Source organism: Phocoena sinus, chromosome 6 (genome assembly GCF_008692025.1).
Source record: "Phocoena sinus isolate mPhoSin1 chromosome 6, mPhoSin1.pri, whole genome shotgun sequence".
NCBI lineage: Eukaryota > Metazoa > Chordata > Mammalia > Artiodactyla > Phocoenidae > Phocoena > Phocoena sinus.
In genome coordinates, this window is record NC_045768.1 from 92,002,656 (window position 1) to 92,074,744 (window position 72,089).

The 72,089-nt window shown below is 39.9% G+C and overlaps 1 protein-coding gene across 1 annotated transcript; it reads right to left on the bottom strand.

The window, feature by feature from the left end:
- Nucleotides 1-16,453: 16,453 nt before the first annotated feature.
- LOC116755040 (spermatogenesis-associated protein 31A6-like) lies at nt 16,454-24,213 on the bottom strand. The gene is given in 11 exon segments (XM_032633898.1): nt 16,454-16,785; nt 18,504-18,977; nt 19,130-19,254; nt 19,256-19,493; nt 20,089-20,324; nt 20,326-21,502; nt 21,505-21,722; nt 21,827-22,363; nt 23,193-23,287; nt 24,030-24,122; nt 24,124-24,213. Coding segments are annotated over 11 exon segments (3,615 nt in total).
- Nucleotides 24,214-72,089: the final 47,876 nt, after the last annotated feature.

Genomic DNA, 72,089 nt, shown 5'->3' on the forward strand with positions numbered 1-72,089 from the left:
GAGTTTTGACAGGGCGAGAGAGAGTCATGGACATATACACACTAACAAACGTAGTAAGGTAGATAGCTGAGGGGAAGCAGCCGCAAGGCACAGGGATATTAGCTCGGTGCTTTGTGACAGCCTGGAAGGGTGGGATGGGGAGAGTGGGAGGGAGGGAGACGCAAGAGGGAAGACATATGGGAACATATGTATATGTATAGCTGATTCACTTTGTTATAAAGCAGAAACTAACACACCATTGTAAAGCAATTATACCCCAATAAAGATGTTTAAAAAAAAAAAAACCTATATGGCAAAGGAATCTGAAAAAGAATGGATATATGTATATATGTATAACTGAATCATTTTGCTGTACACCTGAAACTAATTCAACATTGTAAATCAACTATACTTCAATATAAAATAAAAATTAAATTTAAAAAAAGATTAAAAAAAGAAGTATCTTCCAGTGCAAGGATCAGATCAAAGAACATGAATAGAATATTCCTACTGGGACAATTAGTAGAATAACCCATCCTTGGTAGGTGCAGAGCCTGTTCACTTATCCTCTGACTTTCCTTGTTCCTTTTCTCCACTACATCCAATTAAGCAGATAAAAACTTTGAGAAAGCTGCCTCTTCCTTCACCAATGCCAAGAAGGACAAACTCAAAGAGCCATTTGTCTGTCTGTCTTCCTCTGATGTTGCTTCTTTATGTTTGAGCTATTGGGAGGAGAGAGAGGCAATAAATTCTCTTAATAAAAGCAAAAACTAGAAATAAAAAATAAGCCTATATGGTCAGTCACAATCATTGCTATACTTATATAAATAACAAGACCAAGTTTATTGAATCTAGACTTATTTTGCAAACAAATTTGTCTTAATTTGGCTATCTTTGATAGAAATGAGGGTGATTTTAGAGAGAAAAATTATCTTTCAATAGAAACCAAAATACGTATTGTGGATATTAGATTCTAGTGCTATTAATTTTCCTTGATGTTTTGTTAATTACCTGAAAACTGGACTGTATCCTGAATTTTTTTAGTTTCCTCCATTACCTGACTACATCTCTCCAAACTAGTGTTTCCAAATTTTCTCCCACCCCTTTGACTTGGAATCATTGAAACTAAAACTGCCTTTTTTTCTGAAGTCCTGCATACTGAAGGTAGATATCTTAATATAAACTTCAGAGAAATCACAGCAGCTCATGTTTAGACAATCTTCTTCATTCCTGTTGCTATATGGACCACTCAGAAAGTTTACCTGAACATCTGATGACATCATCATGGACATTCAAACTACAAAAGATGCTTTAACCCTGACATTTAGAGATCTTCTCAACTGTCTACCCTCAGAACTCAAAAACTGATATGAAATTTGCCTCAATTATTAACATTGTTTTTTTTGTCTCCATAGCAATGCCTCTTATTAAATACCTGATTGCTTGTACAGTAAGCTTAACTTCTACTTGGAAATACTGCTTTGGAAGAGAAAATTAAGGTAAAATTATCATATGGATGGACTCTAATCCAATATGACTTGTATCTTTATAAGGGGGGAATATTAGAACACAGACATGCACAGACTAAGGGGCAACCATGTGAGGACACAGCGAGAAGGTAGCCATCAAAGGAGAGAGACCTCAAAGAAACTAAACTTGATAACTTGATCTTGGACTTCTAGCCTCTAGAACTTTGAGAAAATATATTTTTGTTGTTTAAGCCACCTAGTAGCCAGTGTGGTATTTTGTTATGGCAGCCCTAGTAAACAAATACAATCACTATTAGGGAAAAAAAAATCATGTTCTTTGTTATTCCAGTAGAATGATTTTAGCACTGATTACTTCTTACTTTGAGATTATAAAAGATGGTGATAAACATTACTGTAGAGTATATATGAGCTGTGTCCTATGAAACAAAGCTAGTTAACAAACACCTCTCAGCTGTAGGTGATGCCATGTGTTCATGTGGTCAGCAAGAGGACATGAGTGGAAAGAGAACCTTTTCTGCTTCAGACAAGCAACTTCCTGGGTTACCCTGAGTATGACAAAGAGGGCCATTGCTTGGGGACCAGGTCTCCAAGCAGTCACAAGAGGCCTCAGGAACCCACAAGAAAATTGTGAAGGAAGAATATTACTAGCCAGGCCCATATGAATCTTTTCCTCCCATCACTGCCCTTTTGTGAAAAATTCTTCCAAATACACATTTTTTTTTTTTTTTTTTTGCGGTACGCGGGCCTCTCACTGTTGTGGCCTCTCCCGTTGCGGAGCAACAGGCTCCGGACGCGCAGGCTCAGTGGCCATGGCTCACGGGCCCAGCCGCTCCGCGGCATGTGGGATCCTCCCACACCGGGGCACGAACCCGTGTCCCCTGCATCGGCAGGCGGACTCTCAACCACTGCGCCACCAGGGAAGCCCTCCAAATACACATTTTTGTCCCAAAATATCATGTTGGATGCTCGCTACTAGGAGCAAATTTTTCTAGCATCTCTGTTGGATGAATTTTCACACTTGCAAAATCACTCAGAGAAGAGTTCATCCTCTCAACACCTCCCCTGCACCAGTGTCCCCCTAAACAGCATCTGACCACAATATGAAGGAATTTACCTCCCAGGTGAACAGGTGCTTGAATGTCATTTAATTATCTCTGCATCCTCTCCCTGGTCTCCCTGTGAAATCTAGTCACCTCTTTGCATTAAAGCATTTCTGTGAGAAGCCCTGTAAGGTGCTGGCTATTCTCAATTCTGCCCTGCTGGTTTCTCTGAAGTGCCTAGAAGCTGTCCTCTCCACGCACAAACTGTTCTGACAAACTTCATTTGAATGATTTGGATTTTAATTCTCAATTTGCTTCTGTCCCTAAGCTCTTAAGGCTTTTTTTTTTTTAAAACAATTCAGAAAAAACATCACGAATAAAAAGACAAGGTTGGGCTTCCCTGGTGGTGCAGTGGTTGAGGGTCCGCCTGCTGATGCAGGGGACACAGGTTCGTGCCCCAGTCCAGGAAGATCCTACATGCCGTGGAGTGGCTGGGCCCGTGAGCCATGTCTGCTGAGCCTGCCCGTCCAGAGCCTGTGCTCCGCAACGGGAGAGGCCACAACAGAGAGAGGCCCATGTACAGCAAAAAGATAAAAAAAATTTAAAGAAAGGCAAGGTTACTCACAGATCTAACATGCTAAGCTTTAACTTAGTACGTTCTTAAGACTGATGTTTTCCAAGGAACAAACTTTCTTGTTTCCTGTGCAATAATAAAGGTTTGTTATAAAAGTTAAGTACAAAAAGTGAAAAAAATTAAAATAGTGATATCTTCACAGTTGAGTTCTTAACATATTTTCTGATATATGTAAAAAGAGAAAAATTGGCAAAATGAGTACCATTTTAAAAAATAATAAACCTAAATCCCGAGATTTACCAATTTTATCAAATAAGAAAATAACATTTTATAAAATACAATTTTATGAAATATGATTTTATAAAATTTGTATAGCTAAGTAACAAATGATTTGCCCAAAAAACAGATTTAGCAGGTGGAGTCCAAGGGGCACATTCTACAAAATAAATTTATTGACACTGTAAGGGGTTACTAGCATAACATTGTGGTGGGAATAAAAAGGGTAGTTAGTGACCTTCTTCCTGAAGTTTAGGAGTGATTCCTGAATTGAGAGATATCTGAGTTGAAGTGGTCATTGGAAACAAATGGTAGAGACTGAAATCACAGAGAGCACACTGTATCAATTCCAGCTTCTGGACTCTGAGAAGGAAGGAAGAGCTTCAGATTTCATTGCAGAGAATGAGGCTGAGAAACTTTAAAATCAGATGCTTTTTCCCAGATCCAGGGGGCCAGCTAATGCACAAAAATGCTTAAAGCCAGATAGGTATGTCACCTTTATTTCCTAGAAAAGATGTTAGCATTTTCTAAATCCTCATCTACCGTGCCTGGCATGCATCATTTTATAGCTTTCTGGAAGTTTCATCAGCACCACTTGTATATCTGTAGTACAGTGTGTCTGTGGAGAGTACAGAATGCAGGTCCAGGGTGGGGGCAACGGACTCTTCTAGCTACCACAGTGAGTTGGCGCCCCTGCAAACCTGAGTAAGGAAGACAACTTGCCTTTGGGTGGGTAATGTTACAATCTGCATGTCTAGGGCCACATATATAAAGACCGACACTGTTCTGGGAATGATCATGATTCTGACTGACTTCAAAGGGGTAATTATGAAACCCCTGGATCATCAGGTTCTGGATGTTCCCTACTTTTTCCATGGTGTGGTCATGACAGAAAGTGTGGCTGTACATATCTGGGAACATTTCCAGAAATGTCCTCCTGTAGGAGTTAATTATAAAGTAAATGTGTATGAAACAGAAAATAATATTGAAACCTATCAAGGGGAGCAGATCTTAAGGGTTAATATTGTAGATGGACTACTTTGGAAAAAATCTTTTTCCCTTGGAGTATTAAGAAGTCATCACATAATTGTCATCTCTCCACATTTTGTTCTAGAGTGCCTGGTTTATTGATGTCAGTGTGAGACCTGTTTTAAATAAAAATCTATTTGTAAAAATTCAGATCTGTAATATGTTCTAAATATCATTATAGAGTGTCTTTTAACTATAGATTAAAAATCACTTCGTTTTCAGCAAAATATTTTGATGTAAACATCAAATGTTTTGAAAACAAAGGGGATCTGTTTTTGTTGTTTTATCTAATTTTTGTATCCATTTTGTCTGGGCATATTAAATGGTAAAAATATTTATAAGATTTGCACTAGGTGAATCTTCTTGAAAAGAAAATACTGAAAGCCACAGAGTCTGGGAATATTAATATCTTTTTAATAGATTGATCCCCCTTGATTTCTTATCCTGGAGTAAAGGTACAAGTTTTTCCATGAAAATTAGACACACAAATCATCTGACACAGTGTACGACAGATGGAAAATGATTGATGGGAATTTTGCTTTAATGCACATTGTTCATTGTAATTTTGCCCAACTTAATGAACTGTGAATTAATAATGAGGAGCAACACATTAAACATATTATAGTAATAAAGTGCTTTTATGGACATTTTTCATGTTTCCAGACTTTCTTGGCCACCCTGAACAACTTTAACTCAAAGGATTAAAAAATAATCATTTATTTAACTGTGTTAAAATAGTCAACTTTGAAAAGGATATTTTCCTGTATGAACTTTTTCCTAATTGATTCCATTTTGTTCTGATCAGTAAACTTACCTGCGTAAGCTGCACTATTAAAAAAAAAAAGTGATCTGATAGAGTATTAGATGACATACTTGACCATATTCCATTGTTTTCTGATTCAATGACATAAGGGAGTAAAGTGAAAAATTAATAATTATACATTTTTAAATTAGGAGAATAGAAAAACTAAATTTCTTATAGAAATAAGCCCAAAGAGTCCTCATGTCAGCCCTGCTCCTCTTAAAAGACTGTGATGCTGTAATACCAATGGATAATCTGGGAGACTTAACCAGCTGTCATTAAAATAGATTTTACCAAGGCAAGGACAATAGGTTGCTAATTAGCAGTGAGAAATCAGTAGTCTTTTAGAAGTGTATCCTTTGGAAAGTGTGGGATATATAATAAATGAAAGCCTTCCATTATTCATTGTTATAAGCCAAATGTAGATTAAGTGTACACTACCTTCAATTCAGATATTAAGATATGCTTCCCTCAGTAATTTTATGAGGTAACATGTATAATGTCAAACATAGGCTAAGTCATATATTTTATAATCTTTCAAAAATTTTTAAAGCAATGTGTTAACACTGTAATGAATATAAAATGGATCCTAACTGCATGTCTTAGAAAATGTGAATTTCATAGAATTATTTAAGAATGAATCCTTAATAGCCCATCTTTTTAAGTATGTTAGCTGAACATTATGATTGTGTAATATCATTTTAGGGCATTACCATATTTTAAGAAATAAAATAATATTCAGAAGCATAATTTTGACAGAATGTAAAATCGAAAACCAGAAATTTGACTTGTGAAAAATCCTCACATGATTATTGGCCAGTTAAAAAATAAAGCAAACCCCACAAACCTGATGCAAGCTATTATGTGCAAAATAATGTGCTAGTTACACAGCCCTCTGGGAAGTGAATGTGAGTCCCGATGCTTCTTTCTTGGTTTATTTCATTCCTAGAGTACATTTGTTGCAGGATTTCTTTTATTTATTTATTTATTTATTTTAACATCTTTATTGGGGTATAATTGCTTTACAATGGTGTGTTAGTTTCTGCTTTATAACAAAGTGAATCAGCTATACATATACATATGTTCCCATATGTCTTCCCTCTTGCATCTCCCTCCCTCCCACTCTCCCCATCCCACCCCTCCAGGCTGTCCCAAAGCCTCGAGCTAAAATCCCTGTGCCTTGCGGCTGCTTCCCCCTAGCTATCTACCTTACTACGTTTGTTAGTGTGTATATGTCCATGACTCTCTCTCGCCCTGTCAAAACTCACCCTTCCCCCTCCCCATATCCTCAAGTCCGTTCTCCAGTAGGTCTGCGCCTCTATTCCTGTCTTATCCCTAGGTTCTTCATGACATTTTTTCCCCTTAAATTCCATATATATGTGTTAGCATACGGTATTTGTCTTTTTCGTTCTGACTTACTTCACTCTGTATGACAGACTCTAGGTCTATCCATCTCATTACAAATAGCTCAATTTCATTTCTTTTTAAGGCTGAGTAATATTCCATTGTGTATATGTGCCACATCTTCTTTATCCATTCGTCCGATGATGGGCGCTTAGGTTGTTTCCATCTCCGGGCTATTGTAAATAGAGCTGCAATGAACATTTTGGTACATGACTCTTTTTGAATTTTGGTTTTCTCAGGGTATATGCCCAGTAGTGGGATTGCTGGGTCATATGGTAATTCTATTTGTAGTTTTTTAAGGAACCTCCATAGTGTTCTCCATAGTGGCTGAACCAACTCACATTCCCACCAGCAGTGCAAGAGTGTCCCCTTTTCTCCACACCCTCTCCAGCATTTATTGTTTCTAGATTTTTTGATGATGGCCATTCTGACTGGTGTGAGATGATATCTCATTGTAGTTTTGATTTGCATTTCTCTAATGATTAATGATGTTGAGCATTCTTTCATGTGTTTGTTGGCATTCTGTATATCTTCTTTGGAGAAATGTCTGTTTAGGTCTTCTGCCCATTTTTGGATGGGGTTGTTTGTTTTTTTGTTATTGAGCTACATGAGCTGCTTGTAAATTTTGGAGATTAATCCTTTGTCAGTTGCTTCATTGCAAATGTTTTCTCCCATTCTGAGGGTTGTCTTTTGGTCTTGATTATGGTGTCTTTGCTGTGCAAAAGCTTTGAAGTTTCATTAGGTCCCATTTGTTTATTTTTGTTTTTATTTCCATTACTCTAGGAGGTGGGTCAGAAAGGATCTTGCTGTGATTTATGTCATAGAGTGTTCTTCCTATGTTTTCCTCTAAGAGTTTGATAGTTTCTGGCCTTACATTTAGGTCTTTAATCCATTTTGAGCTTATTTTTGTGTATGGTGTTAGGGAGTGATCTAATTTCATACTTTTACATGTACCTGTCCAGTTTTCCCAGCACCATTTATTGAAGAGGCTGTCCTTTCTCCACTGTACATTCCTGCCTCCTTTATCAAAGATAAGGTGTCCATATGTGTGTGGGCTTATCTCTGGGCTTTCTATCCTGTTCCACTGATCTACCTTTCTGTTTTTGTGCCAGTACCATACTGTCTTGATTACTGTTGCTTTGTAGTATAGTCTGAAGTCAGGGAGCCTGATTCCTCCAGCTCCTTTTTTCGTTCTCAAGATTGCTTTGGCTATTCGGGGTCTTTTGTGTTTCCATACAAATTGCGAAATTTTTTGTTCTAGTTCTGTGAAAAATGCCAGTGGTAGTTTGATAGGGATTGCATTGAATCTGTAGATTGCTTTGGGTAGTAGAGTCATTTTCACAATGTTGATTCTTCCCATCCAAGAACATGGTATATCTCTCCATCTATTTGTATCATCTTTAATTTCTTTCATCAGTGTCTTATAATTTTCTGCATACAGGTCTTCCGTATCCTTAGGTAGGTTTATTCCTAGATATTTTATTTTTTTTGTTGCAGTGGTAAATGGGAGTGTTTTCTTGATTTCACTTTCAGATTTTTCATCATTAGTATATAGGAATGCCAGAGATTTCTGTGCATTAATTTTGTATCCTGTTACTTTACCAAATTCATTGATTAGCTCTAGTAGTTTTCTGGTAGCATCTTTAGGATTCTCTATGTATAGTATCATGTCACCTGCAAACAGTGACAGCTTTACTTCTTCTTTTCCGATTTGGATTCCTTTTATTTCCTTTTCTTCTCTGATTGCTGTGGCTAAAACTTCCAAAACTATGTTGAATAAGAGTGGTGAGAGTGGGCAACCTTGTCTTGTTCCTGATCTTAGAGGAAATGCTTTCAGTTTTTCACCATTGAGGATGATGTTTGCTGTGGGCTTGTCATATATGGCCTTTATTATGTTGAGGAAAGTTCCCTCTATGCCTACTTTCTGGAGGGTTTTTATCATAAATGGGTGTTGAATTTTGTCGAAAGCTTTCTCTGCATCTATTGAGATGATCATATGGTTTTTCTCCTTCAATTTGTTAATATGGTTTATCACATTGATAGATTTGCGTATATTGAAGAATCCTTGCATTCCTGGAATAAACCCCACTTGATCATGGTGTATGATCCTTTTAATGTGCTGTTGGATTCTGTTTGCTAGTATTTTGTTGAGGATTTTTGCATCTATGTTCATCAGTGATATTGGCCTGTAGTTTTCTTTCTTTGTGACATCCTTGTCTGGTTTTGGTATCAAGGTGATAGTGGCTTCGTAGAAGGAATTTGGGAGTGTTCCTCCCTCTGCTATATTTTGGAAGAGTTTGAGAAGGATAGGTGTTAGCTCTTCTCTAAACGTTTGATAGAATTCACCTGTGAAGCCATCTGGTCCTGGGCTTTTGTTTGTTGGAAGATTTTTAATCACAGTTTCAATTTCAGTGCTTGTGATTGGTCTGTTCATATTTTCTATTTCTTCCTGATTAATTCTTGGCAGGTTGTGCATTTCTAAGAATTTGTCCATTTCTTCCAGAATGTCCATTTTATTGGCATAGAGCTGCTTGTAGTAATCTCTCATGATTTTTTTTATTTCTGCAGTGTCAGTTGTTACTTCTCCTTTCTCATTTCTAATTCTATTGATTTGAGTCTTCTCCCTTTTTTTCTTGATGAGTCTGGCTAGTGGTTTATCTATTTTGTTTATCTTCTCAAAGAACCAGCTTTTAGTTTTATTGATCTTTGCTATTGTTTCCTTCATTTCTTTTTCATTTATTTCTGATCTGATTTTTATGATTTCTTTCCTTCTGCTAGCTTTGGGGCTTTTTTGTTCTTCTTTCTCTAATTGCTTGAGGTGCAAGGTTAGGTTGTTTATTCGAGATGTTTCCTGCTTCTTAAGGTGGGCTTGTATTGCTATAAACTTCCCCCTTAGAACTGCTTTTGCTGCATCCCATAGGTTTTGGGTCGTTGTGTCTCCATTGTCATTTGTTTCTAGGTATTTTTTTATTTCCTCTTTGATTTCTTCAGTGATCACTTCGTTATTAAGTAGTGTATTGTTTAGCCTCCATGTGTTTGTATATTTTACAGATCTTTTCCTGTAATTGATATCTAGTCTCATGGCGTTGTGGTCAGAAAAGATACTTGATACAATTTCAATTTTCTTAAATTTACCAAGGCTTGATTTGTGACCCAAGATATGATCTATCCTGGAGAATGTTCCATGAGCACTTGAGAAAAATGTGTATTCTGTTGTTTTTGGATGGAGTGTCCTATAAATATCAATTAAGTCCATCTTGTTTAATGTATCATTTAAAGCTTGTGTTTTCTTATTTATTTTCATTTTGGATGATCTGTCCATGAGTGAAAGTGGGGTGTTAAAGTCCCCTACTATGAATGTGTTACTGTCAATCTCCCCTTTTATGGCTGTTAGTATTTGTCTTATGTATTGAGGTGATCCTATGTTGGGTGCATAAATATTTACAATTGTTATATCTTCTTCTTGGATCGATCCCTTGATCATTATGTAGTGTCCTTCTTTATCCCTTTTAATAGTCCTTATTTTAAAGTCTATTTTGTCTGATATGAGAATTGCTACTCCAGCTTTCTTTTGGTTTCCATTTGCATGGAATATCTTTTTCCATCCCCTTACTTTCAGTCTGTATGTGTCTCTAGGTCTGAGGTGGGTCTCTTGTAGACAGCATATATAAGGGTCTTGTTTATGTATCCATTCAGCCAATCTGTGTCTTTTTGTGGGAGCATTTAGTCCATTTACATTTAAGGTAATTATCGATATGTATGTTCCTATTCCCATTTTCTATATTGTTTTGGGTTCGTTATTATAGATCGTTTCCTTCTTTTGCATTTCTTATCTAGAGACGTTCCTTTAGCATTTGTTGTAAAGCTGGTTTGGTGGTGCTGAACTCTCTCAGCTTTTGCTTGTCTGTAAAGGTTTTAATTTCTCCATCAAATGTGAATGAGATCCTTGCTGGGTAGAGTAGTCTTGGTTGAAGGTTTTTCTCCTTCATCACTTTCAGTATGTCCTGCCACTCCCTTCTGGCTTGTAGGGTTTCTGCTGAGAGATCACCTGTTAACCTTATGGGGATTCCCTTGTGTGTTATTTGTTGTTTTTCCCTTGCTGCTTTTAATATGCTTTCTTTGTATTTAATTTTTGATAGTTTGATTAATATGTGTCTTGGCGTATTTCTCCTTTTATTTATCCTGTATGGGACTCTCTGTGCTTCCTGGACTTGATTAACTATTTCCTTTCCCATATTAGGGAAGTTTTCAACTATAATCTCTTCAAATATTTTCTCAGTCCCTTTCTTTTTTTCTTCTTCTTCTGGAACCCCTATAATTTGAATGTTGGTGCGTTTAATGTTGTCCCAGAGGTCTCTGAGACTGTCCTCAGTTCTTTTCATTCTTTTTTCTTTATTCTGCTCTGCAGTAGTTATTTCCACTACTTTATCTTCCAGGTCACTTATCCGTTCTTCTGCCTCAGTTATTCTGCTATTGATCCTATCTAGAGTACTTTTAATTTCATTTATTGCGTTGTTCATCATTGCTTGTTTCATCTTTAGTTCTTGTAGGTCCTTGTTGACTGTTTCTTGCATTTTGTCCATTCTACTTCCAAGATTTCGGATCATCCTTACTATCATTATTCTGAATTCTTTTTCAGGTAGATTGCCTATTTCCTCTTCATTTGTTAGGTCTGGTGAGTTTTTATCTTGCTCCTTCGTCTGCTGTGTGTTTTTCTGTCTTCTCATTTTGCTTATCTTACTGTGTTTGTGGTCTCCTTTTTGCAGGCTGCACGTTCGTAGTTCCCGTTGTTTTTGATGTCTGTCTCCAGTGGCTAAGGTTGTTTCAGTGGGTTGTGTAGGCTTCCTGGTGGAGGGGACTAGTGCCTGTGTTGTGCTGGTTGAGGCTGGATCTTGTCTCTCTAGTGGGCAGGTTCACGTCTGGTGGTGTGTTTTGGGGTGTCTGTGGCCTTGTTATGATTTTAGGCAGCCTCTCTGCTAATGGGTGGGGTTGTGTTCCTGTTTTGCTGGTTGTTTGGCATAGGTTGTCCAGCACTGTGGCTTGCTGGTCGTTGAGTGAAGCTGGGTGCTGGTGTTAAGATGGAGGTCTCTGGGAGATTTCCACCGTTTAGTATTATGTGGAGCTGGGAGGTCTCTTGTTGACCAGTGTCCTGAAGTTGGCTGTCCTATCTCAGAGGCAGAGCCCTGCCTCCTGGGCTGGAGCACCAAGAGCCTTTCATCCACACGGCTCAGAATAAAAGGGAGAAAAAGTAGAGAGAATTATTAGATGTATGAGGAAAGAAAGAAGGAAAGGAGGGAAGGAAGGAAGGAAGAAAGAAGCAAAGAAGGAAAGAAAGGAGGGAGGGAGGGAGGGAGGAAGGAAGGAAGGAGGGAAAGAAGGAGAAAAAGTAGAGAGAATTATTAGAAGTATGAGGAAAGAAAGAAGGAAAGGAGGGAAGGAAGGAAGGAAGAAAGAAGCAAAGAAGGAAAGAAAGGAGGGAGGGAAGGAGGGAGGAAGGAAGGAAGGAAGGAGGGATAGAAGGAGAAAATGTAGAGAGAATTAGTAGAAGTATCGGGAAAGAAAGAGGGAAAGGAGCGAAGGAAGGAAGGAAGAAAGAAGCAAAGAAGGAAAGAAAGGAGGGAGGGAGGGAGGAAGGAAGGAAAGAAGGAGGGAAAGAAGGTGAAAATGTAGAGAGAATTAGTAGAAGTATGAGGAAAGAAAGAAGGCAAGGAGGAAAGGAAGGAAGGAAGAAAGAAGCAAAGAAGGAAAGGAAGGAGGGAGGGAGAGAGGAAGGAAGGAAGGAGGGAAAGAAGGAGAAAATGTAGAGAGAATTAGTAGAAGTATGAGGAAGGAAAGAAGGAAAGTAGGAAAGGAGGGAAGGAAGAAAGAAGCAAAGAAGGAAAGAAAGGAGGGAGGGAGGAAGGAAGGAACGGAGGGAAAGAAGGAGAAAATGTATAGAGAATTAGTAGAAGTATGAGGAAAGAAAGAAGGAAAGGAGGAAAGGAAGGAAGGAAGAAAGAAGCAAAGAAGGAAAGAAAGGAGGGAGGGAAGGAGGGAGGAAGAGAGGAAGGAAGGAGGGAAAGAAGGAAAAAAGACAGAAAGAAAGAAGATACAGTAAAACTAAAATAAAGTATAATATAGTTATTATACTAAAAAATATTTAGAAAGAAAAAAAAAGGAACGGATAGAACCCTAGGACAAATGTTGGAAGCAAAGCTATACAGAGAAAATCTTACACAGAAGCATACACATACGCGTTCACAAAGAGAGGCAAAGGGGGAAAAATCATAAATCCTGCTCCCAGAGACCACCTCCTCAACCTGGGGTGATTCGCTGTCTAAAGGAGGGAAGGAAGGAAGGAAAGAAAGAAAGAAAGAACGAAGGTAAAGTACAATAAAGTTATTACAATTTAAATTAATTATTAGGAAAAAAAAATTTTTTTTTTAAAAAAAACCATGGACGGATAGAGCCCTAGGACAAATGTTGGAAGCAAAGCTATACAGAGAAAATCTTACACAGAAGCTTACACATACACGTTCACAAAGAGAGGCAAAGGGGGAAAAATCATAAATCCTGCTCCCAGAGACCACCTCCTCAACCTGGGGTGATTCGCTGTCTAAAGGAGGGAAGGAAGGAAGGAAAGAAAGAAAGAAAGAGCGAAGGTAAAGTACAATAAAGTTATTACAATTAAACTTAATTATTAAGAAAAAAAAAATTTTTTTTTAAAAACCATGGACGGATAGAGCCCTAGGACAAATGTTGGAAGCAAAGCTATACAGAGAAAATCTTACACAGAAGCATACACATACACGTTCACAAAGAGAGGCAAAGGGGGAAAAATCATAAATCCTGCTCCCAGAGACCACCCCCTCAACCTGGGGTGATTCGCTGTCTAAAGGAGGGAAGGAAGGAAGGAAAGAAAGAAAGAACGAAGGTAAAGTACAACAAAGTTATTACAATTAAAATTAATTATTAAGAAAAAAAAATTTTTTTTTTTAAAAAAAAACCATGGACGGATAGAGCCCTAGGACAAATGGTGGAAGCAAGAGTATACAGACAAGATCTCACGCAGAAGCATACACGCACACATTCACAAAAAGAGGAAAAGGGAAAAAAATCACAGATCTCGCTCCTAAATTCCACCTCTTCAATTTGGGATCACTCCCTGTCTATTCAGGTATTCCACAATGCAGGGCACATCAAGTTGATTGTGGAGCTTCAATCCGCCGCCTCCACGGCTGCCGGGAGAGACCTCCCCCTCTCCTCCCTGCTCTCAGAGCTCACAGGAGCTCAACTTTGTACCCGGCCCTGCCCCTGCACGCAGGTCGCTGGAGGCCGTCTGTTTTTTGCTCAGACAGGACGGGGTTAAAGGAGCCGCTGATTCGGGAGCTCCGGCTCACTCAGGCCGGGGGTTGGGGGATGGGGGAAAGAGGGGCACTGCGTGCGGGGCGGGCCTGCAGCGGCAGAGGCGGCGTGACACTGCGGCAGAGGCCGGCGTGACGCTGCACCAGCCTGAGACCCGCCGTGCGTACTCCCGGGGAAGTTGTCCCTGGATACTGGGAACCTGGCAGTGGCGGCCTGCACAGGCTCCGCGGAAGAGGGGCGTGGAGAGTGACCTGTCCTCGCACACAGCCCCTCTGGTGGCGGCAGCAGCAGTCCCTGCGTCTCCCGCCCGTCTCTGGGGTCCGTGGTTTCAGCCGCGGCTCGCGCCCGTCTCTGGGGTTCGCGCTTCCCTCCGCGGCTCGCGCCCGTCTCGGGGGCTCGCGCCCTCAGCCGCGGCTCGCGCCCGTCTCTGGGGTTCGCGCTTCCCTCCGCGGCTCGCGCCCGTCTCGGGGGCTCGCGCCCTCAGCCGCGGCTCGCGCCCGTCTCTGGGGTTCGCGCTTTTAGCCGCGGCTCGCGCCCGTCTCTGGAGTTCCTTTAAGCAGCGCTCTTAAACCCCTCTCCTCGCGCACCAGGAAACAAAGAGGGAAGAAAAAGTCTCTTGCCTCTTCGGCCGGTGCAGGCTTTTACCCGAACTCCCTCCTGGCTAGTCGTGGCGCACCAACACCTTCAGGCTATGCTCAAGCCGCCAACCCCAGTCCTCTCCCTGCGCTCCGTCCAAAACCGAAACCCGAGCCTCAGCTCGCAGCCCCGCCGGCCCCGGCGGGTGAGCAGACAAGCCTCTCGGGTTGGTGAGTGCCGGTCGGCACCGATCGTCTGTGCAGGAATCTCCCCGCTTTGCCCTCCACACCCGTCGCTGTGCACCACTCCGCGGTCCCGAAGCTCCCCCCTCCGCCTCCTGCAGTCTCCGCCCGCGGAGGGGCTTCCTAGTGTGTGGAAACTTTTCCTCCTTCACAGCTCCCTCCCACTGGTGCAGGTGCCGTCCTTATTCTTTTGTCTCTGTTTTTTCTTTTGCCCTACCCAGGTACGTGGGGAGTTTCTTGCCTTTTGGGAGCTCTGAGGTCTTCTGCCAGCCTTCAGTAGGTGTTCTGTCGGAGTTGTTCCACGTGTAGATGTATTTCTGGTGTATCCGTGAGGAGGAAGGCGATCTCCACGTCTTACTCTTCCGCCATCTTCCAACCTGATCTCTGCAGGTTTTTCTTATGTTTCCAAAGGAAACAAGTAAAGCTGTCTCAAGTTTAAGCTTTGTCCCCAATAAAGTAAAAAATGTGCCAGATACCATTTGACTGGATGATAACTAAAACTGGACGAATATTTTCTCTCACTGGAGACTGACAGTGTTTTAGTTGTGTTTAAAATTTGTGATTCTCCTAAAAAAAGGGTACAAATGAAAACTTATGGTTACCAGGGGATAAGGGGGGGGGAGGGATAAATTGGGAGATTGGGATTGACATATACACACTACTATATATAAAATAGATAATTAATAATAACCTACAGTATAGCATGGGGAACTCTACTCAATACTCTGTAATGCCCTATATGGGAAAAGAATCTTTTAAAAAAGTGGATATATGTATATGTATAACTGGCTCACTTTGCTGTACACCTGAAACTAACACAAATTTGTAAATCAATTATACTCCAATAAAAATTTTTAAAAATAAAAAAATAGAGTACTACATGCATTTCTAAGAAATAAACATTATTTTCTTCATTCTTCTAAAAAATATAATTTGTGATTTTCAAGCTAATGAACACCTAAGAATGAAATTTGCAAATCTACATGTAGAATGTATAATTCTTTTGTTCAGAGACAATGACCTTACAAAAGAACAAAACTTCTCAAACATTTCCCCATTTAGAATAATGCTGACAATGAGTGTCTGGTGGATATCAGAGGGGCACAACTGATAATATATTTATCATGCTGCCAGTTTGCTAAGTGGTTTCATATTCACTAAGAAAGACTTGTCAATGGATACTGAAGAATAGATGTGAGGTCTCTGTGAGGTCTTTGTGCCAAGTCTCTATGTTGTCTCTGGGTGAGATCTCTGTGTGAAGTCTCTGTATGAGGTCCCTTTGGAAGGTATCTCTGGGAAATCTGTTAAATCTGTGCTAGGTTTCTGTCTGAGGGTCTGTGAGGCAACATGAGGTCCCTCCCTGTGTGAGGTCTCAGTATGTGATCTCTGAGAAAGGTGTTTGTGTGAGAAGTCTCTCTTTAGAGGTGTGTCTGTGAAGTCTTTGTGTATTGTCTCTGGGTCTCTCCATTTCTTTTTTCTTTTGGTCTCTCTATTTCTTGTCTTACTGTACCTTATGGAAGACGGAGCAGCAAGAGAAGTGCAAAGGGACTTGCTCTTTCTGTTTTCTTGCTGTTCCATCAGCATCACCTGTCTGTGGCACTTCTCCCAGCAGGAGCCAGGGGAGTCCAAGTCCAACTTCCCCATATTCCCAGAACTCACTTCTGGGTGTCCCTGAGAGGACCCAGCAGCAGCCAGGCTCAGGTCACAGCCCTGTCAACTCTTTCCTCTGGGTACCGACGTCTCCCACAAGTCTTGGCTCCACTCTCACTGCTCTGCCCATTCTGGAGGCTGCCTTGGGAATTGGGGCCCAGAGGTAGGGCCTGGCTCCAGGGAGAAACCAGGGGTGTGAGCAGTCCTGTGCTCACTCTGCCCCCTCCACCCCCGGTCCCAGCATTTCCACATGTTGAGGGGCCTGACTGGTATGGGGGATGGAGTCCATTTCTGTTGTCATCTGGATCAGGGTCATCAGCTGGAACAGAAATCTCCACAATGGGAAAGACACCACCTGGAGCTGTGTCCACCATGCGCCCTGCACATGGCAGAAAGTGCCAAATCACTCTAGAGAAATTCTTCCTCATCTCCCTGCTTTTCCATGTGGATGGGAGTCAGGAGACAAGAAAAGCTGTGCTAGAAGCAGATCAGTGGAACACTCCTGGATTGCACCCTGCCCCATCCATTTTGCACAGGTCACCTCCACACCACCACAAATCCTGTCTGATTGCTTCTTCACCTGCCAGGCTCTGGGGTGATCAAAGACTGGGAGACAGGCAAGGCTTACTACACAATCACAAGCCAGTCCCCACCTCTCCCCTGGAGCAGTCCTTGGGCCATGTGTTTATGTGAAGGTCACCAGACTAGGAGTCACATCCCACGTTCCCTAGTCCTGGCTTTTACACCTATTGCTAAGTTATCCTTTCTAAAAGTCAAGAGGTGATGATGTGTAAGCTTATTAAATATAGTATTAAGAGATTAACCTTCCTTGATTTGCTTTACTTCTATAAGTTTGACCTTCTGTTTTGACCTAAAGGTGGTTTCTCTAGGTCTGTGATCTTAGAGTTGGAATAGGATAGAGACCCTGGGGTGGGGCCATGATGAACTACTGGACCCTTAACTTTTCCTCCCCTTTAGGCCTTTAGATGGTGGTTGTATGTCAGGGGGCTGCTCTTTCACTGCACGTTTATGGGAATATGGTACCATTTTGCCTCCTTCCTTGGATCCAATGTTTTTTCTACACCTACATCCCACCCTAAATTCACAGTGTTTGGCCATCAGATAGTTACTACACACAGTCACACCCCTATTCCATTCATCCAAAACTCCTTCTCTGGGGTTAACATAGAGTGGAAGGTAGGTGACCCATGAACATAGCCATTCATTTATATGGGACTGGGCTCAACACAGCCCTCAGCAGCCTCCCTGATACGGCCCCCACCTACACACACAGAACTGGAAATGCCATCCCTGCTGCTGCTCTAAAGTGTAGGAAAAACAGAGGTGAGGGAGGGTGATGCTGTACATTTTTTTATGGCTAAGGTAAAAGGGGTTCATAGGGCATATCTCAATCCCAGCCTTCATCAGAGAGAGAAGCAGCTCTTAAGAGCAGATGTTGTATATTGCCTACCAAGAGATCCAGGGGCAAGATTTCTCCTGCTTCTGAACTCAGAGCCCATACTCTATTCCCCCGAAACTTCCATCCACTTGGCTCTGACGTTTCCTGGAGCCTGAATTGGAATGTCCGGCCCTATCGTGTAAACCTATCCACTACAGTTGCATAAAGTTCAAAGTAGCAGAGCAGAAGGAGAAAGACTGGTTGAACCAGATCCTTGGGTGTGGGCTTCATAGGTTTTTCCCATCTCATTGTTAGAGTAGCTTTGGTTTGTGTAATGACAGTATTATAAGGTGCAATGAAGGGACACGAGACAAGGAGCAAGCTTGTGATGCTGCTGTCAACCTCCCTCCATGCCCCTCCCTTCTAGAAGACAAAGTGCACAGCACAGACAGCAGCCATTGCACTACGCTCTTATGAGAAAGAAAGAAAAAAAATATACATATATATGTATCGGGGAACATTAAATATGTTTGATGTGCTAATGAGAAAACCATTTTCTCTACATGGACTGAATTTTTACTTGGAGACATGTTTTCCTACTAAAGGGAAGACTAAAGAAGGATTTTACTGTTGACCAGGCAAGACACCTCCCCAAAGATGACAATGCCTTGGACAGTGTTGATGGCGGGCTGGGGTACCTGGAATCATTGGCCCATACTGACAGGTACTAACTGGAAACAAACTCTTCTTGGAGGGCGAGGATGGGAGGCACCTTAGGCCCAGCTGCTCATTGTCGAATCTTACACTTTTCAAACTATGTTGGTGTCTGACTTCCCTTTCCCTAATAGAACAACTCTGGCCCTTGGAGGTGGCTTAATGACTGCAGGCTATATAACTCATCATTCTCCCTTGCTCTGGGTAGGAGGTAAGCCTATGGTAGCAGAAACACCCACATACTGGGGCTTGGAATTCCTGTTTGTATTCATTTAACTTTGTGGCATGAAGTCCATGGTGAATTGCTATTTTTTCTTCTAGGATCTGTCCAACAGCTGTCATGAGTGCCTGACCCTCAGCAGTCTCACTCTTCAAGATTGATCTGCTTTTGACTGATCTGTGACTCTGGGCAGTGGCTGATATGGGCTTGAATTTTTGCAGAGCATCTCGACCATTGACTTTTTATTGGGGAAAATCCACTATAAAAATAGCCTCATCCTTTTTCTGAAGAGGCTTTCTGGAGGGCTATGTTTCTTCTCTGGCATGAACTGGAGACATTTGCTCCCAACAGAGTCTGTTATTCCCCTGACCTGGGCAGGGCAGCTCATACTTCCAGCTTGAGAGGTCCCTAATTCTTTAAACCCTTCTTCATGCTCTCCTGGTTTATGCTTCCTACAGTCCTCTCTTTTGTAAGTAGGGGCAATCATCTTGCTCTGGCTCTTCCATGAGTCCTGAAGTTTTGGGCTCCTGCTGCCCTAGGTTGCTCCTTTGGGCTTCCATAAGGCCACTTGGCTCCTGGGAAGCTAACCTGTCTCTGGTGGGGACTCTCTGGGGATGGCACTGAGGCACCTGAGAAGCCAAGTTGTCTGCAGCAAGGAACATGTGTTTGAGAAAGTCCTGAAGCTGGTTGTCTGACTGTACATTTACTTTGGACTTAAACTCACTAGCAACCTCCATGTTAAGGTATGGCTCACCTGGATGTTGGAAAACAGACATTCTAGGTAGTAGGAAATTTTAACTGGTCCCTGGCACCTCTAAACTCCTCATATGTACATATGTGGTTTGGGATTTTGTCAACACTTTGGTTTCCAAGATAACACTAGACTGTGGTTGAAGAGCAGGGGACTCCTTGGCCTCCACAGCCTCCCTGGCCTCTTCACCTCTCAAAGATTGGGATCCTAAGTTCACCTCCATCACTGTTACCCTATGGCAGGGGTCTCGTGAGGCCTGGCCACCATTTTCCTCTCTTGGCTCATTCCTGACCATTTCTGAACTTGGACCTGGCTCTAGGCTGTCCCTCTTGACCCATTCCACAGTCTCACTCTTCCAGGTTCTGCCCACAAGGCTGAGTGTGAGGAATGGAGAAGGTGGCCTGCCCTCTGTCCAGTCAGAGAAGCCTTTGAGGGCCCATGGTAGTCACCAGATGGAATCCCTCCCAGGGCACTCTGGATTTCCTTACACACAGGTGAGGGGACAAGGAGAGGCCTCATCAAGGTAGGAACTGACTCTCCTGTTATCACCTTCTCTCCTGAATTAGCCTGAGGAGGTTTTCCCAGGAACTCAGCAAACTTGACTGTTGAGTGGGACACAGATACACAGGTGGCTGAAGGGGAAAAGGCAAACTGCAGAATGGTGGAGGGTTGAAACTTTTTCTACTTAGATTTAGGGGCTTGAGGACCTTGAGGGGTAGGGTCCACCTGTGCTTTACCAAAAACCTTATAATATGTGCTTCCAGCACCTCTCGAGTGTCTGGATCAAGGAAGGAAACCCTACAGGAGGTGTTCATACAGGGTTCCCAACCCTTCAAGATTTCTGGTTTCCATGTGAATATCGGACTTGGGAGAAGCATGCTCGAGAGCAAGGCAGGATTGACACACATTCACAGGAATCAAACCCTCATTGATCTGCCCCAACTTTTTGCCCAAATGGCCTTTCAAAATGTTTTCTAGATTCTTGTCTAAGCTCCTTAGTAAATCAATTCCTGAGTCACTCCTCAAGAGCCTCAAGTCACTTTTTGACTCCTCAGAGTTCACCCCCTTAAACTTCACTAGGGAGCTTTCTGGGCTTCTGGAGAGATCTTTTGGGAACTTCCCCAGAATATGGCCCAGGCCCTTGCCCAGTTCCTGACTTAGCTGGAACCCCACCTTCTGTGCATCCTTGTTGCTTTCACCTGTAAACAAAGAAGGCTGTGAGGGTCCATGCTTGTCCTTTGCCTGGCATGTCCCTGGTAATTCTCCCTGAAGCTGCCTTATCTCTAAAGGCTCTTGGATCCTTTGTGGCAGCTCCCACCGGTGTTGGATGAGCCACTTTTGGAAATGTTCTTCCAGTTGCTTTTGGAGCTCAGGACTGATTGGAAAATTCTCAGGAAGGATGGAGGCAGCCCAGCTGTCCTCAGGAATGTTGGAAGTGAAGACACTAAAGAGTTCCTGAGATCTTTTGACTACAGAAGATAAAGCCCACCCATTTTCTAGTTGCTTCTGCAACAAGGACCATTCTGAATGTTGAATCCCAGTTGGGGTAAGAAATTGTACCTTATTCTGGGCTGTAGGGCAAGGTACTCCACAGGCCCTAATCTGGGGTAGAGAAGAAGGTGGTAGGATTGGGAAAGAGGATTTGAGATGTGCCTGGGCTTGGACCTGAGCCAGAAGTGGAGGCTGGAATTGAGGTATTGTTGGAATAAAGGGTCGAGATTGGAACTCTAGATGGGACAGGGGCTGGAACTGGAAAAGCAGTGGAGATATTTTAGCTGACATTTGAACTGGGCAGGCATTTGAAATTCCATTGAATAAGAAAGAAGGAGACTGTGGTGCCGAAGAGCTCTCAGAGATCCAGGCAGTAGCTACCAAGGATTCACTGTGCAGAGAAAGGAGACCCCAGAAAAACTGGTTATATTTCTGCTGTAGATGGTCCCCCAAGACCTTGGGATATGAGAACTGCTGAAGACAAGGCAGCTGCTCTGGTTTGTCTTTTATGCTCCAGAAAAGTTGGGGGTTGTAGTGTTCTGCTCAGTACCTAGTGATTTCAGCATATTCCCCAAAGAATTCAGGTGGCAGTTTGGGCTCATTTGTTTTAGATGTGATCCATTGTTTTCTTTTTCCTTCCGAATCTTGATCTCAACTCTCTTTGTGACTTGTATCTCCAGGAGGTTCTGGTCATCAGAGTTGAGCAAAGGAGGGGTACTCATCTCTACCTGTCTGTGGGGCCTACACAGAATGAGGCCTCTGGTGGGTTGTGGGAAAGGTGCTTTTTTGGGGGCTTACACTGTGATGAGGTTGATAGGCACAAAGATTTGGTAGCTGCCTGCCACCAGGACAGGGCTGAAATGGGACAGCTTGAGTGACCAAAGCCTGAGATGGCTAGGATGATGGAAGATGACCAAGGAGTATGTGGAGACATCCTCTGTGGGACAGTGCTCAGTGGTAGTACCATTGAAGAGTCACACTAAGTAAGAATCAGAATTGAGTCTGGTGGTGGTAAGGCAGAGGAAGCTGTCAGAGGGCAAGCCTATGAATCAGGCGGACATGATGTGGGAGAGGAAAGAGCAAGTGGCAGGGGTGAAAGGCTATCCAGTGGAAGAAAAGGCTCTGGTGACTGAGAGGCACTCAGGGATGTATGTGAATGAACAGAAACTGAGGAGGTCGTTGGGCCTGGAGAAATGGAAGAGGCCAGATGTAGACGGCACTTGGTAAGAGGAACCAGTAGGGATGTGGCAGGAGCAGTATCTTCCACAGGCTCCCTGCATGGCTGGTGGGCTCCAGCAGGCACTGCTCTGCACATCTCACCAGGAGGGTCTTGACATGAGAGCTGATGAGAGTTGCCCTTGCCAGGAAGCCTTCCCAGGCAGCTGTAGGAGAGCAGATGGGGCCAGGAGGGCTGGACAGGACAGGCAGGGGTGGGCACCTGCAGCCCAAGAACCCTCCTCTGCCCCCACACTGACTTCATAATGCTCCTGCTCTCCCTCACCCTAGGGCTTTAGCCACGCCCTCCCATGGCTCCCCCTCCCATGACTGGGGTCACATTATAGGCTCTGGGAGGAAGGATGACCCAGGAGAGAAGGGGAAAGATTCTTTACCTTTGCAGAAGTGAAACCAGGTTGTGAGTCCCCTCCAGTTCTTCCAGGCAATCTCTGCAAGCTGGAAATCAGGATACTGGGTCATGGTGGTGAAGGCAGAGGCTTAAGAGTCTTTCAGGAGGCTGAGTGCAATGGCCCTTTAAGGGAAATCTTTGGAGGATTAGACTCTGGAGCCCAAGTGTCAGTGTCCAAGGCCACATGTCCCTGACAGTGATGGTAAGGATCACTTGAAAAGGGTTTGTCCTTTGCAAAGTGCTTCCATGTTAATTAACCCCTGTAGCCCTTACAACTGTCCTGTAGGGGAGAAAGGTCAGTGGTCATCACACAGAGGAATCTGAGCAAAGTTAAACAACTTGTCCACAGTTGGACTTGGAGGTCCCACTTCCCAACCCAGACACCAATGGCCCACCACAGTCCACACACCGCATTTCTAGGTCCTTATGGCTTCATTCTAAGCACAAATTTCTGGGAAGTATCTAGGTTCTGATCTCCTTCCAAGGAGCCTCCCCAAGGCTCTGTTTCCTGAAGAATAAGCTCTGCCACTGGCATCCTCAGAGACCGTGAAGCTGGGCCCTCAGGATTAGGAGAGATGGAAGCTAACTATCGGGGGCATGCAGGACTGAATGGCAAAGGCTTAGCTTTCAAAGATCTACTTTTCTTCCTACTCCTGCTCCTCCACTTCAGCTCTACTTGATGCTGAGAGATAAGAAAAAATGAGGGGCTAACACCCAACTCTCACTGTCCTCTATCTAGGCAAGCTGTGTTCATGAACAACATGACTTTCTACATTTAACTAAAACTCTGTGGGTTTTTTTTGCCTTTTACTTATTTTTAAAGTGGATAACAATATTTTCAGTTTTTCTTCTTTGAAGAGTGCAAAGGATTTTTTAAGTTTTAATCACCATAGATTTCTTCTGTCACTGTTCCTCTGATCAAGAAACACACACATTCTCAGACTTAAATGCTCACATGAGCTTTGTCAGATAGGATTCTGCTTCCCAAGGCCAGACCTCCACTCCAGCCTCTTCTCTCAGGCTCTCAGGGGCTCAGCATTGCCTTTAGACCAGCCCCAAAACAGAGGAAGGTCTCACTTGAGACACCCGCTGTGGGAAGGTGGCTGGTGAACCAGGGCTCAGGGATCAGCCTTCCTGCAGAGACTGAACTCTTAGTAATCCAGTCCTTGACCATTAGTCACTACATTTGGGACTTGCCCTGGAACCCTCTACCATACCTGAACTCCTGGTCTAAGATCTTGGGCTAGAACTCCTCATGCCCACTCTAACCCCTCTCTGACCTGCCTTTTCCCTAGAAGGATGATGTTCTACACTTTTCTGAGAGTTCCCATCTCAGGAGTCTCTCTAGATGGTTTAGAAAAGTGGAAATAAGAATAAGTAAAAAAGAGATAATCTCTGCTGGGATTAAGCCAAAGGTTTCTTACCTTCCTGATGTTTCTATGTTTCCTAGGTGGTGCTAAAAATGGATTACTCTGGAAGCAGGGGAGTAACATTAGGTAAAGCCCCAGTCCACACAGGAACAGCAAGGATGATATCAATCACCCAGGCAGTCCGGCTGGATCTCAGCCAGATAGCAACAATGTTTTTCAAAGAAAAGAGATTCTCCATCTTCTGAATTGCATTGCTACCCTCAGGCAACAGAGCACTGGGAGTTCACTTGATGGCAGAAACCCAGGCCTGCATCACAGAGCTGTGGCCTTGTCACAAAGAGCTCCTGAGTGTGGGGGAGGGAGCAATAAGAGAAATAGGCTGAATCATTGCCCCTCCTTCCCATCCAACCCCACAGACACCTGCACCCTCCTGGGGCTTCCAGATCCCTCCTTCCAACTACTCTCATTCTGTCAGAGAGAACTTAGCCAATTTTCTATTCATTCCATCTGGAACCTGGTTGCTTCATCCATTAGAGATCTTTACTTGAGGCCCACCAATTTTATAACTCTTGAAAATCTTAAGTTGACCCTGGAAGATTGGCTATTTCACAGAAATTTTTACACTCAGGATTTCCTTTGTCCTCAGCTCCAACTTTCCCACATCATTTTTGTGTCTTGTATAAACCCAGGGATAGAACTTGAATTTCTTTTACACTTATTTAGTTTTGTGAATTTTGAATAGTGTATGTTTTGCCTCATTTTCTATCAGAGGGAACTACATACAAAAATTAAAATAATTTATTTTTCAAAATTCATAAGTATGAAAGAATTATAAATAGTTATGTAATAGGGAAGAACAAATCTGACTCCACATTAGATCTTTTTTACTTTAATCTTTATGCTTTGTTGCCCACGCTAACTCTGTCCATCCTTGTGACCCAGGCTGGCTCTGCACTTTTTGTAAAACAATGTTGCCTATAGCCTGAAATATACAGGTTAGCCTATTTCTAAGGCTCTGACTTTTAAGAGCCCATTCATGGAGATTAAAATTTGTGGAACAGAGAATAATAATTGTTTTGTTGGAGGTTTACAGGAACATGTGACCTGACCAGGATCTGACCCATCTAGCCAGCTGCTAGAACAAAGGATCCAACACCAAGATATTTGCAACAATTAGCCATGCCCCTCCCTCACCTTGCTTTTAAAAAGGCTTTGCTGAAAGCCTTCAGGAAGTTTGGGTTTTTTCCTGGGCATGAGCCACATGTCTTCTAGCATGGCACTGTGTAAACCTTTCTCTGCTCCAAACTCTGATGTTTCAGTATTTAGCCTCACTGTGCATCAGGCACACAGACTTGCATCTGGTAACAGTTAAACCTTCAAATGATATTTTTGTAAGTTTGTAGCGTTTATAATTCTGGAGTTAGTAAATCTTTAAACTGCACAAAAACTTTGGGGACACACTGCAAACACGCACATACACACATACTCATTTTCCTTAACCAATCTAGTACTTTCAAATCCAATAATCCATAATTTTCTACTTAAAAAAATCTTTCATATGTTGTCTCAACCCAATTTCTTAGTTTGCAACGATAAGACAGTCCCCAGTCTCCAGATAAATTTTGAAATATGTGGTCTTAATCCATTAGGGCTGCTATAACAATATACGATAGACTGGGTAGATTAAAAACAACAGACATTTATTATCACAGTTCTGGAGGCTGGGAAGCCCAAGATCAAGTCACCAGCATGGTCACCTCGTAGTGAGAGCTCTCTTCCTGGTTCACAGCTGGAGCCTTCTCTCTGTATCCTCATATGATGGGAGGAGGCTAGAGATATCTCTGGAGTCTCTTTTATAAGGCACTAAGCCCATTCATGAAAGCTCATAAGCACTTTTGCATGACCCTGCCTCCTATCTTTAAGAGTTAGGATTTCAACATGTAAATTTTGAGAGAACATGAACATTCAGACATGTGCACTCATACTATACCCAGAAGCTAGGAATGGGTTAGGGTGAGCCAAGGTCCTGATCCTAAAGGGCTGTAGGGTGAAGAGTAGGACTATGGGGTCAAACCCTTGGGGCTAAGCCAGGTCTTGAGCAGCCTCTTCATATAACCCTAGTGTGTTATGTATGTATTCTCTTTTCTGAGTGTGCCTTGCCTTCCCTGCCCCATTCTCCCAGGCCCCTGAAGCTTCAAGTCCAGCCTGAACCATATAGAAAGGGAACTTTGAGTCTTACACAAAATTCCCTTATGACACCACCTTCTATCCTTTAGCAGTAACAAAAGATTCACTGAAGGATTCGCATGGTAAATTTGTCTTAATGCCCCATGAGGGCTTTAAAATAATGTGTATTCTCTGCTTGTTGGTCATAATTTTATACAGTTTTAGTAGGAACGTGGGCATGTGAGTTTATTTGGCTATATTGCCATGAATGTGCACTTTCACAAACATATCTTCTACATCTACTATTTTTCTTACAATCTTTCCTCCCATATGATATTCTTACCTTAATTCAACCTTTTACCAAAATTTAGATTTAGGTCTGTCACCGGGTGGACATGCTTTGTAACAAAATAGCTTCAACTGAGGAGGTCAGTGGAAGGCCTGGACCAGCTATCTTGGTTCCATGATAGTAAGTAAAGGATCGCAAACTACCATGTTAAACTTAAGCACAAAGCAAAGTTTATTTAAGCATAGGTACACTCTCAGAGAGGGAGAGAGAGAAGGAGAGAGAAAGAGCAGGCTGTTTCTGAGAACAGGCTATTTCAGTGAAGTGAAGCAAGTCCAAAGCAAAGTATATCGAAGCAAAAGTACACTCTCGGGGGTGGGGGTGGGGGTGCTGTTTCTGCGAATTGAAAGCAGCATTCCTATAAAGGCTTAAGAGCGCTTTTAAGGAGCATTTTGCAGGGAGGTGGGGGTGAGTGACAAGGGATCATTATTTGATTGACAGTTCTGAGCTATGTAACAAGTTTTCTGCTGTGCATGCTCTCATCCTTGAATCCCCAAGAAATTCCTACTGGGTGGGGGGAGGGGCAAAACCACATGTAATTTACTGTAATTATGGTATAATGAGTTTGGATTTACTATAGGTTATACGCCTCTCTGGTCTGGGCATGCACAGCCTGGAGAAGTCCCCTCGTGTTACTGTGCCTCTCTTTATCAGGATAAGCTGCCCACCACACGACCATAGTTTCACTCATTCTGGGTGGAGTCAAGGGAGAGTCCCCAGATGGCTGGGTGTGACTTAATTTCTTCTTCTTGTCTTTCTCACCACTGTCACCTCCTTGCTGCTAATGTCTGACTAACTACCTAACAGGTCTTCTTTGTATTCATATTTGCTCTCTAAATTTTCCCTATTACTTTATTTTCAATATGTTTTGTTTGATGGGTTTTTTTTTTGAAATTTAAAAATCTTATGATAACATTTACCTTGATTTATTTAATTGTTGTTTTACTGTTATTGATTTCTGCCATCTTATTTTATGCTTTATTTTCTACATTTTCTTTATTGTTTCTTTTTTTCCCTTCTATGGCATCTTCCATTTTACAGGTCAAAGGTACTTATGTTTGTTTGACATTTGGGAATTTTTAATATTATAATGGTTTTATATCATGAATTATGTTAATTTTCTCCTCAATTTCTTACCTGTGGATGAAAAATGTTCCCTGCCATATCAGTAGACAAAGGATGTTGCAGCCATCAAGTCAGACATCAAAGCAGGAACCCTCAACTGTGCACCTTGAGGGGATTCGGGATGGAGAAAAACAGGGTACTGATTCTAGAGTTAAGGGGCACATCAAAGGAATGATTTCAAGAAGCCCAGATTCTTTCATCTTCTCATACATAGAAACGTGCTAAAGTCCTTAACTTGAGATGTCTAGTTTCCTTTAATTAATAGTAATCTTTTGATGTTCTGACTACCTGGTTTTTGTTGACTCCTCCCTTAGGTCTTCTGAGCTAGTTCCTCAGAGTGATCTGACAGGCTGTGTTCTGGGCTTAAGTCCTCAGAAAATCTGCCAAATAAAACATAATTCTCCTTTTGGGTTGTGCATATTTTTCAGTCAGCAGTCTTGGCAACCAATGAAGGGGCACAGAGCAGACTTTTCTTTGCCTGAACTCTATGAGGATCCAGAGTCTTGGCACCAGTAGAGGCTTCTTGGGCCTGTCCACTTTCTCAGAGAGTCCAGACGAATTTGGGCGAGTCTCTCTTGGTTCTTGGATCTCCTGTTTTGGTTGATGATCCTAAGTTTTATTCAGTGGCGTTAAACCCTTCTCGAGTAGTAGGTTATCCTTGAAAGTTGGTTTCAAGAAGAAGTACCTGGGTCATCCTCAGTGAAAGACACTGGGAAGATTTTTACTCAGTTTAAACACTGAGAGCTTATCCTCTGTAGAAAAACACTGGGAAGACTTTTGCTCAAGTGGATTAGCCTCACTTGACACTGGGAAGATCTTGCTCAGTTTAGACACTGGTTTATCTTCAGTTGAAAGACTGGGAAGACTGCTCAGGTGAAAGACACTGAGTAAAATTTGGACTGGGTAATTAGGTGGAAGACTAACTTGTCTTACTTGAATTCGCTACTTTAATAGAGTTTGTCAAAATAAAAGTGATCTTCACAAATTGAACTCAGAATGGGGAACTTAGCTTTCAATACAAAAGAAAAAGGAACAACAGATTTCCAGCCTCCAACTGATACCCTGGCCAGGTTTATGTACATACAAAATTTACATTTACAAGTGCTTACTTACTTGGGACTTAAAGAAAATCTTGCCCTAAAAATGACTAAGATAAGCCTCTTTTATTGCATATGCAGTTAAGTTAGAAAAAGCTGGCTTGATAAAAACATCTTTTCAGAATTCTGACTTCAAAAAAATAAAAGGCTTTCTAGGGGAAACTTGCATTTCTCTTCCTGTGTCTTTGAAATGTAAGTGTTCTATCTGATATTCTTCAGTGTGTGTGTGTGTGTTGTGTGTGTGTGTGTATGTTTTGAGAACTTGGTCACTACCATCCAGAAGTACTTATATGGTGTACATTTTGTAGCCAGTCAAATACACTGGGATTCTGAGTTTTTTGTCTGACTGTACCAACTCTCAGGGGCTTTTTGCCATCTTAACCTTCATTGTGTCAGCCTGTACTACAAAGATCATTACTTTCTTAAACTACTTTTGGGAGTAAATTTTCTGGATCTTATTTAGACAGCATCCTTTACACTCTTTTGTGGGGAAGCCTCTTGCGTCTTATTGGTTTGAGTCACTATTAAGGTATACCTCATTTATGGCCAGATAATGGATCCTTCAAATTGGAGAAGCTTCTAAATTGGTAAAATTTTAGAGAGCTCTCATTATAAACAGCTGTTTTATTGGCTCATATGGGGGGAAAAATGTTGGAAATTAGACATATAATGGTTAACCTAAAAACTCCTTTAGTTTCAAACAAACCCAAAAAATTGGTTTGAGAAACCTTATTTGTGGTCTCTGCTTCCCCTCAATGGGTCTTACAGATGCTAATAAAAACATTAGAATAATTATTGTTAATTAGGTTAAGTAACAGGGAAAAAAACTGAAGGAACAGTCTAGAAACTTTTTCCCAACAAGGTGGAAATTTTAAAGGGACTTCTCCTAAATGAATAAGAAATCTTTAGATGGTTATTTTAAAGTGTGATAAATAAAACAGACATTAATGAGATAAATCAAAGATTAGATACAACACTACCTAAAATTGGATGGGCCAAAGAGATCTCCTACCTGTGCTCAACATTAAAGGGTCAGACCCAAACAAGTCTGCCCTATTTACTCCAGTTTAAAATATGTATATTTTATTATATATAAATTTTATACATGTAAAATTACACTGAGGTACCTGACCAACAATTACTTGGGGCAAAAGTTAGACCAATTAATCAACTTAAAAGATTGACAAAAGTGCCTGAGTCCCTTGGCTAAACCACTCTCTGGGGACCCCAGAGTCTTTCCTACAAAACAGATAAAATGGTTGGGGGACACAAGAAAGGAAAGATTTTAGAACTCCTGTAAGACCAAGACTTGATTGGATGCTAATGGAAACTAAAGTCAAAGGTACAAAATTGATTGAATTGAGATGAAAGTTTATAAAAATTGGTATGTTTAAATGGGCATTGTATAAGATAATTACCTCTCTTTTGCCTAATTATATTGTGTGGAATAGACATGTTTCACTGGGGAATTCTTCCCCTGCTTGATATTATAAGATGGCGTATGAAGGAAATATTAATTAAACATGCTAAAGGAAACCAGGGAATTACCTGAGCCTATACAATATAAAGAAAAAAACTGAGCGCTAATATTTAAAGGATAATAAAAATAAATAATGGAGACTTTACTCTGGGTCTAACCTGTGCACTCAAAAAGAGGGTCTTTGTTGAATGCCTTATGCAAGTTTTGAAGGTATGATAAATTAAACCATAAAGTTCTAGACTATAGAATTCTGAAATTTCAGTCTAGTTGGAAATCTTCTCACTGATACAGAAAAGCAAATTAAAGAAAATGTAGTTGGGCAAATCAATCTTTTAATATTATTTAGGTGACAGGCCAGTTCTTTGGGGAATTAAAAGCAACTCTCTTTGTCTCGCAAATTGGTACAAATCAGAAACGTAAATACAGACCACAATGACGTGAGACTGAGCCTAATTAGCTAAATTAGGTAGAACCTGAAACCAAGGTTAAAAAAGGGGAAAATGTGGCCTTTTAAAACTCAAACTACTGATTAGTCAGTCAAGAAGACGGAGGAGTAGGAAGATGTGGGGTTCATATCTCCCCACAAATGCATCAAGAATACATCTACAAATGGAACAATTCTCACAGAGCACCTGATAAACACTAGCAGAGGACCTCAGGCACGTGAAAGGACAAGAAAGATGCCCACGTAACCAGGTAGGACGAAAGAAAGAAGGGAGAAGGAAGAGCAGATGAAGTGGGACATGACCTGTGACCCTGGGCGGGGATGGGGGGGGTGGGGAGAGCTGAAGGTGAGAAGAGGTTCCCGCATCTGGGGAAGCAGTGGGGAGAGAAGCTGGGGCAGAAGGAGAAATTTGGTGGCTCAGAGAATAGTGCAGCAACCAGTCTGTGGCAGGCAGGAGAGAGTGAGGCCTACACAAATGGTCTGGCCACAGCTCTGCATGTCCCAGCCACTGGTGACCACTGATGCACACGGGGGCTGAATGTTGGAATGTGGGGTTTGAAGAGCACACCCAGGAAGGGGAATGATGTCGGCTGTGAGGAGACAGCTCAAGGGGATAGGATTGAGGAGCTCCAAAACAAGGAATACTCCTGGAGGAAGCCTAGACCACCATAGAAGAAAAGTGTCATGGTTGAGTGATGCACAAAGGGCGGGGCCACCATTGCAGCCTCTCTCCTCATGCACTGGCCCCTGCCTCCATAGGCACTAGGAAGGGTTCCTGCCAGAGTGGCTCACATGCCCCCAGCCATCATCACCTCAGCACTCTCCCGTGTGGGTGGTCCATTTGCCCAGCTTGCCACCTTGACTACCTCCTGTCTGACAGGCTCGCACATCCCATAGTCACCCAGCACCCTCTCATCTGGGCAGTCTGCCTGCCCTGATTGCCGCCTCTACATCCTCCTGCCTGACAAGCTCATGTGCTCCAGCAGCCTTGGGAGCAGACGTCAGTGGGTGCACATGCAGAGATGGGGCTGAAACCACAGCTGAGTTCCAGGGAACATGCAACTAAGGAAGAAGAGCTGAAATCTCGCCTCATGGCTGTGCAAATCATGGCATTACACTCCCTCTTATGGCTTCCTAAATTCAGCACCTGGGAACATCCCAGCGGACAAGTGTTCCTGAAATTGAGACAGGTCTGGCTTTAGCAGCTGTGGGTTTTATGGGCACGTACATGCTGGGGTTTAGCCAGGCCAGAGTCTGAGCTGCCTCCATATCTCACATAGTGGGTGCAGGTACACAATTACTGCAGTCCTGGGACCTGACCTCAGTGGATCTGGGCCAGTGGCCTGGTGAAAATGATGCCTGAGTCACCAGGGCCAGTTGCTGGCATAACCAGGTGGGACTGAGAGCAGTACCAACAGCAGTGTACTTTGTAAGCCCACACAATGGGTGAAAGGAGACAAAACAGAGCATACCCACAGGTGAACACCTCCAGAGGAGGAATACTCAGTGGCTTCTTTCCAAGTGGGAGTGCTCCAATCCTCCCTACCTCACACCACAGATCAGAAACACAGCTAAGAAACAGATCTGAGGGCCTCTACTCCAACGACTAGGGATCAGAACTCAACCCTGACAAGGCAGTGACAACCACAGAGGAAAGGGAATGCCCCACTCAATATCCAGTGCAGGCTCTGGTCACCACAACACCAGTCAAACCCCCTATCAAGATGATAACAGCCAGTATACACTAAGGAAAGAGGTAGCAGATATCTATACTAAAAATAGCCTTTGCACACACAAAAGAAAAAAGAAAAGAAAAGAAAAGAAAAAAAAAATAAAACCATGCAGGCTACACAGGAATATTCCCACATAAAAATAGCCCTCCAAGACAGTCTGTGGGTCAGGCATGGGGAGGAAGAACCCACAGAGCATTTAGCCTTGAAGGCCAGTGGGGCTTGAGTGCAGGATCTCCACAGGGCTGGAGGAAATAGAAACTCTTCAAGGGTGCACATGCACTGGGACCCAGCACAAAGCAGTACCTCCATAGGAACCTGGTCAAGACCTACGTAGGAGTCTTGGAGGGTCTTCTGGGGAGGAAGGGGTTGGATGTAGCTCACTGTGGGGGCAAGGGGAGTGACAGTGGAGGCCCCAGGGAATATTAATTGGTGTGAGCTCTCCTGGAGGATCCCATTTCAACACCAAGGCCTGACCCTATCCAACATCCTGTGGGCTCCAGTGTTGGAATGCCTCAGGCCTAACAACAAGCAAGACAGGAACACAGACACACCTATCAGCAGACAGCCTGCCTAATGTCATACTAAGCTCACAGACATCCCAAATCATACACTTTGACACAGCCCTGCCCACCAGAGAGACAATACCCAGCTCCATCCACCAGAGGGCAGGCACCTGTCTCTCCCAACAGGAAGCCTACATCAGGCCCTGGACCAATCTCACCCACTAGAGGACAGACACCAGAAGCAAGAGGAATTATGATCTGGCAGCCTGTGGAAAATAGACCACACACACAGTAAGGTAGACAAAATGAGATGACAGAGAAATATGTTGCAGACAAAGGATCAAGATAAAAAAGCCTACAAGAACAACTAAATGAAGAAGAGAGAGACAATCTACCTGAAAAGGAATTCAGAGTAATGATAGTAAAAATGATGCAAAATCTCAGAAAAAGAATGGAGGCTCAGATCAAGAAGATACAAGAAATGTTTAACAAAGACCTAGAAAAACTAAAGAACAAACAGAGATGAATAATACAATAACTGAAATGAAAAACACACTAGAAGGAGTCAATAGCCAAATAACTGAGGCAGAAGAATGGATAAGTGAGCTGGAAGATAGAATGATGGAAATCAGTGCCATGGAACAGAATAAAGAAAAAAGAATGAAAAGAAATGAGGACAGTCTCAGATACTTCTGGGACAATGTTAAACACACCAACATTCAAATTATACAGGTCCCAGAAGAAGAAGAGAAAGAGAAAAATATTTGAAGAGATTATAGTTGAAAATTTCCCTAACATGGGAAAGGAAATTTCACCCAAGTCCAGAAAGTGCAGAAAGAATCCCATACAGGATAAAGCCAAGGAGGAACATGTGGAGACACATACTAATCAAACTGACAAAATTTAAATACAAAGAAAAAATATTAAAAGCAACAAGGGAAAAGCAAAAAATAATATACAAGGGAATCCCCATAAGTTTATCAGCTGATTGTTCAGAATAAAGTCTGCAGGCCAGAAGGGAGTGGCATGATATATTTAAAGCGATGAAAGGCAAAAACCTACAACCAAGAATACTCTACCCAGCAAGACTGTCACTCAGATTCGATAGAGAAATCAAAAGCTTTGCAGAAAAATAGAAGCTAATAGAATTCAGCATCACCAGACCAGTTTTTGCAACAAATGCTAAAGGAACTTCCCTAGGCAGGGGGAAAAAAAAAAAAGAGGCCACAAGGAGAAGCAAGAAAATCACAAATGGGAAAGCTCACTGGTAAAGGCAAACATACAGTAAAAGCAGGATATCATCCATACACAAATATGATCTCAAAACCAGTAAACATAAGAAGAGGAGAGTACAAATGAAAGAAATGGAAATTGTATTTGAAATTAAGAGGCCAGGAGCATTTGTGTGTATATATATATATGTGTGTGTGTGTGTGTGTGTGTGTGTGTGTGTATGTGTGTGTGTATATATATATATATATATATATATATACACACACATATATATATATAGACTGCTATAACAAAACCTCATGGGAAATGCCAATAAAATAAAAGGACAATATCATGAATGAACATAGAAGCAAAAATCCTCAACAAAATACTTGCAAAGTCCAACAGCACATTGAAAGAATCAGACACCATGATCAAGTGGGATTTATCCTAGGGATGCAAGGATCCTTCAACATATGCAAATCTATCAATGTGATGCATGAGCAAATTGAAGAATAAAAACCATACAATCTAATCATTAGAGAAATGCAAACCAAAACCACAATGACGTATCACCTCAAACTGGTCAGAATGGCCATCATCAAAAAAATATCTACAGATAATAAAAGCTGGAGAGGGTGTGGAGAAAAGGGTACCCACCTGCACTGTTGGTGGGAATGTAAATTGATACAGCCATTATGGAAAACAGTATGGAGTTCATTGCAGAGCTATTTACAATAGCCAGGACATGGAAGCAACCTAAACTGTCCATTGACAGATGATTGGATAAAGAAGATGTGGTACATATATACAATGGAATAGTACTCAGCCATATCAAGAAAAAAACCTGAGTTATTTGTAGTGAGGTGGATGGACTTAGAGTCTGTCATACAGAGTGAAGTAAGTAAGAAAGGGAAAAACAGATACTAGATGCTAACACACATATATGAAATTAAAAACAAAATGGTACTGATGAACTTAGTGGCAGGGCAGGAATAAAGACACAGTTGTGGAGAATGGACTTGAATACACGGGGGTTGGGTGAGGAAGGGGAGGCTGGGATGAAGTGAGAGAGTAGCACTGACATATATATACTACCAAATGTAAAATGGATGGCTAGTGGGAAGCTGCTGCATAGCACAGGGATATCAGCTCAATGCTTTGTAATGACGTAGAAGGGTGGGATAGGGACAGTGGGAGAGAGGCACAAGAGGGAGGGGATATGGGATATATGTAAACATAGCTGACTCATTTTGTTGTACAGAAGAAACTAACACAATATTGTAGAGCAATTATACTCCAATAAAGATATTAAAAAAACAAACAACCCCCCCCATATGATCATCTGAATAGATGCAGAAAAAGATTTTGGCAAAATTCAACACCAGCTTATGATAAAAACTCTCCAGAAAGTGGGCATAGGGGGAACCTAGCTCAACATAATAAAGGCCATATGACAAACATACAGTAAACATCATTCTCAATGGTGAAAACCTGAAAGCGTTTCCTTTAAGATCAGGAAGCAGACAAGGATGGCCACCTTCACCACTTTTATTCAATATAGTTTTGAAGTCCCAGCCATGGCAATCAGAGAAGAAAAAGAAATAGAAGGAATCCAAATTGGAAACAAAAAAGTAAAACTGTCACTGTCTACACATGACATGATCCTATATATAGAAAATCCTAGATATGACACCAGAAAACTACTAGAGTTAATCAGTGAATTTGGTAAATTTGCAGGATACAAAATTAATGCACAGAAATTCCTTACATTCCTATACACTAACAATGAAAGATCAGAAAGAGAAATTAAGGAAACAATCCCATTTACCATCACATCAAAAAGAATAAAATACCTAGTGATACACCTACCTAAGGAGGCAAATGACCTGTACTCAGAAAACTATAAGATACTGATGAAAGAAATCAAAGATGACACAAACAGATGGAGAGGTATACCATGTTCTTTGATTGGAAGAATCAATATTGTGAAAATGCAAATCTACCCAAAGCAATCTACATATTCAATGCAATCCCTATCAAATTATCAATGGCATTTTTCACAGAACTAGAACAGAAAATTTTACAGTTTGTATGGAAACACAAAAGTCCCTGAATAGCCAAAGCAATCTTGAGAAAAAAACAGAACTGGAGGAATCAGCCTCCCTGTCTTCAGACTACAAAGCTACAGTAATGAAGACAGTATGGTACTGTCACAGAAACAGAAATATAGATCAATGGAACAGGATAGAAAGGCCAGAGATAAACCCGTGAACCTTTGGTCACCTAATGTATGACAAAGAAGCCAAAACTATTCAATGGAGAAAAAGGTAGTCTCTTCAATAAGTGGAAAACTGGACAGCTACATGTATAAGAATGAAATTGGAAAATTCCCTAACACCATATATAAAAACAAGCTCAAAGTGGACTAAAGACCTAAATATAAGGTCAGATACTATAAAACTCTTAGAGGAAAACATCAGAAAAACATTCTCTGAGATAAATAGCAGCAAGATCCTTTTTGACTCACCTCCTATAGTAAAGAAAATAAAAGCAAACATAAACAAATAGGACCTGATTAAACTAAAAAGCTTTTGCACAGGAAAGAAAACTGTAAACAAAATAAAAGACAACCCTCAGAATGGGAGAAAATATTTGCAAATGAAGCAACCAACAAGGGATTAATCTCTGAAATATACAAACAGTATATGCAGCTCAATATCGAAAAAAACAAACAACCCAATCAATAAATGGACAGAAGATCTAAATAGGCACTTCTCCAAAGAAGACATAGAGATGGCCAAGAAACACATGAAAAGATATTCAACATCACTAATTATTAGAGAAATGCAAATCAAAACTACAGTGAAGTATAACCTCACATTGGTCAGAATGGCCCTCATAAAAAGTCTACAAAGAATAAATGCTGGAGAGATTTTGGAGGAAAGGGAACCCTCCTACACTGTTGGTGGGAATGTACATTGGTGCAGTCACTATGGAAAACAGTACTGAGGTTCCTTAAAAACTAAAAATAGAGCTACCATATGATCCAGCACTCCCACTCCTGGGCATATATCTGGAGAAAACCATAATTTGGAAAGATACCTGCATCCCTATGTTCATTGCAGCACTATTCACGATAGCCAGAACATGGAAGCAACTTAATGTCCATCAACAGAGGAATGGATAAAAAAGATGTGGTGCACATATAGAATGGAATAGTGCTCAGTCATAAAAAAGAAAGAAAGAATGACATTTGCAACAACATGGATGGACCTAGAGATTGTCATACTTAGTGAAGTCATTCAGAGAAAGACATATATCATATAATATCACTTATATGTGGCATCTAAAAAAATGGTACAAATAAACTTATTTACAAAACAGAAATAAAGCCACAGATGTAGAAAAAAAACTTATGGTTCTCAGGGGAGAAAAGACAGGGAAGGATAAATTGGGAAATTGGGATTGACATCTACACACTACTATATATAACATGGATAACTAATAAGGACCTTCTGTATAGCACAGGGAACTCTACTCAATACTCTCTAATGATCTATATGGAAAAGAATCTATAGAAAAGTGGGTATATGTATAACTGATTCTCTTTTCTGTACACCTGAAACTGATTCAATGTTGTAAATCAACTGTACTCCAATAAAATTAAATTTAAAAAATAAATAAAATGAAATGAAATATTGCATTAAAATATTAAAAGGTAAAATAAAATAAAACTCAAGCCACTGGAAAGTCCCCCTCAGTCAAAAATCTAAGTCATAACCTCCTTAAGTTTTTCAAGAACACATTAAGTCTTTTCCACAAATAGTAAAGCCTGTGCTTCCCTGGTGGCACAGTGGTTGATAGTCCACCTGCTGATGCAGGGGACACAGGTTCATGCCCCAGTCCAGGAAGATCCCACATGCTGTGAAGCAGCTGGGCCCATAAGCCATGGCTGCTGAGCCTGCGCATCTGGAGCCTGTGCTCTGCAATGGGAGAGGCCACAACAGTGAGAGGCCTGCGTACCACACAAAAAATAAATAAATAAATAATAAAAATAGTAAAGCCTTAGTCTTCTAGGCAAATAAATTTATCTTATTCCCACTCTTATAACTTGTAAGTTTATATTTTAGTATCTGATTCATAACTAAGTTTTTAAAGTGAAGCTCTGAAATCTCTAGTTTTGTCTCTTTATTTGTCTGTGTGTACATTATATGCGATGTCTTACCTCTGGAAAATATTACCAAAATTAAATTTATAAAAGAGCTCTATTTAATTGACTTAAAAGTAAGAGCTTACAAACTAAATATTTCTAAATATGAAAGAAATCACCCTGAATAAATTTCAGGTTCACATGATCTAGGAAATATTCAATATTAAATTAACATCTGGTATTAAAGCTAGCTTAAGCTTACTGGTTTTATCAATATAGACATGTCTTACTTTTATTGTACCTACACTTACTGAAGGTCAATGTGCTCATGTTATTTCTGTTACAGAGCTTGTCAGCAATAAAATTAATTTGGTATGATGATATTTTATAAGTTATAAAAGAAAGGTAAATGAAATAATAACTTCTGAGTTAACTCTTTAGGAATAATTAAGTTTGGGGTTACATCTATCTAAAATAGTTTCCCCAGATTTTTGGTAATGAGTTTGCTAAGTTAAATGATGGGACTTCTTTGAATATCCAGGTCATTTCAAATAAGGTAAAATACTACAACATTAATTACTAAATAGGTCTAAATTTACCTACTTTTGTCTCCATATGAGAGGGAACCTAAAGATATTTGGGTTTGTTAGATGCATGTCTTGTACCACATAGAAGAAAGAAATTATAAAATATATGTTTCTAGAGGTTATGGAATAATCCTAAATTTGCCAACCAGGTAAAGCTGGTATGATAAACAGTTAACCATACTTGCTGCTTGTTGATTTTCACTAGAGATTAAGGTATTAAGGGTTAAAATTTTAATATGTAAGTAGAGCTACTAGAGATATTAACAGAAACAGTTCAGTATACAAGGAAGCAGGATGTGTGTTTTCAGCAAAAAAAAAAAAAAAAAAAGGCATGAGGAATGAAAATATGTTAAGAGGAAAGAATGATTTTGTCCTAGAGCTAGTTGTTTTTGGATGGAAAAATAAGGGACAAACTAATATGGATACAGAAAGTTTTGAAAGGGAGCCCTGAAAAAGGAGTTTTGTACATGGTCAAGTTGGGATTAGATTAAATTTAATTAGGTAAATGGATTTTGTCATTAAAAGTAGGATGGTACTAGACTGGATTTGGTTTCTCTCTCTGTGAAGAACACAAAGTTTTCTTGGAATACTGCTTTTGGTAACAGACTGTGTGAGTTTCCTTGCCTTTAAGTGATCTGTATTTGTTTTTGAAATCTTTTGTCACTTTGGTTAAGTGAATAAGTATTGTTTCACAGTGACCTAGGATCCTATTTGACCAAGTGTTCTGAAACCTTTTTGATATTTTTGACAAACTTCCCAAATATCAAATTTTAACTAAAGTTCTTTTGATCTCCAGCTAACTTTGGGATGCTTCAAAGGAACCCTGAGACATCTCAGAGAGGAATATTAAACACCTTAGGCTTTTTAGTATGTTAAATTACTTGAGAAGCATTGTCAAATGATTGGAGGTGAACCTTGGGTTACATTTTATGGACAAATGTCATTAATATAGATATTCAAAAATTTATATGGAAGTCCTAAAAATCTGATATTCCCTGGTGTAATGTTATTAGACACAATTCTAGATATTACCTTAAAATGTTATATGTCACAGAAATATCCAAGTATATTGTCAATTGCATTGTAATCAGATCTTTAATCATGCCATTTTAAGTCTTGTCATTTATAGACAATTATTGTTTTACTCTGATGTTTTTATAAAATAAAGATCTTCAAGAAGATTTATAAAAAGGACTTTTTGACAAATTTGTTTCTGATAATTTTTAGATCATACCACTGAACCAGGTAAGAAATTATAAAAATCTAATGGAAAACCTGACAACTTCATCCAGACCATCAGGAATTAAGTACATGGACCTGAACTAACTGATAAATATGATTTATAATTTTATGACTTTTTCTGAAATATGCTAGTTTTAAATCTTTGTTTTTCAGAAAACATTTTCTCTTACACTATGACTTACAAGTTGATAAAATACACCTTTGTAAATGAAAATTAAACATTTATCTTTTTCTCTCTAACTGATTCTTCCAGAATTTGACTTCTCCAGCTGGCTCCTCTGTGGATTTGATGGTTTATTGCAACCAGATTACAACTAGTTATACTAATCATTGTTTTAGATTGTTCTCTGTTTCCAAATTGTTTATGCTTTGTGTCTCTCTTTGTTGTACTATGAACTTATTAATGTTACTAGCTATATTACTTATTCTGTCTAGTTTATAAGATCATCTCTTGCATTACCCAATGTGTAACTTGCATTACCCAATATGTAATTTTGTTTGTCTTCAACAAAATTAATGATGGATAAAAGTCTTGAGACATTTGATCATATATACATAGAAGAATTGTAATAGTGCAACTCTACACATGCGAAGAAGCAACATGGGAAGACACTTCCTGGACCATAATAGACAATAAGACAGGCAATCCAGAGAATTTTAGATTATCAACAAGACTTAATCAAAAAAAAATTTAACACATTGAGTAGCCTATCAACAGAATCTTCACCTGATCTAGGAATGAGACTTCTTAGCACCATGGGACAAAATTGGTCATAAAATGACACCCAAACATTAGTTGAATTTAAGACCAAGGAGAAGCACTGTGAATGAAAAATGTTGCCTGCCATATCAGTAAACAAATGATGATGCAGCCATCAAGCCAGCAGCCACTGTAGCCACCCCAAACTGTACACCCTGAGGGGATTCATGATGGAGAAAAACAGGATACTGACCCTACAAAAGAGAATGTAAATTACATAAAGTGACCATATAAACATCAAACTATATTTGCTAAAAGTTGAAAGCCATGATAGAGAATGTTGCAAAGGAGGTAAGTTGAGCATTAATCTCCACATCCTACTGAGAAAAGCAATGTTGCACAAAATGGACAGACAATATATTATTTATGCATAATATTAAGCACAGAATGCATATTATTTACTGAAAGTAAAAGAAAAAGCTTTTAAAAAACTTTTCAGAAGAACGAATAGAAATGTACTTTTAGGAGAAGAAACTGAGATAAATGAACCATATTCTCTACCATTCATACGAAGTCAAACTGACTTAAAATTGATCAAACAAATTAGGTGATTATAAAGCATTATTTAGAGTTCAAAGGAGTAGTATATAATAAAAAAAGAAAGTGGTAAAAATTGCTTCCCCCTAAAGAGCAGGACCAGGGCCTGTGGAAGGAAAAAAACACGTTTTTTGTTTCATTTTTTGCTTATAAAAGTATTTGAATGATTTTTCATGTGCATGTATTGCTTCCATTTTTAAAATGTCCTGCTTGTAGATCTCCTTGAAATAGTCTAAAATGACATATATGTGTAAAATTAGGTTTTGTTTAGCAAAAGTGTGTGAAAAGTAATCGACTTATCTAATGTCTTATGAGGCTGAAGTTAAACAATATTAAACTATACTTTTTTGGAAGAATGTAAATATACTCATAAAACAGCAACAACATGACACTTGGCTATATGTTCTGCTTATCTAAGAAGTAAAACCCTCATAATAAAAAATAATGGGTTTCACATTTTCTAAGGAAAGATTTTGGTAAAACTGCTAGATCTTCACTTGTATATAATAAAGCTCCTTATAATCAATACTAGAATAAAGTCAATCAAGATATACTTTTATATTTTCAAATTTATATTGTAATAAATATCTTTATCAAAACGTGTCAGCACAGAACACTGTAAAGAAACTGTTTATTTAGCAATACCTTCTCACTTCTTTCTGTGATTGGCATCACAAGTCATGGTTGGAGCATTTAACCAAAGAACTATACTTGCAATTTTTGAATGTACATCAGGGGAGAAATTTTATTCATACTTTGACTATATATGTGTATGTATATATATTTACTTTATTTTTTCTTCCAGTTTTATTAAGAAATAATGACATACAACACTGTATAAGTTTAAAGTGTACAGTGTCATGATTTGACTTACATACATTATGAAATAATTACCATAATAATTTTAGTGAACATCTATCATCTCATATAGATACAAAATTAAAGAAATAGAAAAAAAATTTTTCCTGTGATGATAAATTTTAAGATTTACTCTCTTAACTTTCATATATAACACACAGCAGTGTTAATTATATTTATCATGTTGTACATTGCATTCCTAGTACTTATTTTTCTTATAACTTGAACTTTGTACATTTTGACTATCTTCATCCATTTTCCTCTCCCCCAACCTCCCAGCTCTGATAACCACAAACCTGATCTCATTCCCAATGAGTTTGCTTGTTGTTTTGAAATATAATTGACCTACAACTCTATGTTTGTTCCTTGTGCACAACATAGTGATTCACTATTCCTATACATTTCAGAATGATCACCATGATAAGTCTAGTTACTCTTGAGAAGGAAGAAATTTTCCTCTACCCTTTTAGGTTCTTCTGGTTTGTCTAAAAATTAAACTGGCATGAGACAGATAAACAGGAGAAATTAAATGATAATTTAATAACATATATACATGGGAAAGATGCAGGAAAACTGAGTAACTCACCAAAAAAGCTGAAACACATACTGTAAATATTATCTTCAGATAAAATAAAAAAGAGAATGTTGGGGGTAGTGGTTTAAGACCTCAAAGTGGGGGGGAAGCAATTGACATGAAGATGAAAAGAAAATGCTTTATAAACAATGTTTGCTGGGCCATGCAGAGACAATGGGACACAGAGAGGAATTTTAACAGAGTCTGCTATGTTCCTCCCTACTTACAAACCTAGCTCGCAGTATAGTTATCTGTGGTGATAGCACTTCCTGGAACAGGCCTTCCATCTACATTCTTTAGGCAGTGAAGAGGAGGTTCAAAATTTCCTCCTAAATCTTTTGGGTCCTGAGTTTTCTCGGTTCATTATAATGCACATGACAAAGAGACATTTTGGAGTGGCAAATTTTGCTCCTCTACATTACCATCTGCCACCATACAAAGATATTATATAATTATTGACTTATTCCCCACACAGTACTTTTCATGTCTGTGACTCATTTATTTTGTGATAGGAAGTTTGTACCTCTTAATCTCCCTCAACTATTTCTCTCATTCCCCCACAACTCTGTCCTCTGGCAACCATCTGTTTGTTCTCTGTATCTGTTTTGTTATGTTTGTTCATTATTTTTTTTCAGATTCCACATATAAGAGGAGTCATATGGTATTTGTCTTCTCTGACTTATTTCACTTAGCATAATACCCTCAAGGTCCATCCATGTTGTTGCAAAAGGCAAGACAATTCTTTTTTATGGTTGAGTAATATTCCATTTTCTGTGTGTGTGTGTGTGTGTGTGTGTGTGTGTGTGTACACAATATATATACCACATCTTCTATATCCATTCATCTATCGATAGGCACTTAGGCTGCTTCCATATCTTGGCTATTGTAAATAATGGTGCAATGAACATAGGTGTGTACATATCTTCAAATTAGTGTTTTTTCATTTTCTCCATATAAATACCCAGGATTGGAAATGCTGGATCATATGGTAGTTTTATTTTTAATTTTTGGATGAATCTTCATACTGTTTTTCCAATAATGGCTGCACCAATTTATATTCCCACCAACAGTGGATGAATGTTCCCTTTTCTCTACATCCTCACCAACACTTGTTATTTTGTTTTCCTTTGATAAAAGCCATTCTGACACATGTGAGGTGATATCTCATTATGGTTTTGATTTGCATTTCCATGATGATTTGTGATGCTGAGCATCTTTTCATATGCCTGTTGGTAATCTATATGTCTTCTTTGAAAAAATGTCTATTTAGGTCCTCTGCCCATTTTTCAATGGGGTTGTTTGGTTTTTTTGATGTTTAGTTGTATGAATTCTTTATGTATTTTTGATATTAACCCCTTAACAGATATATTGTTTGCAAGTATTTTCTCCATTCGGTAGGCATACTTCTTTTGTTAATCATTTCCTTTGCTGTGCAGGAAGGTTTTTAGTTTGATGTGGTCTCATTTGTTTATTTTTGTTTTGGTGTCCCTTGCCTGAGGAGACATATCCAAAAAAATATTGCTAAGACTGGCGTCAAAGAGCATACTGACTGTTTTCTTCTAGAAGTTTTATGGTTTTGGGTCTTACATTTAAGTCTTTATTCCATTTTTAGTTCATTTTTGTATGTAGTGTGAGAAACCAGTTTGATTCTTGGCATTAGCCATACAGATTTCCCAACACCATTTATTGAAAAAACTGTATTTTCCCCATTGTATATTCTTGCCTCCTTTGTCATAGACTTATTTAGCATATAAGTGTCCATTCATTTCTTGGCTCTCTATTCTGTTCCATTAATCTATGTGTCTGTTTTTGTGCCAGTATCATACTGTTTTGATGACAGTAGCTTTTTAATAAAGTTTGAAATCAGGAGGCATGATGCTCCCAGGTTTATTCTTTTTTCCTCAAGATCATTTTGGGTATTCAGTCTTTTGTGTTTCCATACAAATTGTATATTTGTTCCAGTCGTGTGAAAATGCCATTTATATTTTGATAGGGATTGAATTGAATTTGTAGATTGCCTTGGGTAGCATGGTCATTTAAACAATATTAGTCCTTCCAATCCATGAACGTGGTATAGCCATCTGTTACTGTCATCTTCAGTTTCTTTCATCAAAGTCTTACAATTTTCTGAATGAAAGTCATTAACCTCCCTGGTTAAATTTATTCCTAGGTATTTTATTCTTTTAGATATTATTGTAAATGAGATTGTTATCTTAATTTCTCTTTCTGATAGTTCATTGCTAGTGTATAATGCACAACAGATTTCTTTATATTAATTTTATATCCTGCAACTTTACTAATTTCAGTGATGAACTCTAGTAGTTTTTTGGTGGTGTCTTTATAATTTTCTACATAAGAATCAGCTCATCTGAAAACAGTGAAAATTTTGTCTTTTTCAATTTGGATTTCTTTTATTTCTTTTTCTTTTATTGTTTGATTGTTGTGACTGCAATTTCCAATACTACATTGAATAAAAATGGCAAGAGTGGGTATCCTTGTCTTGTTCCTGATCTTAGAGGGAATGCTTTCAGTTTTCCACGATTGAGTATGGTTGTGTGTAAACTTGTCATGTATGGCCTTTATTATGTTGAGGTATGTTCCTTCTATACCCGTTTTCTGGAGAGTTTTTACCATAAATGGATGTTGAACTTTGTCAAAAGCTTTTTCTGCATCTATTGAGATGATCATGTGATTTTTATTCTTCTGTTTGTTAATGTGGTATATCACATAGATTGATTTGTGGATATTGAACAATCTTTACATCCCTGGAATAAATCCCACTTGATCATGGGGATTGTATTGTTAAATTTAGTTTGGTAATATTTTGTTGAGTAGTTTTGCATCTACATTCATCAGTGATATTGGCTTCTAATTTTTTTTTGTGTGTGTGGTATCTTTGTTTTTTGTATCAGGGTGATGCTGACCTCATGGAATTAGCTTGCAAGTATTGCTTTCCCAGCAATTTTTTGGAATAGTTTGAGAAGGATAGACATTAATTCTTCTCTAAATGTTTCACAGAATTCACCTGTGAAACCATCTGGTCCTAGAATTTTGTTTGTTGGGAGATTTAAAATTATGGATTCAATTTCACTACTGGTAATTGGTCTATTCATATTTTGTATTTCGTTCCAATTCAGTTTTGGGAGATTGTACCTTTCTAGGAATTTGTTCATTTCTTCTAGGTTGTCCATTTTTATTGGCGTATAACTTTTTTTTTTTTTTTTTTTTTTTTGTGGTACACGGGCCTCTCACTGTTGTGGCCTCTCCCATTGCAGAGCACAGGCTCCAGATGCACAGGCTCAGTGGCCATGGCTCACGGGCCCAGCTGCTCTGCAGCATGTGGGATCTTCCTGGACCGGGGCACGAACCCATGTCCCCTGCATCGGCAGGCGGACTCTCAACCACTGCACCACCAGGGAAGCCTGGCATATAACTTTTTATGGTAATGATTTATGACCCATTGTATTTCTTTGGTGTCAGTTGTAACTTCTTTTTCATTTCTGAATTTATTAATTTGGGCCCTTTTTTTTTAATGGATGAGTAGTCTGGTGAAAGGTCTACGATTTTTTTTCTCTATCTTTTAAAAGAAGCAGCTCTTAGTTTAATTGATTTTTTAAATTGGTTTTTAAGTCTTCATTTTATTTGTTTCTTCTCCGATCTTTATGGTTTCTTTCCTTCTACTAACTTTGGTTTTTGTTTGTTCTTCTTTTTCTAGTTCCTTTAGGTGTAAGATAAGGTTGTTTATTTGAGATTTTTCTTGTTGCCGGACATAAGCTAGTATTGCTATAAATGTTCCTCTTAAAATTGCTTTTTCTGGCTCATTGTGTTTCCATTTTCATTTGTCTCCAAGTATTTTTTATTTCTTCTTTGATTTCTTCAGTGCATCATTGTTTGTTTAGTAGCATACTGTTTATCATCCACATGTTTGTCTTTTTTTTTTTTTTGCAGTTTTTTTCCTGTAGATGATTTCTAGTCTTATAGCATTGTGGTCAGAAAAGATGTTTGATATAATTTAAATCTTAAATTACTGAGACTTGTTTTGTAGCCTAGCATGTGATCTATCCTGGAGAATGTTTCTTGTGTACTTCAAAAGAATGTGTATTCTGCTGCTTTTGGATAGAATGTTCTCTCTATATATCTATACCTGTATCTATATCTACATCTATATCTATATCTATGTCTATGTCTATATCTATATCTAGTCCTTTTGATCTAATGTGTCACTTAGGGCCAGTGTTTCCTTGTTGATTTTCTGTCTGGATAATCTGTCCACTGACAGAAATGTGGTGTTAATGCTCCCTACTATTTTTGTGTTACTATCAATATCTCCTTTTATGTCCACTAATGTTTGCCTTATATATTGAGGTGCTCCTATGTTGGGTGCATATATAATTACAATTGTTATATCTTCTTCTTGGATTGATCCCTTGATCATTATGTAGTGTTCTTCTTTGTCTCCTGTAATAGTCTTTGTTTTAAAGTGTATTTTGTCTGATTATAAGTATTGCTACTGTGGCTTTCTTTTCATTTTTATTTGCTTGGAATACATTTTTTCATTGCCTCACATTTAGTCTGTGTGTTTCTTTAGATCTAAAGTGAGTCTCTTCTTGGCAGCATATATATGGGTCTTGTTTTTGTATCCATTCAATCACTCTATGTCTTCTACATAGTGCCTTTAGTCCACTTACATTTAAAGTAACTATTATTAGGAGTCAATATGGCAGGGTATGAGGATGTGGAGTTTGCATCTCCTCACAGGTGCCGTGGGAATGCATCAGAGCAATTCTCACAAAACACCTACTGGGTGCTGGGGGGGGCCCTCAGACCCCTAAGGGGATGGGAGGAATCCTTGTGCGACCAGGTAGAATGTGACAGGAAGGAGCAGGGAAGAAAAGTGGAGGTAGGATGGGACCAGTGTCCCTGAGTGGGGCTGGGGAAGAAGAGAGGTTTCCACACTCAGAGGGGTCCACTGACAGAAAGGGGATCAGCAGGGGTGGAGAGAGGCCCTCAGGGTATAGGGGGATCAGAGGGGAGTAAGGCTGGTGTCTCCCTCACCTGCTCAGGCCCTGGTGAGCCTGCTAGGGTCCTGGGCTTAAGTCAGTCCCCAGAGCCCCCTCTAGCCAAGCAGGTCCCTGGCCTGGGCCCTCCAAGGACTCCCTCCACTGCACAGGTCCCAGGCCTGAGCCCCACCTCTGCTAAAGCCTTTTCTGCCTGTGCAGAACCCAGTCCTGAGCACAAACCCCACCAAAGCTTCTGAGGGCCACATGGATCCTGGCAGCCTGAGTGCCACCACTGACAGGGCCTGGTTTGGCTGTGCGGATCCAGGCCAGCCAAGTGCCATGCTCCCAAGACCTCCAAAGACTGCACTGGTCCCTGTGGGCATACCCATGGAGGTCTGTTCCCCAGCTGGCCTGTGCAGGCATGGGTGCACCAGGCCAGCTTCAGGAGTAGACACGTGAGAGGAGCATGCACAGAGATGGGGCTGACACAGCAGGTACAGAGACCTACCTAGAGATCTTGGAGTGCCTACTGGGGAGGCCGGGATTGGCTGTAGCTCACTTTGGGGGAAGGACACAAATAGTGGAGACACCAGGGAAGTTTTAATTTTTTTTTACTTTTTTATTGTTTTATTTTTTATCATTTAATTTTATTTTTCATTTTATGTATTTATGTATTTTTAAATCTTTTTAATTTTTTTGCTGCAGTGGATCTGTTTTGTTTTTTCGTTTTTTTCATTTTTATTTAGTTTTTCTAATGTATTTTTTATTTTTCTAATTTTATTCTCTTTTTTATTCTTTGTGATTGTTGTCCTCTTTTTTGTTTGTTGTCTCTCTTTTTACGTTTTTGCCATGCCATTGCAGCTTGCGAGGTCTTGGTTCCCAGGCCGGGGGTCAGGCCTGAGCACCTGTGGTGGAAGTGCTGAGTCCAAGCCACTGGACTAACAGAGAATCTCAGACACCAGGGAATATTAATCAGTGTGAGCTCTCCCAGAGGTTCTCAGTTTGGCACCAAGACCCAGCTCCACCCAATTGCTTGCAAACTCCAGTGCTGAAGGCCTCAGGCCAAACAGCCTGGAAGACAGGAACACAACCTAAACCATTTAAAACAATGAGATGACAAAAATATATGTTACAGACAAAGCAGCAAGGTAAAAACCTACAAGAACAAATAAATGCAGAGTAAATAGGCAACCTACCTGAAAAAGAAATCAAAGTAATGATAGTAAAGATGATCCAAAATCTCAGAAATAGAAGGAAGCATGGATTGAGAAAATACAAGAAATGTTTAACAAGGAACTAGAAGAACTAAAGAACAAACATGCAGAGATGAACAACATAACAACTGAAATGAAAACTACACTAGAAGGAATCAATAGCAGAATAACTGAGGCAGATAAATGAATAGGAAGCTGGAACACAGAATGGCGAAAATACCTGCTGAGGAGCAGAATAAAGAAAAAAATAATGAAAAGAAATGTAGACAGTCTCAGAGACATCTGGGACAACATTAAATTCACCAACATTCAAATTATTGGGGTCCCAGAAGAAGAAGAGAAAGAGAAACGTTCTGAAAAAATATTTGAAGAGATTATAGTCAAAAACCTCCCTAACATGGGAAAGGAAATAGCCACCCAAGTCCAGGAAGTGCAGAGAGTCCCACTCAGGATAAATCCAAGGAGAAACATGCCAAGACATATAATAATCAAACTGACAAAAATTAAATCCAAAGAAAAATATTAAAAGCAGCAAGGGGAAAACAAAAAACAACACACCAGGGAATCCCCATAAGATTATCTGTAGATTTTTCAGCAGAAACTCTGCAGGCCAGAGGGAGTGGCAGGATATATTTAAAGTGATGAAAAGGAAAAATCTACAACTAAAATTACTTTACCGAACAAGGATCTCATTCAGATTTTATGGAGAAATAAAAATTTTACAGACCAGCAAAAGTTAAGAGAATTTAGCACCACCAAACCAGCTTTACAGCAAATGCTAAAGGAAATTCTCTAGGTGAAAAAAACACAAGAGAAGAAAAAAACCTACAAAAACAAACCCAAAACAATTCACAAAATGGCAATAGGAACATACATATTGATAATTACCTTAAATGTAAATGGATAAAATGCTCCAACAAAAGCCACAGACTTGCTGAATGGATACAAAAACAAGACCTGTATATATGCTGTCTAAAGAGACCTACTTGAGACCTAGGAACACATACAGACTGAAAGTGAGGGGATGAAAAAAGGTATTCTATGCAAATGGAAATCAAAAGAAAGCTGGAGTAGCAATACTCATATAAGACAAAACAGACTTTAAAACAAAGCCTGTTACAAGAGACATGGAAGGACACTACATAATGATCAAGGGATCAATCCAAGAAAAATATATAACAATTGTAAATATTTATGCACCCAACATAGGAGCACTTGAATACATAAGGCAAATGTTTACAGCCATAAAAGTGAAATCAACAGTAACACAATTGTATTAGGGGACTTTAACACCCCACTTAGACCACTGGACAGATCATCCAGACAGAAAATTGATAAGGAAACACAAGCTTTAAATGACACAATAGACCAGATAGACTCAACTGACATTTATAGGACATTCTATCCAAAAGCAGCAGAATACACTTTCTTCTCAAGTTCACACGGAACGTTGTCCAGGATAGATCACATCTTGGGTCAGAAATCAAGCCTTGGCAAATTTAAGAATACTGAAATCATATCAAGCATCTTTTCCAAGCACAGCACTATGAGATTAGAAATCAATTACAGGAAAAAAACTGTAAAAAATACAAATACATGGAAGCTAAACAATATGCTATTAAATAACCAAGTTATCACTGAAGAAATTAAAAAATACATAAAAACAAATGACAGTGAAACCATGATGAGCCAAAACCTATTGGATGCAGAAAAAGCAGCTCTAAGTGGGAAGTTTATAACAATACAATTCTACCTCAAGAAAAAAGAAAAATCTCAAATAAACAAACTAATCTTACACCTAAAGCAACTAGAGAAAGAACAACAACAAAATAAAATCCCCAAAGTGAGTAGAAGGAAAGAAAGCATAAAAATCAGAGCAGAAAAAATGAAATAGAAACAAAGAAAACAATAACAAAAATCAATGAAACAAAAAGCTGGTTCTTTGAGAAGATAAATGAAATTGATAAACCTTTAGCCAGACTCATCAGGAAAAAAATGGAGAGGATTCAAATCAATAAAATTAGAAATCAGAAAGGAGAAATTACAACAGACACCACAGATACAGGGATCATAAGAGAAACCATAAAAAACTATATGTCGAGAGAATGCACAACCTGGAAGAATGGACAAATTCTTAGAAAGGTAAAATCTTCCACGACTGAAACAGGAAGAAATAGAAAATATAAACAGATGAGTCACAAGTAATAAAATTGAAATTGTCATTAAAAATCTTCAAACAAACAAAATTCCAGGACCAGATGGCCTCACAGGCAAATTCTATCAAATATTTAGAGAAGAGTTAACACCCGTCCTTCTCAAATTCTTCCAAAAAATTGCAGAGGAAGGAACACTCCCAAGCTCATTCTATGAGGCCACCATCACCCTAATACCAAAGCCAGCCAAAGGCATCACAAAAAGAAAATTATAGGCCAACATCACTGATGAGCATAGATGCAAAAGTCCTCAACAAAATACTAGCAAACAGAATCCAACAACACAGTAAAAGAATCATACACCATGATCAAGTGGGATTTATTCCAGGGGTTCAAGGATTCTTCAATAAATGCAAATCAATCAGTGTGGTACTCTATATCAACAAATTGAAGAATAAAGACAATATGATCACCTCAATAGATGCAGAAAAAGTTTTTGATGAAATTCAACACTGATTTATGATTAAAAACTCTTTAGAAAGTGGGCATAGAGGGAACCTACCTCAACATAATAAAGGCTATATGTGACAAACCCACAGCAAACATAATTCTTTTTTTTTTTTTCTGCGGTACGCAGGCCTCTCACTGTTGTGGCCTCTCCTGTTGCAGAGCACAGGCTCTGGACATGCAGGCTCAGCGGCCATGGCTCACAGGCCTAGCCGCTCCGCAGCATGTGGGACCTTCCCGGATTGGGGCACGAACCCGTGTCCCCTGCATCGGCAGGTGGACTCTCAACCACTGTGCCACCAGGGAAGCCCAGAAACATAATTCTTAATGGTGAAAAACTGAAAGCATTTCCTCTAAGATCAGGAAAAAAAACAAGGATGTCCACTCTTTCTACTATTATTCAACATAGTTTTGGAAGTCCTAGCCATGACAATCAGAGAAGAGAAAGAAATAAAAGGAATCCAAATTAGAAACAAAGAAGTAAAACTGTCACTGTTTGCAGATGACATGATCCTTTATGTAGAAAATCCTAAATTACTAGAGCTGATCAATGAATTTGGTAAAGTTGCAAGATACAAAATTAATACAACATAAGCTCTTGCAGTCCTATACACTAACAATGAAAGATCAGGAAGAGAAATCAAGGAAACAGTCCCATTTACCACTGTACCCAAAAGAATCAAATACCTAGGAATAAACCTACCTAAGGTGACAAAAGACCTGTACTCCGAATACTACACGACACTGATGAAAGAAATCAAAGATGACACAAATAGATGAAGAGATATACCATGTTCTTTTATTGGAGGAATCAATACTGTGAAAATGCAAATCTACCCAAAGCAATCTACACATTCAATGCAATCCCTATCAAATTACCAATGGCATTTTCCACAGAATTAGAACAAAAAACTTTACAGTTTGTGTGGAAACACAAAAGACCCCGAATAGCCAAAGCAGTCTTGAGAAAGGAAAATGGAGCTGAAGGAATCAGGTTCCCTGACTTCAGACTATACTACAAAGCTACAGTCATCAAAACAGTATTGTACTGGCACAAAAACAGAAATATAGATCAATGGAACAGGGTAGAAAGCCTGGAGTTAAACACACACTCATATGGTCACCTTATCTTTGACAAAGGAGGCAAGAATATACAATGGAGAAAAGATAGGCTCTTCAATAAGTGGAGCTGGGAAAACTGGACAACTACATGTAAAAGAATAAAATTAGAACACTCCCTAACACTGTACGCAAAAATAAACCCAAAATGGATTAAAGACCTAAATGTAAGACCAGACACTATAAAACTCTTAGAGGAAAACACAGGAAGAACACTCTTTGACAAAAATCACAACAGATCTTTTATGACCCACCTCCTAGAGTAATGAAAAAAAAAAACTAAAATAAACAAACAGGACCCAATTAAATGGAAGAGCTTTTGCACAACAAAGGAAATCATAAACAAAATGAAAAGACAACCTACAGAATAAGAGAAAATATTTGCAAACAATGGATTTGCAATCAAGGGATTTGTCTCCAAAATTTACAAACAGCTCATGTAGCTCAATATTCAAAAAACAAACAACCCAATCAAAAAGTGGGCAGAAGACTTAAATAGACATTTCTCCAAGAAGACATACTGTTGGTCAAGAGGCACATGAAAAGATATTCAACATCACTAATTATTACAGAAATGCAAATCAAAACTACAAGAGGTATCACCTCTCACTGGTGAGAATGGTCATCATCAAAAAATCTACAAACAAATACTGGAGAGGGTGTGGAGAGAAGGGAACCCTCTTGCATTGTTGGTGGGAATGTAAACTGATTCAGCCACTATGGAGAACGGTATGGAGCTTCCTTAAAAAACTAAAAATAGAACTACCATATGACCCATTAATGTCACTACTGGACATATACTCTGAGAAAACCATAATTCAAAAAGACACATGCACCCCAATGTTCATTTCATCAGTATTTACAATAACCAGGACATGGAAGCAACTTAAATGTCCAAAGAGAGATGAATTGATAAAGAATATGTGGTATATATCCACAATGGAATATTACTCAGCCATTAGTGGAACAAAATTGAGTCATTTGTAAAGGTGTGGATGGACATACAGACTGTCACACAGAGTGAAGTAAGTCAGAAAGAGAAAAACAAATATTGTATATTAACACATATATGTGGAATCTAGAAAAATAGTACAGATGAACCTATTTACAAAGCAGAAATAGAGACACAGATGTAGAGAACAAACGTGTGGACACAAAGTGGACAGAGGAGGGGTAGGGTGAATTGGGAGATTGGGATTGACATATATACACTGCTATGTATGGCATAGATAACTAGTGAGAGCCTGCTGTATAGCATGGGGAACTCTACTCGATGCTCTGTGGTGACCTAGATGGGAGGGAAATCCAGAAAGGAAGGGATATGTGTATACATATGGCTGATTCATTTCACTGTACAGCAGAAACTAGCACAACATTTTGAAGCAACTATACCCAAATAAAATTTAAAAAATAAAGTAATTATTATTACTTTAAAAATTCCCCACCCCTGAAGGGTAAGGGGAGGGAGGAACTGCTGACTTGGCACACCAGCTTGTCCTGACTCCCACACTTCACCTACTCTGCTGCAGTCTGCAGCTGTGCCAGCCCCCTCACTTGCCTAAAGTAATTTTTTTTTTTTAACATCTTTATTGGGGTATAATTGCTTTACAATGGTGTGTTAGTTTCTGCTTTATAACAAAGTGAATCAGCTATACATATACATATGTTCCCATATGTCTTCCCTCTTGCGTCTCCCTCCCTCCCACTCTCCCCATCCCACCCTTCCAGGCTGTCACAAAGCACCGAGCTAATATCCCTGTGCCTTGCGGCTGCTTCCCCCCAGCTATCTACCTTACTACGTTTGTTAGTGTGTATATGTCCATGACTCTCTCTCGCCCTGTCAAAACTCACCCTTCCCCCTCCCCATATCCTTAAGTCCGTTCTCCAGTAGGTCTGCGTCTTTATTCCTATCTTACCCCTAGGTTCTTCATGACATTTTTTTCCCTTAAATTCCATATATATGTGTTAGCATACGGTATTTGTCTTTTTCTTTCTGACTTACTTCACTCTGTATGACAGACTCTAGGTCTATCCATCTCATTACAAATAGCTCAATTTCATTTCTTTTTAAGGTTGAGTAATATTCCATTGTGTATATGTGCCACATCTTCTTTATCCGTTCATCCGATGATGGGCGCTTAGGTTGTTTCCATGTCCTGGCTATTGTAAATAGAGCTGCAATGAACATTTTGGTACATGACTCTTTTTGAATTTTGGTTTTCTCAGGGTATATGCCAAGTAGTGGGATTGCTGGGTCATATGGTAATTCTATCTGTAGTTTTTTAAGGAACCTCCATACTGTTCTCCACAGTGGCTGAACCAATTCACATTCCCACCAGCAGTGCAAGAGTGTCCCCTTTTCTCCACACCCTCTACAGCATTTGTTTCTAGATTTATTGATGATGGCCATTCTGACTGGTGTGAGATGATATCTCATTGTAGTTTTGATTTGCATTTCTCTAATGATTAATGATGTTGAGCATTCTTTCATGTGTTTGTTGGCATTCTGTATATCTTCTTTGGAGAAATGTCTATTTAGGTCTTCTGCCCATTTTTGGATGGGGTTGTTTGTTTTTTTGTTATTGAGCTGCATGAGCTGCTTGTAAATTTTGGAGATTAATCCTTTGTCAGTTGCTTCATTTGCAAATGTTTTCTCCCATTCTGAGGGTTGTCTTTTGGTCTTGATTATGGTTTCCTTTGCTGTGCAAAAGCTTTGAAGTTTCATTAGGTCCCATTTGTTTATTTTTATTTCCATTACTCTAGGAGGTGGGTCAGAAAGGATCTTGCTGTGATTTATGTCATAGAGTGTTCTTCCTATGTTTTCCTCTAAGAGTTTGATAGTTTCTGGCCTTACATTAAGGTCTTTAATCCATTTTGAGCTTATTTTTGTGTATGGTGTTAGGGAGTGATCTAATCTCATACTTTTACATGTACCTGTCCAGTTTTCCCAGCACCATTTATTGAAGAGGCTGTCCTTTCTCCACTGTACATTCCTGCCTCCTTTATCAAAGATAAGGTGTCCATATGTGTGTGGGTTTATCTCTGGGCTTTCTATCCTGTTCCACTGATCTATCTTTCTGTTTTTGTGCCAGTACCATACTGTCTTGATTACTGTTGCTTTGTAATATAGTCTGAAGTCAGGGAGCCTTATTCCTCCAGCTCCTTTTTTCGTTCTCAAGATTGCTTTGGCTATTCGGGGTCTTTTGTGTTTCCATACAAATTGCGAAATTTTTTGTTCTAGTTCTGTGAAAAATGCCAGTGGTAGTTTGATAGGGATTGCATTGAATCTGTAGATTGCTTTGGGTAGTAGAGTCATTTTCACAATATTGATTCTTCCCATCCAAGAACATGGTATATCTCTCCATCTATTTGTATCATCTTTAATTTCTTTCATCAGTGTCTTATAATTTTCTGCATACAGGTCTTCCGTATCCTTAGGTAGGTTTATTCCTAGATATTTTATTCTTTTTGTTGCAATGGTAAATGGGAGTGTTTTCTTGATTTCACTTTCAGATTTTTCATCATTAGTATATAGGAATGCCAGAGATTTCTGTGCATTAATTTTGTATCCTGCTACTTTACCAAATTCATTGATTAGCTCTAGTAGTTTTCTGGTAGCATCTTTAGGATTCTGTATGTATAGTATCATGTCATATGCAAACAGTGACAGCTTTACTTCTTCTTTTCCGATTTGGATTACTTTTATTTCCTTTTCTTCTCTGATTGCTGTGGCTAAAACTTCCAAAACTATGTTGAATAAGAGTGGTGAGAGTGGGCAACCTTGTCTTGTTCCTGATCTTAGAGGAAATGCTTTCAGTTTTTCACCATTGAGGATGATGTTTGCTGTGGGCTTGTCATATATGGCCTTTATTATGTTGAGGAAAGTTCCCTCTATGCCTACTTTCTGGAGGGTTTTTATCATAAATGGGTGTTGAATTTTGTCGAAAGCTTTCTCTGCATCTATTGAGATGATCATATGGTTTTTCTCCTTCAATTTGTTAATATGGTTTATCACATTGATAGATTTGCGTATATTGAAGAATCCTTGCATTCCTGGAATAAACCCCACTTGATCATGGTGTATGATCCTTTTAATGTGCTGTTGGATTCTGTTTGCTAGTATTTTGTTGAGGATTTTTGCATCTATGTTCATCAGTGATATTGGCCTGTAGTTTTCTTTCTTTGTGACATCCTTGTCTGGTTTTGGTATCAAGGTGTTGGTGGCTTCGTAGAAGGAATTTGGGAGTGTTCCTCCCTCTGCTATATTTTGGAAGAGTTTGAGAAGGATAGGTGTTAGCTCTTCTCTAAACGTTTGATAGAATTCACCTGTGAAGCCATCTGGTCCTGGGCTTTTGTTTGTTGGAAGGTTTTTAATCACAGTTTCAATTTCAGTGTTTGTGATTGGTCTGTTCATATTTTCTATTTCTTCCTGATTCAGTCTTGGCAGGTTGTGCATTTCTAAGAATTTGTCCATTTCTTCCAGATTGTCCATTTTATTGGCATAGAGTTGCTTGTAGTAATCTCTCATGATTTTTTTTATTTCTGCAGTGTCAGTTGTTACTTCTCCTTTTTCATTTCTAATTCTATTGATTTGAGTCTTCTCCCTTATTTTCTTGATGAGTCTGGCTAGTGGTTTATCTATTTTGTTTATCTTCTCAAAGAACCAGCTTTTAGTTTTATTGATCTTTGCTATTGTTTCCTTCATTTCTTTTTAATTTATTTCTGATCTGATTTATATGATTTCTTTCCTTCTGCTAGTTTTGGGGTTTTTTTGTTCTTCTTTCTCTAATTGCTTGAGGTGCAAGGTTAGGTTGTTTATTCGAGATGTTTCCTGCTTCTTAAGGTGGGCTTGTATTGCTATAAACTTCCCCCTTAGAACTGCTTTTGCTGCATCCCATAGGTTTTGGGTCGTTGTGTCTCCATTGTCATTTGTTTCTAGGTATTTTTTTATTTCCTCTTTGATTTCTTCAGTGATCACTTCATTATTAAGTAGTGTATTGTTTAGCCTCCATGTGTTTGTATTTTTTAAAGATCTTTTCCTGTAATTGATATCTAGTCTCATGGCGTTGTGGTCGGAAAAGATACTTGATACAATTTCAGTTTTCTTAAATTTACCAAGGCTTGATTTGTGACCCAAGATATGATCTATCCTGGAGAATGTTCCATGAGCACTTGAGAAAAATGTGTATTCTGTTGTTTTTGGATGGAGTGTCCTATAAATATCAATTAAGTCCATCTTGTTTAATGTATCATTTAAAGCTTGTGTTTCTTTATTTATTTTCATTTTGAATGATCTGTCCATTGGTGAAAGTGGGGTGTTAAAGTCCCCTACTATGAATGTGTTACTGTCGATCTCCCCTTTTATGGTTGTTAGTATTTGCCTTATGTATTGAGGTGCTCCTATGTTGGGTGCATAAATATTTACAATTGTTATATCTTCTTCTTGGATCGATCCCTTGATCATTATGTAGTGTCCTTCTTTGTCCCTTTTAATAGTCCTTATTTTAAAGTCTATTTTGTCTGATATGAGAATTGCTACTCCAGCTTTCTTTTGGTTTCCATTTGCATGGAATATCTTTTTCCATCCCCTTACTTTCAGTCTGTATGTGTCTCTAGGTCTGAAGTGGGTCTCTTGTAGACAGCATATATAAGGGTCTTGTTTTTGTATCCATTCAGCCAATCTGTGTCTTTTGGTGGGAGCATTTAGTCCATTTACATTTAAGGTAATTATCGATATGTATGTTCCTATTTCCATTTTATATATTGTTTTGGGTTCGCTACTATAGGTCATTTCCTTCTCTTGTGTTTCGTGTCTAGAGAAGTTCCTTTAGCATTTGTTGTAAAGCTGGTTTGTTGGTGCTGAACTCTCTCAGCTTTTGCTTGTCTGTAAAGGTTTTAATTTCTCCATCAAATGTGAATGAGATCCTTGCTGGGTAGAGTAGTCTTGGTTGCAGGCTATTCTCCTTCAGCACTTTCAGTATGTCCTGCCACTCCCTTCTGGCTTGTAGGGTTTCTGCTGAGAGATCAGCTGTTAACCTTATGGGGATTCCCTTGTGTGTTATTTGTTGTTTTTCCCTTGCTGCTTTTAATATGCTTTCTTTGTATTTAATTTTTGACAGTTTGATTAATATGTGTCTTGGCGTGTTTCTCCTTGTATTTATCCTGTATGGGACCCTCTGTGCTTCCTGGACTTGATTAACTATTTCCTTTCCCATATTAGGGAAGTTTTCAACTATAATCTCTTCAAATATTTTCTCAGTCCCTTTCTTTCTTTCTTCTTCTTCTGGAACCCCTATAATTCGAATGTTGGTGCGTTTCATGTTGTCCCAGAGGTCTCTGAGACTGTCCTCAGTTCTTTTCATTCTTTTTTCTTTATTCTGCTCTGCAGTAGTTATTTCCACTACTTTATCTTCCAGGTCACTTATCCGTTCTTCTGCCTCAGTTATTCTGCTATTGATCCTATCTAGAGTACTTTTAATTTCATTTATTGCATTGTTCATCGTTGCTTGTTTCATCTTTAGTTCTTGTAGGTCCTTGTTAACTGTTTCTTGCATTTTGTCCATTCTACTTCCAAGATTTCGGATCATCCTTACTATCATTATTCTGAATTCTTTTTCAGGTAGATTGCCTATTTCCTCTTCATTTGTTAGGTCTGGTGGGTTTTTATCTTGCTCCTTCATCTGCTGTGTGTTTTTCTGTCTTCTCATTTTGCTTATCTTACTGTGTTTGGGGTCTCCTTTTTGCAGGCTGCACTTTCGTAGTTCCCGTTGTTTTTGATGTCTGTCTCCAGTGGCTAAGGTTGTTTCAGTGGGTTGTGTAGGCTTCCTGGTGGAGGGGACTAGTGCCTGTGTTGTGCTGGATGAGGCTGGATCTTGTCTCTCTAGTGGGCAGGTTCACGTCTGGTGGTGTGTTTTGGGGTGTCTGTGGCCTTATTATGATTTTAGGCAGCCTCTCTGCTAATGGGTGGGGTTGTGTTCCTGTTTTGCTAGTTGTTTGGCATAGGTTGTCCAGCACTGTGGCTTGCTGGTCGTTGAGTGAAGCTGGGTGCTGGTGTTAAGATGGAGGTCTCTGGGATATTTCCACCATTTAATATTATGTGGAGCTGGGAGGTCTCTTGTTGACCAGTGTCCTGAAGTTGGCTCTCCTACCTCAGAGGCAGAGGCCTGACTCCTGGCTGGAGCACCAAGAGCCTTTCATCCACACAGCTCAGAATAAAAGGGAGAAAAAGTAGGGAGAATTAGTAGAAGTATGAGTAAAGAAAGAAGGAAAGGAGGAAAGGAAGGAAGGAAGAAAGAAGCAAAGAAGGAAAGAAAGGAGGGAGGGAGGGAGGGAGGGAGGAAGGAAGGAAGGAAGGAGGGAAAGAAGGAAAAAAGACAGAAAGAAAGATGATACAGTAAAAATAAAATAAAGTATAATACAGTTATTGAATTAAAAAATATTTAGAAAAAAAAAAAAAAGGGACGGATAGAACCTTAGGACAAATGTTGGAAGCAAAGCTATACAATGAAAATCTTACACAGAAGCATACACATACACCTTCACAAAAAGAGGTAAAGGGGGAAAAATCATAAATCCTGCTCCCTGAGACCACCTCCTCAATTTGGGGTGATTCGTTGTCTAAAGGAGGGAAGGAAGGAAGGAAAGAAAGAAAGAACGAAGGTAAAGTATAATAAAGTTATCACAATTAAACTTAATTATTAAGAAAAAGAATTTTTTAAAAAAAAGTCATGGACGGATAGAGCCCTAGGACAAATGGTGGAAGCAAGAGTATACAGACAGGATCTCACACAGAAGCATACACGTACACATTCACAAAAAGAGGAAAAGGGAAAAAAATCATAGATCTCGCTCCTAAATTCCACCTCTTCAATTTGGGATCATTCCTTGTCTACTCAGGTATTCCACAGATGCAGGGTATATCAAGTTGATTGTGGAGCTTTAATCCGCTGCTTCTGTGGCTGCTGGGAGAGATTTCCCTTTCTCTTCTTTGTTCTCACAGCTCACAGGAGCTCAGCTTTGGATTTGGCCCTGCCTCTGCGTGTAGGTCGCTGGAGGGCGTCTGTTTTTTTCGCTCAGACAGGATGGGGTTAAAGGAGCCGCTGATTCGGGGTCTCCGGCTCACTCAGGCCGGGGGTTGGGGGATGGGGGTAGGAGGGGCACTACGTGCGGGGCGGGCCTGCAGCTGCAGAGGCAGCGTGACGTTGCGGCAGAGGCCGGCGTGATGTTGCACCAGCCTGAGACCCGCCGTGCGTACTCCCGGGGAAGTTGTCCCTGGATCCCGGGAACCTGGCAGTGGCGGGCTGCACAGGCTCCGTGGAAGAGGGGTGTGGAGAGTGACCTGTGCTCGCACACAGGCCCCTTGGTGGCGGCAGCAGCAGCCTTAGCGTCTCCCGCCCGTCTCTGGGGTCCGCGGTTTTAGCCGCGGCTCGCGCCCGTCTCTGGGGTTTGCGCTTTCAGCCGCGGCTCGCGCCCGTCTCGGGGGCTCGCGCCCTCAGCCGCGGCTCGCGCCCGTCTCTGGGGTTCGCGCTTTTAGCCGCGGCTCGCGCCCTTCTCTGGAGATCCTTTAAGCAGCGCTCTTAAACCCCTCTCCTCGCGCACCAGGAAACAAAGAGGGAAGAAAAAGTCTCTTGCCTCTTCGGCCGGTGCAGGCTTTTCCCCGAACTCCCTCCCGGCTAGTCGTGGTGCACTAACCCCTTCAGGCTATGTTCAAGCCGCCAACCCCAGTCCTCTCCCTGAGCTCCGTCCAAAACCAAAACCCGAGCCTCAGCTCGCAGCCGCGCCCGCCCCGGCGTGTGAGCAGACAAGCCACTCAGGCTGGTGAGTGCCGGTCAGCACCGATCGTCTGTGCAGGAATCTCCCCGCTTTGCCCTCCGCACCCGTCGCTGTGCACTACTCCGCGGTCCCGAAACTCCCCCCTCCGCCTCCCGCAGTCTCCGCCCGCGGAGGGGCTTCCTAGTGTGTGGAAACTTTTCCTCCTTCACAGCTCCCTCCCACTGGTGCAGGTGCCGTCCTTATTCTTTTGTCTCTGTTTTTTCTTTTGCCCTACCCAGTTACATGGGGAGTTTCTTGCCTTTTGGGAGGTCTGAGGTCTTCTGCCAGCCTTCAGTAGGAGTTCTGTAGGAGTTGTTCCACGTGTGGATGTATTTCTGGTGTATCCGTGGGGAGGAAGGCGATCTCCGCGTCTTACTCTTCCGCCATCTTCAAGGTCCCCCGCCTAAAGTAATTATTGATAGGCATGTACTTAGTATAATTTGAGTGCTGTGTCCCTGCCCAGCTAGCTTCTTGGACTTGTGCTGACAGGTTGGTGGATGTGACCAGGCCCTAGCACTAAAAATCTATAGGGAGGATTCTGAAATTGTGCTTGCCAGCACCAGCGTCCTCATGGTAGAACAATTTCCCCAAAGTAGGTGTTGCCTGCATCTATGTCACCAGGATGAGTTCCAGTTGCCTCCTGTCTCTTAAAGAGGGTCTCTAAGATAAGCAAGTGTGAAAGGACTCAGGCTCCTTTCAAATTACTGCTTCTGCTGTGGTCTTGGAACATGAAAGATTTTTTGTGCATGCTTTAAGATTGGAGATTCTGTTTCCTACAGCTCTCTGGTTCTCCTTCAGTAAGCCCTGCTGGCCTTCAAAACCAAAGTTTGGGGGGGTCTCACCTTCTCATTGCAGGATTCCCCAGGCTGGGGAGCCTGATGTAGGACTCAGACCCCTCACTCTTTGGGGATAATCTCTGCATTTGTGATTATCCTCCTGTATGTGAGTAGTCTACTTGGGGGTGTGAATCTTGACTATACCATGTCTCCGCCTCGCCTACACTTCTCATTGTGGTTCCCTTTTTATATCTTTAGTGGTAGAAGATGTTTTCTGCTAGTTTTCAGGTCATTCTCATTAATAGTTTCTTTGTAAATAGTTTTAATTTTGGTGTGCCCTTGGAAGGAGGTGATCTCAGAGTCTTCCTAATCAGCCATGTTGGCCACCTCCCTCTGACCTTATTGTTCATGTATAATTGATGGTAATGACCACTGTCAATAGAACCATTATATTAAAAAACATTTTTCCCTCTTTTAGTTTAGAGAAATACAGCAGATGAGCAGGAAATGATTTAAAGGCTTCAATTCTTTAATTTTTAATCATGTGGTTGAGTGATACATAAGAAGTTTTGATAAGAATAAACATTTGAAAACTATAGCCAATTTTGATATTAAAAGGTTTAGGCAATACAGATTAATTTTGAAATACTGTATGTAGCAAAAACTGAGTAATTAGTAATTATCACTGAGTTACATTGAGGTATTTAGTCTGCAAAATATTGAAAAAAATATAATGTCTGGCAAGAAAAGCCACTTCACAATTTGTCTCAGGTAGACACTCCAACAAAAGTTAATTTTGATTTCCTGCTTAGCTTTTAGAAGATTGATCTCTTTCACTGAAGTCCAGGATATGCTCTACTATGACTTTCAAACTCTTTCCTTAGAGAATATTTACCTAAGCATTAGGGTATCAAAGAAACTAGGAAACAGTAACTTCTAGCTAGAGAGAGAAACTTTTGAGTGGGATCACATTCTGATTTTACTAATTTGATTTTGGTATTGCACATATATTTCAAGAACACCAAGAAAGTGAAATCTAAGTGTACAAACAGGTACCATTGCTTCAGCATGGCCCTTCTTATAAGGGCGATTGTGCTAACTCATTAGGGACTCCCATGTTATCCAATACAAAGTCACAACCATCATGAAGTGTGGTCCAAGAGAGAAGAACAAGGTCTCTTGTGATGATGAGGAAATAATATTAAAATAAAATGTTGGAATAAATGAGCATTTCTCTAAGTAGAAAGAGTGAAGTCCTTGAGAATAAATCTTTAAAGGGCTTGGAGTTCTAGGAAATTGAAGTATAGTTGACTTACAATATTGTGTTAGTTTCAGGTGTATGGCAAAGTGATTCAATTATATATATTTTTAGATATATATATAAGTATAACACATTTTTTAAGATGCTTTTCCACTATAGGTTATAAGATATCAAATATAATTCTCTGTGTTATAAAATAAATCCTTATTGTTTATCTATTTTATATATAATGGTGTGTATCTGTTAATCCCATACTTTTTTTTTTACATATTGTGTGATTCCATTTATGTAAAATTCTATAAAATGCAAACTAAACCATAGTGACAGAAATCAGATCAGTGTTTGCTTGGGAATAATAGGGTGATGGAGTGGGGAGGGATGGGAAGAATGGATTTCAAAAAGGCATGAGGGAAATTTTGTAGTGATGGATATGATCATTATCTTGATTGTGGTTATGGCTTTACAGGTATATATATATATGTCAAAACTTATCAAATTAAATACTTCATATAGGTACATTTCATTGTAAATCAATTATACCCCAATAAAGCTATTTTTTAAATTACATATGTGTTGATACTATAAAATGGTACAGCCATTTTTGACAGTTGGGCAGTTGCTCAAAAAGCTAAACGTGAGGGGGACCTTAAAGATGGCGGAAGAGTAAGACGCGGAGATCGCCTTCCTCCCCACGGATACACCAGAAATACATCTACACGTGGAACAACTCCTACAGAACACCTACTGAAGGCTGGCAGAAGACCTCAGACCTCCCAAAAGGCAAGAAACTCCCCACATACCTGGGTAGGGCAAAAGAAAAAAAGAAAAAACAGAGACAAAAGAATAAGGACAGCACCTGCACCAGTGGGAGGGAGCTGTGAAGGAGGAAAAGTTTCCACACACTAGGAAGCCCCTTTGCGGGCGGAGACTGCGGGAGGTGCAGGGGGGAGCTTAGGAACCGCGGAGGAGTGCACAGCGACGGGTGCGGAGGGCAAGGCGGGGAGATTCCCGCACAGAGGATCAGTGCCGACCGGCACTCACCAGCCCGAGAGGATTGTCTGCTCACCCGCCGGGGTGGGCGGGGCTGCGAGCTGAGGCTTGGGTTTCGGTTTCGGACGGAGCGCATGGAGAGGATGGGGTTGGCGGCTTGAACATAGCCTGAAGGGGTTAGTGCACCACGGCTAGCCGGGAGGGAGTCCGGGAAAAGTCTGCACCTAACGAAGAGGCAAGAGACTTTTTCTTCCCTCTTTGTTTCCTGGTGCGCGAGGAAAGGGGTTTAAGAGCGCTGCTTAAAGGAACTCCAGAGACGGGCGTGAGCCGCGGCTAAAAGCGCGAATCCCAGAGAAAGGCGCGAGCCGCGGTAAAAGCGCGGACCCCAAAGACGGGCAGGAGATGCTAGGGCTGCTGCTGCCGCCACCAACGGGCCTGTGTGCGAGCACAGGTCACTCTCCACACCCATCTTCTGCGGAGCCTGTGCAGCCCGCCACTGCCAGGTTCCGGGGATCCAGGGACAACTTCCCCGGGAGAACGCACGGCGGGCCTCAGGCTGGATCAACGTCACGCCGGCCTCTGCCGCCGCAGGCACGCCCCGCACTCCGTGACCCACCCTCTCCCCCTCCACTCCCGGGCTGAGTGAGCCGGAGCCCCCAAATCAGCGGCTCCTTTAACCCCGTCCTGTCTGAGCAAAAACAGACGCCCTCCAGCGACCTACGCGCAGAGGCAGGGCCAAATCCAAAGCTGAGCTCCTGTGAGCTGTGAGAATAAAGAAGAGAAAGGGAAATCTCTCCCAGCAGCCTCAGAAGCAGCGGATTAAAGCTCCACAATCAACTTGATATACCCTGCATCTGTGGAATACCTGAATAGACAAGGAATGATCCCAAATTGAAGAGGTGGACTTTAGGAGCGAGATCTATGATTTTTTTCCCTTTTCCTCTTTTTGTGAATGTGTACGTGTATGCTTCTGTGTGAGATCTTGTCTGTATAGTCTTGCTTCCACCATTTGTCCTAGGGCTCTATCCGTCCATGGTTTTTAAAAAAAACTTTTTTCTTAATAATTAATTTTAATTGTAATAACTTTATTGTACTTTACCTTCGTTCTTTCTTTCCTTCCTTCCTTCTCTCCTTTCGACAACGAATCACCCCAAATTGAGGAGGTGGTCTCTGAGAGCAAGATTTATGATTTTTCCCCCTTTGCCTCTTTTTGTGAGGGTGTATGACTATGCTTCTGTGTAAGATTTTCATTGTATAGCTTTGCTTCCAACATTTGTCCTAAGGTTCTATCCGTCACTTTTTTTTTCTAAATATTTTTTAATTCAATAACTGTATTATACTTTATTTTATTTTTACTATAGCTTCTTTCTTTCTGTCTTTTTTCCTTCTTTCCTTCCTTCCTCCCTCCCTCCCTCTTTTCTTTACTTCTTTGCTTCTTTCTTCCTTCCTTCCTTTCCTCCTTTCCTTCTTTCTTTACTCATACTTCTTCTAATTCTCTCTTCATTTTCTCCCTTTTATTCTGAGCCATGTGGATGAAAGGCTCTTGGTGCTCCAGCCAGGAGTCAGGGCTCTGCCTCTGAGGTAGGAGAGCCAACTTCACGACACTGGTCAACAAGAGACCTCCCAGCTCCACATAATATTAAACGGCAGAAATATCCCAGAGACCTCCATCTTAACACCAGCACCCAGCTTCACTCAACGACCAGCAAACTACAGTGCTGGACAACCTATGCCAAGCAACTAGCAAAACAGGAACACAACACCACCCATTAGCAGAGAGGCTGCCTAAAATCATAATAAGGCCACAGACACCCCAAAACACACCACTAGACATGAACCTGCCCACTAGAGAGACAAGATCCAGCCTCATCCAGCACAACACAGGCACTAGTCCCCTCCACCAGGAAGCCTACACAACCCACTGAAACAACCTTAGCCACTGGAGACAGACATCAAAAACAACGGGAACTACGAACGTGCAGCCTGCAAAAAGGAGACCCCAAACACAGTAAGATAAGCAAAATGCGAAGACAGAAAAACACACAGCAGATGAAGGAGCAAGATAAAGATGAACCAGACCTAACAAATGAAGAGGAAATAGGCAGTCTACCTGAAAAAGAATTCAGAATAATGATAGTAAGGATGATCCAAAATCTTGAAAATAGAATGGACAAAATGCAAGAATCAGTTAACAAGGACCTACAAGAAATAAAGATGACACAAGCAATGATGAACAATGCAATAAATGAAATTAAAAGTACTCTAGATGGGATCAATAGCAGAATAACTGAGGCAGAAGAACGGATAAGTGACCTGGAAGATAAAATAGTGGAAATAACTACTGCAGAGCAGAATAAAGAAAAAAGAATGAAAAGAACTGAGGACAGTCTCAGAGACCTCTGGGACAACATGAAACGCACCAACATTCGAATTATAGGGGTTCCAGAAGAAGAAGAAAAAAGGAAAGGGACTGAGAAAATATTTGAAAAGATTAGAGTTGAAAACTTCCCTAATATGGGAAAAGAAATAGTTAATCAAGTCCAGGAAGCACAGAGAGTCCCATACAGGATAAATACAAGGAGAAATACGCCAAGACACACATTAATCAAACTGTCAAAAATTAAATACAAAGAAAGCATATTAAAAGTAGCAAGGGAAAAGCAACAAATAACACACAAGGCAATCCCCATAACGTTAACAGCTGATCTCTCAGCAGAAACCCTACAAGCCAGAAGGGAGTGGCAGGACATACTGAAAGTGATGAAGACAAAAACCTGCAACGAAGACTACTCTACTCAGCAAGGATCTCATTCAGATTTGATGGAGAAATTAAAACCTTACAGACAAGCAAAACCTGAGAGAGTTCAGCACCACCAAACCAGCTTTACAACAAATGCTAAAGGAACTTCTCTAGGCAAGAAACACAAGAGAAGGAAAAGACCTACAATAACAAACCGAAAACAATTAAGAAAATGGGAATAGGAACATACATATCGATAATTACCTTAAATGTAAATGGACTAAATGCTCCCACCAAAAGACACAGATTGGATGAATGGATACAAAAACAAGACCCTTATATATGCTGTCTACAAGAGACTCACTTCAGACTAGAGACACATACAGACTGAAAGTAAGGGGATGGAAAAAGATATTCCATGCAAATGGAAACCAAAAGAAAGCTGGAGTAGCAATTCTCATATCAGACAAAATAGACTTTAAAATATGGACTATTAAAAGAGACAAAGAAGGACACTACATAATGATCAAGGGATCGATCCAAGAAGAAGATATAACAATTGTAAATATTTATGCACCCAACATAGGAGCACCTCAATACGTAAGGCAAATACTAACAGCCATAAAAGGGGAGATCGACAGTAACACATTCATACTAGGGGACTTTAACACCCCACTTTCACCCATGGACAGATCATCCAAAATGAAAATAAATAAGAAAACACAAGCTTTAAATGATAAATTAAACAAGATGGACTTAATTGATATTTATAGGACACTCCATCCAAAAACAACAGAATAAACATTTTTCTCAAGTGCTCATGGAACATTCTCCAGGATAGATCATATCTTGGGTCACAAATCAAGCCTTGGTAAATTTAAGAAAATTGAAATTGTATCAAGTATCTTTTCTGACCACAACGCCATGAGACTAGATATCAATTACAGGAAAAGATCTGTAAAAAATACAAACACATGGAGGCTAAACAATACACTACTTAATAACGAAGTGATCACTGAAGAAATCAAAGAGGAAATAAAAAAATACCTAGAAACAAATGACAATGGAGACACAACGACCCAAAACCTATGGGATGCAGCAAAAGCAGTTCTAAGGGGGAAGTTTATAGCAATACAAGCCCATCTTAAGAGGCAGGAAACATCTCAAATAAACAACCTAACCTTGCACCTCAAGCAATTAGAGAAAGAAGAACAAAAAAACCCCAAAACTAGCAGAAGGAAAGAAATCATAAAAATCAGATCAGAAATAAATGAGAAAGAAATGAAGGAAACGATAGCAAAGATCAATAAAACTAAAAGCTGGTTCTTTGAGAAGATAAACAAAATAGATAAACCACTAGCCACACTCATCAAGAAAAAAAGGGAGAAGACTCAAATCAATAGAATTAGAAATGAAAAAGGAGAAGTAACAACTGACACTGCAGAAATAAAAAAAATCATGAGAGATTACTACAAGCAACTCTATGCCAATAAAATGGACAATCTGGAAGAAATGGGCAAATTCTTAGAAATGCACAACCTGCCAAGACTGAATCAGGAAGATACAGAAAATATGAACAGACCAATCACAAGCACTCTAATTGAAACTGTGATTAAAAATCTTCCAACAAACAAAAGCCCAGGAGCAGATGGCTTCACAGGTGAATTCTATCAACCGTTTAGATAAGAGCTAACATCTATCCTTCTCAAACTCTTCCAAAATATAGCAGAGGGAGGAACACTCCCAAATTCCTTCTACGAGGCCACCATCACCTTGATACCAAAACCAGACAAGGATGTCACAAAGAAAGAAAACTACAGGCCAATATCACTGATGAACATAGATGCAAAAATCCTCAACAAAATACTAGCAAACAGAATCCAACAGCACATTAAAAGGATCATACACCATGACCAAGTGGGGTTTATTCCAGAAATGCAAGGATTCTTCAATATACGCAAATCTATCAATGTGATAAACCATATTAACAAATTGAAGGAGAAAAACCATATGATCATCTCAATAGATGCAGAGAAAGCTTTTGACAAAATTCAACACCCATTTATGATAAAAACCCTGCAGAAAGTAGGCATAGAGGGAACTTTCCTCAACATAATAAAGGCCATGTATGACAAGCCCACAGCAAACATCATCCTCAATGGTGAAAAAATGAAAGCATTTCCACTAAGATCAGGAACAAGACAAGGTTGCCCACTCTCACCACTCTTATTCAACATAGTTTTTGAAGTTTTAACCACAGCATTCAGAGAGGACCAGGAAATAAAAGGAATCCAAATTGGAAAAGAAGAAGTAAAGCTGTCACTGTTTGCAGATGACATGATACTATACACAGAGAATCCTAAAGATGCTACCAGAAAACTACTAGAGCTAATCAATGAATTTGGTAAAGTAGCAGGATACAAAATTAATGCACAGAAATCTCTGGCATTCCTATATACTAATGATGAAAAATCTGAAAGTGAAATCAAGAAAACACTCCCATTTACCATTGCAACAAAAAGAATAAAATATCTAGGAATAAACCTACCTAAGGAGACAAAAGACCTGTATGCAGAAAATTATAAGACACTGATGAAAGAAATTAAAGATGATACAAATAGATGGAGAGATATACCATGTTCTTGGATGGGAAGAATCAACATTGTGAAAATGACTCTACTACCCAAAGCAATCTACAGATTCAATGCAATCCCTATCAAACTGCCACTGGCATTTTTCACAGAACTAGAACAAAAAATTTCGCAATTTGTATGGAAACAGAAAAGACCCCGAATAGCCAAAGCAATCTTGAGAACGAAAAAAGGAGCTGGAGGAATCAGGCTCCCTGACTTCAGACTATACTACAAAGCTACAGTAATCAAGACAGTATGGCACTGGCACCAAAACAGAAAGATAGATCAATGGAATAGGGTAGAAAGCCCAGAGATAAACCCACGCACATATGGACACCTTATCTTTGATAAAAGTGGCAGCAAAGTACAGTGGAGAAAGGACAGCCTCTTTAATAAATGGTGCTGGGAAAACTGGACAGGTACATGTAAAAGTATGAGATTAGATCACTCCCTTACACCTTAAACAAAAATAAGCTCAAAATGGATTAAAGACCTAAATGTAAGGCCAGAAACTATCAAACTCTTAGAGGAAAACATAGGAAGAACACTCTATGACATAAATCACAGCAAGATCCTTTCTGACCCACCTCCTAGAGTAATGGAAATTAAGACAGAAATAAACAAATGGGACCTAATGAAACTTCAAAGCTTTTGCACAGCAAAGGAAACCATAAACAAGACGAAAAGACAACCCTCAGAATGGGAGAAAATATTTGCAAATGAAGCAACTGACAAAGGATTCATCTCCAAAATTTACAAGCAGCTCATGCAGCTCAATAACAAAAAAACAAACAACCTAATCCAAAAATGGGCAGAAGATGTAAATAGACATTTCTCCAAAGAAGATATACAGAATGCCAACAAACACATGAAAGAATGCTCAACATCATTAATCATTAGAGAAATGCAAATCAAAACTACAATGAGATATCATCTCACACCGGTCAGAATGGCCATCATCAAAAAATCTGGAAACAATAAATGCTGGAGAGGGTGTGGAGAAAAGGTAATGCTGATGATTGCACAACTCTATAAATATACTAAAAAACATTGAATCATATGCTTTAACATGTGAAGTTTATGGTATGTAAATTATATCTGAAAAAAAACTGTGAAAAATTACATATATGGCTGGCATTCTATTTCTGTTGGACAGTTCTGTTTCAGAGAAACACAGCTTGATGCAAAATATGGGCCAAAGGTAAATAGGAGGACATAGTGGTGCTCATTATATGCCTTCCCTGCATATGTTAAGTGTTCTATGAATATTTGCTCGTTGTTAACATAGGACAAATGCTGCAGGCAATAAAAATATATTAGAGGTAATTTTTTGACCCCAGGATTTTTTAAAACTATCATGTGTAAAAGATTTTAAATACTCCATTAACATTTGCTAAGCAATAATTAAATTCTCTAATATCGGCTTGAATATACAAATTACATTCTAGTTTTGGATAGTTTTTAAGGATTTTTCTGTAATCGCTAAGGAGGCTATCCCCAACTCTACCCACTCCCCCATCTACATCAGAGTTTCCTTTCCATCTTGCAGATTGCTGCCTTGGAAAAATTCAGACAGAAGCAAGTTTTCTAATCAAGTGCCACCTAATGGTGTGTCAGTATTTGGCTATATCAAATCTTAAATCCACGAAACAAATTTTACTAAGTTTGATACCAGAATCAAACAACTTTATAGGTCATAAGCTAAAAGCATGATGTCTGTGTGAGTTTTGGGCATGATGGTGGCTGGTAGTTTATTTTTTCCAAAGGGGTGGAACTGTCTTCCACTTCTTCAAAGGAAATGATGATTCTAAAATATCCCACATAGAAAATAGAGATGAAAGCTTTGATAAACAAAATGGTCCCCCACACAAAGATGTCTAAGCCCTAATTCTTAAAACCTATGAGCATATTACGTAATATGTCAAATGGGATATTGCCGATGTAATTAAGGTTGCAAACTTTAAAATAGAGATTATTCTGTTTGATCTGGTGAGCCCAGTCTAATCACATGAGCCTTTACAAACAGAGAACTTTCTCCAGTAGGAGGCAAGAGAGCTGAGGCAGAAAGAGAGGCGAGACAGACTCGAAGCAT